Source organism: Ursus arctos, unplaced genomic scaffold, assembly GCF_023065955.2.
Source record: "Ursus arctos isolate Adak ecotype North America unplaced genomic scaffold, UrsArc2.0 scaffold_30, whole genome shotgun sequence".
In the NCBI taxonomy this organism is placed as follows: domain Eukaryota; kingdom Metazoa; phylum Chordata; class Mammalia; order Carnivora; family Ursidae; genus Ursus; species Ursus arctos.
The window spans coordinates 1,227,291-1,297,717 of record NW_026622986.1 but is presented as its reverse complement, the minus strand read 5'-3'; positions in this window follow the sequence as shown (position 1 = coordinate 1,297,717).

The following is a 70,427-nucleotide window of genomic DNA, read 5'->3' as shown; positions in this document are numbered from 1 at the left end:
TTTCTTTTCCACATTGCACTGGCTGTTTGGAATCTTTAGTCGTTCCATACAAATGTTTAGGATTGTTTATTCGAGGTCTTTTGTTCTTTAATTTAAATTCAATTAGCCAACTTACAGTACATCATTTCAGATGTAGTCTTCAATAAATTTTCAGTTGTGTGTAACACCCAGTGCTCATTGTATCGTGTGACCTCCTTAATGCTACTCACCCAGTTACCCCTCCCAACTTCTCTTCCAGCAATCATCAGTTTCTTGCGATAGTTTTTAGTCCATCATTGGTTTTCTCCCTCTCTGATGACTTCCCATTCTATTTTCCCTTCCTTCCCCTATGGTCTTCTTCCTTGTTTCTGATATTCCACATAGGAGTGAAAGCATATGATCATTGCCTTTCTTTCATTGACTTATTCCACTCAGCATAATACCCTCCAGCTCCACCCAGGTTGGTGTGATGGTAAGTATTCATCCTTTCTGATGGCTGAATAATATTCCATTATAGATATGATCCACATCTTCTTTATCCATTCATCTGTCCATGATCATCTGCACTCCTTCCACAGTTTGTCTATTATGGATATTGCTGCTATGAACACTGGGGTGCATGTGTCCCGTCTTCACTACCTCTGTCTCTTTGGGGTAAATACCCAGTAGTGCAATTGCTGGGACATAGGGTAGCTTTATTTATAACTTCTTGAGGAAACTCCGTACCATTTTCAAGAGTGGCTGTACCGGACTGCATTCGCACAGGGGTGTAAGAGGGTTCCCGTTTCTCCACATCCTCCCCAAGATGTGTAGTTTCATGTCTTCTTATTTTTAGATATTCGGCCTCGTGTGATATGGCATCTATAGGGGTTTAGATTTTCATTTCCCTGAAGCCAAGTGATATGAAGCATTTATGCATGTATCTTTTGGTCATCAGTACATCGTCATCAGTGAAGTGACTTCTCATTTTAATTCATCTCAAGACCTAAAGCTGGGTAAGGCACTGAAGCTGGATGATGCCATCGGTTGGAAGTGTGGAGAATTTCAAAAGATCTCCGTGGAGAGCAAGTTTAAAGGTCAGTGTGAAGCTACTAATTGGATCCGGGGACATCTCTGAGAGTGGGCATTGCCTGGGATGGGCTGAGGGGGGCCCTCCGATTTTCCTATGAATCCTTGCTGCAGCCCCAAATGGACAGTTTCCTGCTGTGGGGCAGGCTGAGTCCTCTAGTCCTGCAGAGGTGAGCCCAATGCCTGGTGCCTTGGAGGCAGGCAAACGGGGAGGGACCCTCAGCAGAGGACCCAGGGTTAGGTTAGGCCTCAAGAGACAGCAGGTCCGAACTTCCCAGTGCTCAGAGAACTCCCAGGCCGAGTGAGATTAGTGCACAAGCGCGGGTGAGTGTGAGCCTTGGGGTTTCATCCGGAAGGGCCCACAAAGGTCGGGGTTCACCAGAAGAGGCTCTCAGGGGTTGCCCCAATTCTTGCCCTGAATGCTCTGTTGTTCCCCCAAATGGTGCAGTTTACTGTGGGCTGCAGGCTGAGTCCTATGGTGGGGCTTGGGTGTCCCCAATCCCCCAGAGTGGGGTGCCAGGACCCTGGGGAGGGACCCCTCTGTGGCCAACCTAGGGTAAGGGTTAGGGTCCAGGAGCCCGGCAGGGAAATACTGCAGGCTGTGTGGCGAGCTCTGTGGAGGGCTGAGAGGAGGCCATGGGGAAGGATGAGCATGGGCCTCAGTGTTGGGGCACGGGGGACTGCCAAAGGTGGGGACAGGCTCTGGGGGCCTCCCCAAATTCTCGTGCCCTGTAGGCTCCGTAGAGCCCCAAGGAGCACGGTTTCCTGTCGGGTGGCAAGCTGAGTCCTGTGGTGGGGCACAGGTATCCCAATTCCCCCAGGGCTGCGGTGTAAGGCTCCTGGGGAGGCCCCCACACCCGCGGCTGACCTAGGGCTAGGGTTAGGCCCCAGGAGCTCCGCAGGCCTGATCTGCTGGCTGTATGGCGAGCTACACGGGCTGAGGTGAGGGTGTGGGGAGGGTGAGCGTGGGCCTCAGGGTTGGGGTGCGGGAGGCCGCCGAAATTTGCTGGTGGCTCAGGAGGGCCCTCCTGGTTCTCCGACCCTGAATGCTCTCTGGCCTCCCAAGGTGCACGGTTTCCTGCGCGGTGGCAGACTGATTCCTGCTGTGGGGCTAAGGTGTCCCGAATCCCTGCAGCTGTGGCTCCAGGCTCCTGGGGAGGGGCCCCTCCACAGATGAACTAGGGTTAGGGTTGGGGCCCAGGAACCCCGCAGGCCAGATGTGCCCACTATGTGGTGAGCTCCGCCGTGGGCTGAGGTGAGGGTGCGGGGTGGGGTGAGCATGGGCTTCAAGGTTGGGTTTAGGAATCACCGAAGTTCGCCTGGGGCTCTGGGGGCCCTCCTGGTTCTCCCGCCCTGAATGCTCTACAGCCTCCCAAGGGGCACTGTTTCCTGTGAGCTGGCAGGCTTTGTCCTGCAGTGGGGCTCAGGTGTCCCCAGTTCCTGGGGCTGCGGCACCGGGCCCCAGGGGAGGGGCCCTACCCAGCCAACCTAGGGTCAGGTCTAGGCCCCAGGAACCCGGCAGGCCTGATCTGCCGGCTCTGTGACGAGCTCGGTGGCAAGCTGAAGGGAAGGCGAGGGGCGGGATGAGCGTGGGCCTCAGGGTTGGGGTGTAGGGGGCCGCCAAGGATCGCTGGGGTCTCAGGGGGGCCCTACCAGTTCTCTTGCACGGGATGCTCTGTGGCGCCCCAAGGGGCATGGTTTCCTGAGGGGTGGCAGGCTGAGTCCCGTGGTGGGACTCAGGTGTACCCAATCCCCGGGGTTAGGGTACGGATCAGGGTATGGATTAAGCTTAGGGTATAGGTTACGGTTAGGGTATGGGTGAGGGTAGGGTTAGGGTTAGGGTAAGGAGAGGGTACGGGTTAGGGTTGGGTTTAGGGGTTACAGGTTAGAGGTTATGGGTTAGGGTACAGATTAGGGTTTAGGGTATGGGTTAGGGTTTAGGGTTTGGGTTTAGGGTTAGGGTTAGGGTTGGAGCACGGGTTAGGTTTAGGATACGGGTTAGGGTTAGGGTACGGGTTAGGGTACGCATTAGGGTACGGTTTAGGGTACGGGTTAGGGTACGGTTTAGGGTAAGTGTTGGCATACGGATTTGGGTACGGTTTAGGGTACGGGTTAGGGTTACGGTACGTGTTAGGGTTAGGGTATAGTTTAGGGTTATGGTACAGGTTAGGTTACGGTTTAGGGTTAGGATTAGTGTACGGGTTAGGGAACGGGTTAGGGATAGGGATAGGGTATGGTTTATAATTAGGGTATGGGTTAGGGTTCGGGCTAGGGTATAGGTTAGGGTTAGGTATGGGTTAGGGTCCAGGTTAGGGATAGGGCACGGGTTAGGGTATGGCTTTGGGTACGGGTTAGGGTATGGGTTAAGGTTAAGGTAAGGGTACTGGTTAGGGTTAAGGTATGGGTTGCAGTTTGGGGTTTAGGGTTACGGTTGGGGTATGGGTTAGGGTTAGGGTACGGGTAGGGTTAGTGTACGGGTTATGGTACGAGTTAGGGTATGGGTTAGAGTCCGGGTTTAGGGTTTAGGGTTAAGGTTAGGGTACAGGTTAAGGTACTTGTTAGGGTTACGGTTAAGGTTAGGGTACGGTTTAAGTTATGGGTTAGGGTACAGTTTAGGGTTAAGGTTAGGGTACGGGTTAAGGTATGGGTTAGAGTACGTGTTAGGGTTATGGTTAGAATTAGGGTACAGGTTAGGGTTAGGGTTAGGGTACAGGTTAGGGTTAGGGTTAGGGTACGGGTGAAGGTACGGGTTTGGGTTAGGTTTAGGGTTAGGTTACGGGTTAGGGGTAGGGTTAGGTGAAGGGGTAGGGTTAGGGGTTGGGTTAGGGGTATGGTAGGGGTCGGGGTAGGGTTAGGGTTTAGGGTTAGTGTTTGGTGTTTGGGGTTAGTGGTTAAGGTTAGGGTTTCATGTTTAGGGTTTCGGGATTAGGGTTAGGGCTTAGGGTTTAGGGTTTAGTGTTATTGTTAGGGTTTAAGGTTTAAGGATTAAGGTTTAGGGTTAGGTTTAGGGTAGGGTTAGGGTTAGGGTAAGGGTTAGGGGTTAGAGTTAGGGTTAGGATTAGGGTTTAAGGTTCAGGGTTTAAGGTTATGGGTTAGGGTTTAGTTTTAGTGTTAGACCTCAGTAGGCCAGCAGGACCAATGCGCCGGCTGTGCGGCGAGCGGAGGTGTGGGCCGAGGTGAGGGCGCTGGCGAGTGAGGGAATAGTATGCAGTGTTTTGGCGCGAGGGTCCTTTTACATCGTAGAGGCTCGGAGGGCCCTGCCCGTTCTCCCGCCCTGAATGACCGGAGGCGCCCCTAGCGACCCGTGTGGTGGCGGGGTGGCAGTGTGAGTCTGGCACTGCGGTTTAGGGGTCCCCAATGCTGTGCATTGCAGCGCAAGGCCCCTTGGGAGGGGCCCCTCTGGGGCCGTCCTAGGGTTAGTGTTAGCACCCAGGAGTCCGGTAGGCATGATCCGCCAGCTGTGCAGTAGCAGAGGGCCAGGCTGAGGTGAAGACGCCAGCGAGCTGGAGCGTGGGCCCAAGCATTTTGGCACGGGGGGCCTTGGAAGGTCGCCGAGGGATTGGAGGGTCCTGCCGGTTCTCCCGCCCTGAATGGCCAGAGGTGCCCTTAGCGGCCCGGGTGGTGGCAGGGCGGCACGGTGAGTATAGCGCTGAGGCTCAGGGGTCCCCAATCCCTGGCGTTGCTTCTCCAGGCCCCTTGTGAAGTTCCCCTCGGGGGCCAACCTATGGTTAGGGTTAGCCCCCAGGAGGCTGGCAGGCCCGATCCGCTGGCTGTGCGTGAGCAGAAGGGCGGGCCGAGGTCAGGGCGCTGGTGAGCAGAAGCATGGACCAAGCATTTTGGCGCATGGGGCCTTAGAAGTTCACTGGGACTCGGAGGGCCCTGCCCTTTCTCCCGCCCTGAACGACCGGCAGCACGCCTAGTGGCCAGGTTTGCGGCGGGACGGCAAAGTGAGTCCTGGCTTGGGCTCGGGGGTCACCAATCCCTGGCACTGAGGCACCAGGCCCCTTCGGAAGGGCCCCTCATAGGCCACCCTAGGGGTAGTGTTAACCCCCAGGAGGCGGGCAGGCCCGATGTGCCGGCTGTGCAGCGACCGGAGGGGCAGGCCGAGGTGAGGGCGCTGGGGAGTGGGACCGTGGGCCCAAGCGTTCTGACGCGGGCAGCCTTCGAAGGTCGCCGGGGGCTCGGAGGGCCCTGTCCTTTCTCCCACCCTGAAAGACCGGCAGCACGCCTAGTGGCCCGGGTTGCGGCAGGGCAGCATGGTAGACTCTGGCGCTGGGGCTTTGGGGTCCCCAATCTCAGGCGTTGCGGCGATAGGCGACTTGGGATGGGCCCCTTGGTGGCCGACCTAGGGTTAGAGTTTGCAGCCAGGAGGCCGGCAGTCCGATCCACCCGCTCTGCAAGGAGCGGAGGGGTGGGCCGAGATGAGGGCGCTGGCGAGCAGGAGCGTGGGCCCAAGCATTTTGGTGTGGGGGGCCTTCGAAGGTCGCCGTGGGCTCGGAGGGCCCTGCACGTTCTTCCGCCCTGAATGCCCGACGGCGCACCTAGCGGCCCGGATTGCAGAGGGGCAGCAGTGTGAGTCCGGTGCTGGGGCTCAGGGGTCCCCAATCCCCGGTGTTGCAGCACCAGACCCCTTGGGAGGGGCCCCTCGGGTGCGACCTAATGTTAGGGTTAGCCCCCAGGAGGCCCTCAGGCCCGATTCGCCAGCTGTGCGACCAGTGGAGGGTCGGGCGGAGGTGAGGCCACTGGCGAGCAGGAGCATGGGACCAGGAGTTTTCGAGGGGGGGTCCTTCGAAGGTCACCAGGTGCTCGGAGAGCCGTTCACGTTCTTCTGAATGACAGGTGACTACCCTAGCGGCCCGGTTAGAGGAAGGGCGGTAGGGTGAGTCTGGCGCTGGGGCTCGGGGTCCCCAGTCCTCAGCGTTGGGGTGCCAGGCCCCTTCGGAAGGGCTCTAGGGGGCTGACCAAGCATTACTGTTAGCCCCCAGGAGGCTGGCAGACCCGATCTGCCGGCTGTGTGTCGAGCAGAGGTGCAGGCCAAGGTGAGGGCGCTGTCGAGCGGGAGCGTGGGCCCAAGAGTTTTGGCACGGGGGGCCTTCGAATGTTGCCAGGGGCTTGGAGGGATCTGCCCGTTCTCCCTCCCTAAATGACCGACAGTGCTCCTAGCGGCCTGGGTGGTGGAGGGGCGACACGGTGAGTCCGGCGCTGGGGCTCGGGTGTCCCCAATCTCAGGCATTGTGGTGTCAGGCCCCTTCAGAGGGGCCCCTCAGGGGCCAACCTAGGGTTATGGGTAGCCTCCAGGAGGAGGGCAGGCCTCATCCACCGGCTCTGCAGTGAGCGGAGGGGCGGGCCAAGGTGAGGGCACTGAGGAGCAGGAGCATGGGCTCAAGCGTTTTGGATGGGGGGGCCGTCAAAGGTCGCCATGGCCTCGGAGGGCCCTGCCTGTTCTCCCGCCCTGAATGACCAGCGGCACCCCTAGCGGCCCGGGTGGCAGCGGGGCGGCAGGGTGAGTCCGGCGCTGGGGCTCGGGTGTCCCCAATCTCAGGCATTGTGGTGTCAGGCCCCTTCAGAGGGGCCCCTCAGGGGCCAACCTAGGGTTATGGGTAGCCTCCAGGAGGAGGGCAGGCCTCATCCACCGGCTCTGCAGCGAGCGGAGGGGCGGGCCAAGGTGAGGGCACTGAGGAGCAGGAGCATGGGCTCAAGCGTATTGGATGGGGGGGCCGTCAAAGGTCGCCATGGCCTCGGAGGGCCCTGCCTGTTCTCCCGCCCTGAATGACCAGCAGCACCCCTAGCGGCCCGGGTGGCAGCGGGGCGGCAGGGTGAGTCCGGCGCTGGGGCTCGGGTGTCCCCAATCTCAGGCATTGTGGTGTCAGGCCCCTTCAGAGGGGCCCCTCAGGGGCCAACCTAGGGTTATGGGTAGCCTCCAGGAGGAGGGCAGGCCTCATCCACCGGCTCTGCAGCGAGCGGACGGGCGGGCCAAGGTGAGGGCACTGAGGAGCAGGAGCATGGGCTCAAGCGTTTTGGATGGGGGGGCCGTCAAAGGTCGCCATGGCCTCGGAGGGCCCTGCCTGTTCTCCCGCCCTGAATGACCAGCGGCACCCCTAGCGGCCCGGGTGGCAGCGGGGCGGCAGGGTGAGTCCGGCGCTGGGGCTCGGGGATCCCTAATACCCGGCGTTGCGGCGCCAAGCCCCTTGGGCGGGCCCCTCGGGGGCCGACCTAGGGTTAGGGTTAGCCCGCAGGAGGCTGGCAGGCTCGTTCCGCCATGTGCGGTGAATGGAGGTGTGGGTCGAGGTGAGGGAGCTGGCGAGTGGGAGTGTGGGCCAGAGCATTTTGGCTTTGGCTCGGGGTGCCTTCGAAGGTCCCAGGTGGCTCGGAGGGTGCTGCCCGTTCTGTCGCCCTGAAGGACTGGCGACGCTCCTAGTTCCCCATGTGGTGGTGGGGTGGCAGGGTGCTTCCGGCGCTGGGACTTGGGGGTCCCCAATCCCTGGCATGCGGCGCCAGGCCACTTGGGAGGGGTCCCTTGGGGGCGACCTAGGGATAGGGTTAGCCCCCAGGAAGCCATCAGGCCCGATCCGCCAGCTCTGCAGCGACTGGAGGGGTGGGCCGAGGTTAGGGCGCTGGCGGGCAGGAGCGTGGGAGCCAGAGTTTTTGCGCGGGGGGCCTTCGAATGTCGCAGGGAGATTGGAGGGCCCTGCCCATTCTCCCTTCCTGAATGACTGGCAAAGCCCCTAGTGCCCTCGGTGCCTATGGGGTGGCACAGTGAGTACAGCACTGGGGCTCGGGGGTCCCAAATCCACGGCATTGCGTTGCCAGGCTCCTTGGGAGGGCCCCCTCGGGGGCGACCTAGGGTAAGTGCTAGCCCACAGGAGTCCAGGAGGCCCGTTCCGCCAGCTCTGCGGCAGGCGGAGGGACAGGCCAAGGTGAGGGCGCTGGCGAGAGGGAGTGTGGGCCAAGCGTTTTGGCAAAGGGGCCTTCGAAGGTCGCCAGGGGCTTGGAGGGCCCTGCCCATTCTCTCGCCCTGAAAGACTGGCGGTGCCCCTAGCAGCCCGGGTTGCTGTGGGGCGGCAGGCTGACTCCGGTGCTGGGCTCAGAGGCCCCAATCCCCGGCGTTGTGGCGCAAGGCCTCTTGGGAGGGGCCCCTCGGGGGCCGACCTAGGGTTAGGGTTCATCCCCAGGAGGCCGGCAAGCCCGGCGCTAGTGGCTCTGGCAATGTAACAAAAATGCCATACACTTATTTGTAAGAAATAACAGTGTACAAGAACCCTCTTAGCCCTAACATCATCCTTTGTGAATATGGAAGCCAGCCCCAAAGTGGTCGTGGAAGTCTGACGAAAGGGCTAAGCACTTTTCTCTGAGTCACCACACTATACAGGGAAAGACCAATGTACATCATCTTTCATGAGTAGGAAGCATTAATGAAAAGGTTCTGGAATTTCGAGGACTCTGACCCATCCTTATTGGTAATAAGCCACCGTGTACAGGAAAACACCTTCAACTCTCATCAGCCTCCTCAATCCTGATTCCCATTCAACTCTGGATGTGTAGGACTAGGGAAATGTCCACATCTTATTGCTAAGAAAGAACGATGTCAGAGTAATGCCCTTCAAGTCACATCAGCCTTCCTGAAGACGGAAGCAGGAATCAAGGTGGTTATATTACCATGAGGTAAGGAAGATGAGCATATAAGTGAGAAACAACAGTGGGCAGGACCTCTCTTCCAATGAACAGTATCTTTGCTTAATGTTGAATCGCTATGGTAAGTGGTTGTGGACATTTGTGAGGTCAAAATCTTAAGTGTTTTGTAAAACCTCTTGGCCATTCACAGATGAGACTAAGGTAGTTGGGGACTCCTAGGCAGTGATTTGTCCACTGTCAAAAATATGAAAAGATAAAAGAGACAGATGAGGTCTCCTCAGGCATTGTCCTTTATCCTCATCCTCCCTGAGGATTGCCATCTCTGGACAGCTCAGTGGCAGGGTCTCATTCACAGTGGGGGCATCTGTTCCTCACAGACATCAGGCAGGGAAATGCATTTGGTTCTCTGGGCCAGCCCAGCCACAGCTGAGTGTCACAGCACCCTCTCATGGGCTCAAAAGAGTTTCACTGTCACCAGGCAGATCATTGTATTTGATAAACCACTGTGAGAGTTTGCAATTGCCTTCATATGCAACCTCCTAGAGGCAAATGCAGATCTCTGGTACCATGTGAAGTCATGTGAAGGCATTGTGAGAAAGTGTCCTTTTGCTTAAGGAAAACATGGCTGGGGCTCCTGGCTGGCTCAGCCAGTTAAGCATGTGCCTTTGGCTCATGTTATGATCTCAGGGTTCTGGGATCGAGCCCGGGTTCCCTGCTCAGCTGGAAAGGAGGTAGGGAAATAGCTTAGAACCCACAGAGAGTGTGAATAAAGGGGAGTGAAATGGAACTTGGTCTGTGTTTTGCTTTAGGGATTGGAAGTTAGTTTTTTTCTCAATTGTGATTGTTCTTGAAACAGAAAAGCTGTATTGTTTTTTTTTTACCTTTAATTTTTTTCTAATAATAATTTTTTATTATGATATGTTAGTCACTATACAGTATTTCCTTAGTTTTTGATGTAGTGTTCCGTGATTCGTTATTTGCATATAACACCCAGTGCTCCATGCAATATGTACCTTCCTTAATACCCATCACTGGCCCATCCCAATCCCCCACCCCTCTCCCCTCTGAAGCCCTCTGTTTGTTTCCCAGAGTCCATAGTCTCTCGTGGTTCATTCCCCCTTCTGTTTAGGGTCCATTGTCTAAAGGGACAGACAGTGGAATTTCACCAAATATAAGATCGAAGTTGAATTGTTCATTATAGATCCCGCTAAGTAGTTCCCAGACATTTCATTCTACTGTAGTAATTCATTATATTTGTGAAGGTGGACGTGGAAGACAATTGATGCATGCATAGTGGTATTAAAACACGCCCCTCAGTAGTAGAATAATAGGATGCACATGTGTAAAATTATTCTACTACAGCTTCCATGCTTTCCCTTTGGTTCCTTATTATCTATGAAATTGGACAATTTTTGTTCTCTAGGCTTAAAACTCATTGTCAGTATTCAGAGTTTTTCAATGCTGATCTTCTCCTGTATAAGTTACCAAAAACCTAAAATATGTATGAAATTTAAAAAACGCTAAATTGAAAATTACAGCAGGGAAGTTCCATTTTGTGAATATTGTGTCAATGGATCTCTATTTTGACATCAGTGTTCATTAGAAATGATAACATTTCATGTGAGTATAAATATCAATGTGAAAAAGAAAAGGTCGGAAGAAGCTTGAATGTTTAAGTAATTGGTGAAATGACAGGTGTGTGTGTGTGTGTGTGTGTGTGTGTGTGTGTGTAATTGATTTTCAGTGAATGGTTCAGCTTCCTGTAGGGCCTCCGAGCGAGCCCACGTGAACCTTTCAATTAGTTGGTATCTGTTTTCAGAACATGGGAATCTCTTAGTCCAATAGTCAATCAGGCAAGCTTTGATGTCTTGAAGAGTTTCAGTCCTCAGCGATGGTGTTGCAGACCCTTGTGAGCAAACCCTAGGGTATGCTCAGAGCCCTCATTAGCTGGTACCAACGTGTGACGATTTCAGACAGCATTTCCCAAAGAAGTACCTCTTGGGTCTCTGTCCTTGTCAGTTCCCTACACTTCCTTACACTAGTTATGTGATCAGTGTGTTTCAGGATAATCCCCACCTGTGATTTTTGCTATTTCCTACTAGTCCTAAATGTTTCTCAACTTCTTCTTTTATGGTAGGGGTTGGGTAGCAACCTGTGTGGTGTAGGAAGGGGTGTGGTAGTTGTCTGCCTTCAGAGGACCGAATGATGCCTAGAAATTGTACTGTAGTTTGAGGTCAATTGTCCATCCTCTGAGTGTCAGGAATTCCATCACTTTACTTTGATGCTAGTCTGTTCTTCAAGCTGTCTTCAGAAATAATGACGTCATCCATCTAGGGAATACTGGTTTGTGTGTATGTTTTCATTTTAGGAAAGGCCTTTCTGTTCCTGAAAATAATACTGTAGAGTACCCTTTCTGGGTTTTATTGGCCATCAGTCAATCTTTTGTGAAGTATTCGTTTATAAATAGACTTTTTATGGTTGATGAGCAGTTTTTCTTTATTGACAAGTCTTTGTCAGAGTGTGTATTGCAAATCTTTACTTCCCAGCCTGCAGTTCACTTTTTCATTTTCTTATGGTCATAAGATAAGGAGAAATGTCACATTTTTATGAAGTCCCACTGAATTGTTTTAAATGGTTAGTGCACACTATGTCCTACCCCAAGATTGACAGGTTCTACGTTTTCTTTCAGAAACTGTCCAATGGGAAGCTACAATCCATCTTAAATTTATAAATTGCATTTTTAATTCTAATAGGGTATTTATAGACTGTTTTGGATTTTCTATGTACACAATCGTATTACCTGTGAATAGTCACAATTATCCCCTCAATTCTTATACTTTTTATTTTTCTTGCCTTCTACCACTGGTAGATTCTCTGATGCCATGTTGAATAGAGCAACATTGTTTGAAGATTTTAATATACCTTTCTCAATATCTGACAGAAAAAGCAGACAAAACATTGGTAACAAATGTGACCTAATTGACATATAGGGAACATTCCATAATAAGTGCAGAATACATTATTTTCAAGTGGTCATAGACTCTTTACCCAAATAGATGATAGGTGGGGTCACGAATCAAGGCTACAAATGTTAAACCCTGAAATTAACTAGATTCTATTCTTAGACCACACGGGAATTGAGCCACAGTCATAGCGAAAAGAAAACAAGGAAGTCCTTCAGTGTTTAATAATTAAATGGAACTTTGCTACATATCCTAAAGGTCAGAGAGGGAATCTCAATGGAAATTCTGAACCTTCTCTACATGAGGGCTCACACACAATGACACTTTCTTTGTGAAGAGAATTATAATAACCTAGACAGGAGTTGAGCCTTAAGTCAGAGTTCTGCCTGCCCCAGCCACACCTGGCAGCCTTGGCCTGTGGTCCCCCTCAGCTGTCCTTTCTGGTGGCCCTGAGCTAAGGGTGTCAACATGGCCATATGGAAATGGGAAGCTCCCCACTCATAGTGATGACGTTGCCCCCTCCCCAGCTGCCCTTTCTGGTGGCTCTGAGCTAAGGGGGTCAACATGGCCGTATGGAAATTAGAAGCTCCCCACTCTTAGTGATGACGTTGCTATCGTATCGTCCTCACCAGTCCAACAACATGATTTCTGAGTGAAATATGACACAAGAGTGACTTCTTGGCCTTCCTTCAGGTTTGAAAATCATCTGGTGAGTCATCTATTAGGAATATGGATTCAACATGTGTTCTGTCTTCTGGAAAAGAAATAGACCTAATAGCAATTATGTGTTCCTGAGCACCTGTTCCTGAGAGACATCATACTGGCTCTTTGTAGCATTCTGCCTCTTAAACTTCTCAACTAGGGTGTAGATATTTTTAGGCACATTTTCATGTGGTTAGACAGGGACTCAGATGATATGAGTCACAGAGGATTTTAGTGTCCGAAACCTAAGTGGGATCCCCAAATTGACTCCAAATCCCTTGTTGTTCCATACAGGGTACTATTTCCCTCTTATCTCTGGTCTTCTCCATCTGGAAACCTATCAAGTATCAGGATTTTCTTGTCATGTGGACAAATAGAATGAATTCAGCGGTCCTTTTCACATCTGCCCATGATGATCATTAAGATCATTATCTTAGTGGAGGACCTCTGGGTAAGATACTCAAAGATCCTTAGGAATAGAGACAGTATAATATTTTTCTGGTATTAAAGTTACTGAAACCAACTATCTTTTTTAGTCCATTCAGGCTCTGGTATGTTCAGAGGGTGCTGTAAAACAGGTCTGAAATAGTATTTAAAAACACTCAGCTCAGCCTCTTCTACAAAGTGAGCCAATGCTTATAAACATGGCTAAAATATTCCCTTACCTACGATGACTTCCCAGCCATCGTAGTGTTTCTATGGTATGACTGTGTCTTACATTAGTCAACATTTGCAGAGAAAGAACTTAGTGCATCCAGGGGGCACTTCATGTTGAAATGAGTTTGTGACAACGAGCTACTGTGTTTTCTTCTGCAGTCCAAGGGAATGGTGCCAGACATCTCTAAGGTGTCTAGCAGTTCTACAATTCTGATTTTAAGTGGTCTTGTGCTTCAGAGATTTGGGCAGGAGAAGGGCAGGAGTCCAGAGACTGTGAACACTTCTGTTACCTGTGCTGACCATGGAGCAGGTAGCCTTCTGTGGGCATCATTTTGATTTCTTGGTACTCTTGTGAAAGGTGCTTTTGTCTCAAATTCCTCCATTTAGTAGTAATTATAATGATGAAAGTAATTTTATCTTATATCATCTGTGGGCCCTGATCCTGGGATCCCAGGGAAGTTATCCTTTAACATTTTCCCCGATTCAAAATGATTGGGCAAAACCTCAAAGCATGGGCCCTATTTCTGCCCCAAGCACATGTTGTACATCTGCTTCAAGAAGAAAACAATAACCAAGAATGCCATCATGAAGATAAGAAAAAATAGAGAACCTCTTTGGCTCCCATAAGATTAAAGTCATACTGACATGTACATAGTGAAAATGCATGAAATCATTGCATTTCCTAAAGCCCAAGCCTTGGAGGGTCTGAGAGCCACTGACCTTGCCCAGAACCAGGCACACCGCAGCATGGAGGGCTGGTGCAGAAAGGGAAGGGGCAGGACTCTGAGGGTGGTCTGCAGCTAGAGGGGTCCCTGGAAGGGGCCAGGTGTGTGGGGAGAGCCCGGCCCAGGACCCCACCTATGCCTGTGCTGGGTGGTGGGTAGAGGAGGCACCTCTTGGACCCCCTGCACTTTCAGGATTCCAGGGGCTTGAGGGTGGGTTGCCTGGCTTCCCAGGGGCTGGGGCACCACCCTCCCTGACAAATCACCACTTGGGGGTGGAGCTACGTCTCTGTGGGCTGTTCCAGAGTTGCAGTGGGGTACAAACCTGGGACAGAAGAAGGGGAACTGGGAGAGAGAGAGTTGCCCTGCGGAGGTCCCGGCTGGTTAGTGAGCAGCGTGCACTGTGGGTGGGGGGGGGTCCGGGGGTAGGGTGCGCCCCAGGTGGGAGGCAGGGTTCTGGAAGGGCACCTGGAGAGGTTTCATTGTGGGAACTCAGGTGAGTTTTCTTTTTCCTTTTAAAGTCTCTTCTGCCCCATGTCCTCAACTGGCCTTATTCCCCATACCCATGAACTGCAGGGCACCCACTCACCTGAGCTTTTGTGGGATGGGTTGCAGAATTTCAGGGTTTCCCCTGTTTCCCAGGAAGAGTGCGGGTAAAGACCTCACAGAATCCCCACCTTCAGTTCTCTGACACAGTGCAGGCGATTCATCTTGAGCAGTACCCTGAGTTCAGCAGGGTGTGCCCTGGTCCCCCAGGCACAGGTGTGGCAGTAGCAAGCCCCAGGGCCGTCCCCCAACTTCAGCATTATGCCCCGTGTGCCCCCAGGTTAGTGGTAATTGGCTGTTAGAATCATGCAGGAAAATCCTCCAGGTGGGGGCCTGAAGGAGGGCGTAAACCAGACCCCACTCTAATTGCATTGGGAATAGACGAACTGAGGATTTCTTTAGAAGAGTAAGTCTGCTTTCAGGAAAGGCAAGGTCATTGGTCTATTGAGAATGAAGATAATTACTGATATACAACAGGTATGTGTTGTCCCTGCACCCAGAAACTGAAGCAGGTGTGCAGGCTATAGGTCAGAGGTGCCTTCTTCTCCCCAGCTGACAGCACTTCTCTGCTCTGGCTCCAAGACACCCGAGGTTTTGAACGTCAGCATCGGAGTCAGCGAGGCAGCTTGTCACAGGACGCCAGTGTTCAGAGAAAGCACAGGTATGTTTGGCAAAATCTCCTATCTATGTCAGGGCTGGAGGTAAAACCTCTCATTATCCCAAACCTCCTGGGCTTTTCTCTTTTCTCTAGTTGAGGAACAAAGTAAAATTGAAGTAGCTGTCAGCATTCTGGGTTTGCTGGAAGAATTACTTAGTTTCCCTGTAGGTAGAACTTTGCAGGGGATCACAATTTCTCTGTCCATTTATTGCTGACAAATGTATTTTGACCATCTGTTTCCTAGGACCCCTCTTTTATTAGAAAGGGGAGGTGAGATTCACTCTGTGCCTGTTCCTTCATCTAACAGTGTTTATTCAATTGGGCCTAAGATATGGTTGAGTGGCCAGTATCTAGAGTTAGGTGGCTTTTTTCATCTGATACTGACTTGGATGATGTCATTTGACAAAGTTGATGTTTCATCATTGATTAGTTTTTTCATCGGAAGAGTTAAAATTAGGGTTGAGGGAAAATTCAAAATTATCCAAAGCGGCCTGTTCCTGTTTAAAAGTTGAGCTTGACTTTCTAGTTTTACTAAATGTATTATCTCGATATTTTGAGGTGCCATATTCTCTCTGTAGTTTCTTTGGTGGTGGAGTCAGAAGGAGAGTCTGGGAATTCTTTTGGATAGTGGCATGATGGTGGCTTCAAGGGGCTTGGCATCAGGAGCCTTGGGGTGAATTCTGCAACTGCTTGCCTGACCCTGGGTGCATCTCACAGATGTTTTGTTTCCTCTTATGAAATTGCCGGCAGATAATGTTCTGCTTAAAGGGGAACCCTCCCATCCTGTTGGTGGGAATGCAAAGTGGTGCAGCCAGTCTGGGAAACAGTGTGGGGGTTCCTCAAAAAGTTAAACATTGAACAACCACATGATCCAGCAATTGTTCTCCTAGGTATTTACCCAAAGGATAAAAAAATGCAGAATCGAAGGGGGTCCATGCATCATGATGTTTATAGCAGCAATGTCCACAGTAGCCAAACTATGGAGAGAATCCCAAAGTCCATGCACTGATGAATGGATAAAGCAGATGTGGGATACATATATATAATGGAATATGACCCAGCTTCAAAAAGAATGAAATCTTACCATTTGCAAGGATGTGGATGGATCAGGAGTGTATTAAGCTAAGCAAAATCAGTGAGAAAAGACAAATATCCTATGCTCTCACGCTTGTGGAATTTCAGAAAGAAAACAGATGAACAGAGTTGAGGGGTGATGAGAGAGGCAAACAAGGAAATAGACCCAACCTTGGAGAACAAACTGAGTGTTGCTGCAGGACAGGGGCGTGGGGGGAAGAGTTGAATGGGTGAGGGGTATTAAGGAGGGCTCTTGTGATGAGCACCGGGTTCTGTATGCAGGTGAGGAATCACTAAATCTTACCCCTGAAGCGAATATTCCATGGCATGTGAACTAACTGGAATTTAAGGAAAAGAAGAAAGGAAAAAGTGTTCTGCTTCATGAAGAGTGAGGTAAAATTGTAGTGATTTGGGCTGTACTATTCTATAGATGAGAGTTGTAGAACACCCTGTTGTAGGATACACTAGTTGCTTATCACATAAGGAGTCCTCAGAAAGCTGCAATGAAAGATTCAGGTCTCAGAGCATGTTCATGTTCCACTGATATGTTACAGTTTGCACAGGTAGGAAAGAAGGTGGAGAGAAAGGCAACAGAAGGGGAAAGTAGGTGTGAACCTTTCATTAGTTAGCATTATAGCTTTCTCATGAAAGCCTTGCGCCAGTGTGATTTTGGAAGCAGAGTGGGAATCCGGGAGCTTTGCAGGAGATGGGGGAGTTCCAGGTCTGGGTAAAGCTGATAGGGGTCTCAGATGAGAGCTGAATGCATTCTGCAGCAGTATGTGGGCAGGGTGGGCTCCAGGTGTGGCTATGGGTCTCCTGGGTGAGAGTTGTGACAGGTGAGGGCTGTGTGCAAGTTCCTGGCTGAGGACAAGTGAGGCACAGGCGGAGAGCTGCTAGAGAACCTTTTTCTGGGCCACCAGCCTCACCCAGCACACACAGCCTCATCTTCTGTCCCTGACACTCCAATTCAGACTTCTCAGAAGGTGAGTGAGAACACATCAAGAGCATTCGAAACAGAAGGGAAAGCATGTGCAATGGCTCTGGGGCAGGAGAATTCAAGGTATGTCCAGGAGCAGCAAGAAGGCCCTGTGGCCACAGGGGACATCTTAGGACATGACCTCAGAGAGGTGACAGAGGGTGACAGAAAGCCATTCCAGGGCTATAACCCCATGAGACCCTGTTTCACTGGGCCATCCTGGCTACAGTGTTGAAAACAGATGACAGAGGGTTGAAGATGGCAAGGCAGGTCAATGACGAAGCTTTTCCAGGAACTCAGGCACTGTGGACCAGACAGGTGGCCTTGGATGGAGTGGTTAGACCTATTCTGGGTCCATTTTGAAGATGGAGCTCACAGGATTTGCTGATGGGTTAGCTATTAGGAGCAAGAGAATGGAGGAATTGGGGTGCTTCCAGCTTTTGTGGGTTGTCGTGATCGAGGGGAAGGAGAGGGTTTCTCGGGGGGTGGGTGGTAGTCTGTATTCCGCATGCTGAGGAAGGTGCCTTTCCCGGTGGATCTGCTGAGGTTTGTGTCTGGGAGAACCTTTCACATCTCCTCCCTCAGCAATGCTCAAGTACAAGTATTCCCCACTTTTTAAGCGTTCACAGTAAGACACTGGGCTTTCTTGAAAAACTATGTTATTACCCAGCTTCAGTAAGAGGAAGAGACCTGAAGGGGATTTCCCTCTTATGAAAAAAGGTGAACAGTGAGAATTGCATTCAGAATCTGTTTTGGGGAGAAGCACGACAGAGGCGGCGTGCACCCCATCCAGCTCCTTCCGTTGGGAACTGCTCTCCGCATCCAGCCACCAGCACTTTGAATTGTGTTTGTGAGCCTCTGCTGTGCTTTATCTTCATTTATGCTGGGCCTCCGTTAGAAACTTGTGTCCTGAGGCCTAAGAAAAGCCAAAGAGAAGGAATTTTGGAGTCTGAGCACACTAATTGTTCCGTGTAAATTAATGGCCATTGCTTCTTGACACCATTTCTGCTGTGCAAGGTTTCTCAGAAGCCCTGTACTTTCAAAGAGCAGGGAAACCTATACCCCATGCTGCGGGGTTAGTTTTAGTCTCCATGCTGGACAGAACATTTCATGACTGTCGGATTTTCTCACTCAAACATTGAGACTTGGACCACCTTCACCCATTTCTAGCACCCCATCCCAAAATCTGGTACCAACCAATCTGCTCTCAGTATCTATGCGTTCAGTATTTGTTTATTCCATGTGGAATGTACATGAGAGCATCTGGTATTGGTCTTTCTGTGTCTGAGTTACTTGGCATAAGGCCCCCAAGGTCTGTGTTTCCATGTCTGGTTCTTGTGAATAATGCTTTAGTGAATGTGGGAGTGCATCTGTCTTTTTGAGACAGTATTTTTGTGTTCTCCGAATCAATACTCAGTAGAGCCATTACTGGGTCATGTGGTAGTTGCATTTATTTTTTCAGGAACCTCCATACCGTTTGTCACAGTGGCTGCACCAATTTCCATTCCCACCAACAGTGCACAGTGTCTCCTCGTCTGCACACCCTTGACCCCACTTGGTGTCTGTCTCTGGGACAATTGCTGTTCCAACACTTGTGAGGGGATAGCCGATTGTGGGGTTGACTGATGTTCCCCTGACGATGATTAGTGATGTCGAACAACTACTTCTGTCTGTTTGCACCTGTGTGCCATCTTTGGAAGGTATCTATTCACTTATTCCCCCCATTTTTTATACGTTTTTTTTTTTGTTTTGATTTGATTTATATGAGTGTTGTGTGTATTTTGGATATTAGCTTCTTCTCACACATATGATTCGCAGATATTTTTTTCTTATTGGGTCAGGGGCATTTTAAGTTTTTGATGGTTTCTTTTGCCGTGTGGAAGATTTCAGTTTGATGTTGTTCCACTTGTTTATTTGTGCTTTTGTTGCCTTTGCATTTGGTGTCCGATCTGAAGACTCTTTGCCAAAACCAATGTCGAGAGACTTAGTACCTGTGTCTTCTTGGAGGTTTATGGATTTAGGTCTTATGTTCAACTCATTCATCCATTAAAAATTTTGTGTGTGGTGTAAGAAATTGACCCAGTTATATTCTTCTGCATTTAGTGTGCAGTTTGCCTGTTACCGCTCACTGAAGAGACAGTCCTTCCCTCATGGCATATCTTCTGCTGCTGTGTGCTAAGTTAGGATCATCTACGTGTGGGTAAGTTTCTGAGCTTTCTGTTCTGTTCCACTGACCTGGTGTCTGTGTTTATGCCATTACCATCCTGTTTTGATGACAACAGCTTTGTAATCTAGCTTGAAATCCAGGTGTGTGTTGACTGCACCTTTCTTTCTTCATGTTGCTTTGGGTATTTGGGGTCTTTTGTGATTCCATACAAGTTTGAGGACTGTTTTCTATTTCCTCGAATAATGCCACTGGAATTCAGATAGGGATTTCATCACATCTGTCGATTGCTTTGGGTATGATGGACATGTTCACATAATTAACTTTTCCAGTTAAGGAGCATGGCGTATGCATCCATTTGTTTGTGTTGCCTTCCAAATCTTTGACCCATATATTCTGCCCCCCTCGACACACATGTTTTTCATTTCTTTTCTGCCATGTGTTGAGTGTACTATGTCTTTCTCATTCTTGGTTACTTTTATTCCTAGATTTTTTTTGATGCAATTGTAAATGGCATTGCTTTTTTAAATTTCTCTTTGCGAAAGTGTCTCATCAGTATACAGAAATGCAAGAAGTTGGGTCATCTGTGTGGCCTCATAGGTGAAGAGTCTGCCTTCAGCTCAGGTCATGATCCCAGAGTTCTGGGATCGAGCCCCGTGTTGGGCTCCCTGCTTAGCGAGGGTCTGCTTCTCCCTCTTTCTGACACTCCCCCTGCTCGTGCTTTTTCTCTTCCTGTCAAATAAATAAATAAAATCTGAAAAAAATAAAGACAACAGGTCTCTGTATATCGACTTTGTACCCTGCAGCTTTCTTGAATTTGTTTATTCTAACAGTTTTTTTGTGTGGAATCTTTCGGGATTTCATGTCATTTGCAAATAGTGACAGTTTTCCTGTATGGATTTCATGTCTTTCTCATTTTTAAAATGATGTTACTCACCCTAGAGTACTTCATTTGTTTTGATGTAGGGTTCCATGATTCATTGTTTGCATATAACACCTAGTACTCATTACGACACATGCCCTCCTTTTTTTTATAAAAAGAATTTATTTATTTATTCGACAGAGATAGAGACAACCAGCGAGAGACGGAACACAAGCAGGGGGTGTGGGAAAGGAAGAAGCAGGCTCACAGTGGAGGAGCCTGATGTGGGGCTCGAACCCATAACCCTGAGCCGAAGGCAGACGCTTTACTGCTGTGCCACCCAGGCGCCCCAATACGTGCCCTCCTTAATACCCATCACCAGGATAACCCATTCCCCTTCCCCTCCCTTTCTGCAACCTTCAGTTTGTTTCCCAGTTTCAGTAGTCTCTCATGATTCATCTCCCCCTCTCATTCCCCCCTTCACTTTTCCCTTCCATCTTCTAATGTCCTCCATGCTATTCCTTCCATTCCACATAGGAGTGAAACCATATGATAATTGTCTTTCTCTGCTTGACTTAATTTCACTTAGCATAATCCCCTCCTGGTCCATCCACGTTGGTGCAAATGGGGGGTATTCATCCTTTCTGATGACTGAGTAATGTTCCATTGTGTAGATGAACCACATCTTCTTTGTCCATTCATCTGCTGAAGGACATATTGGCTCCTTCATCAGTTTGGCTATTATGTACATTGCTGCTATGAACATTGGGATACAGGTGCCCCTTCTTTTCATTACTCTGTGTCTATGCGGTAGATACCCAGTAGTGCAATTGGTGCGTCATAGGATAGCTCTGTGTTTAACGTCTTGAGAAACCTCCATATTGTTTTCAAAAGTGGCTATACCAGCTTGAATCCTCACGAGTAGTGTAAGAGGGCTCCCCTTTCTCCACATCCTCTCTGACTTTTTTTTACTTCCTGTCTTGTTACTTTTTTTTCAAGATTTTATTGATTTATTCCACAGAGATAGAAACAGCCAGCGAGAGAGGGAACACAAGCAGGGGGAGTGGGAGAGGAAGAAGTAGGTTCATAACGGAGGAGCCTGATGTGGGGCTCGATCCCATAATGCCAGGATCACGCCCTGAGCCGAAGGCAGACGCTTAACCACTGTTCCACCCAGGTGCCCCCTGCCTTGTTAATTTTAACCATTCTAACTGGTGTATGGTGGTATCTCATTGTCGTTTTGATTTGTATTTGCCTGATGGCAAGTGATGTGGAGCATTTTTTCATGTGTCTGTTGGCCATTTGTATGTCTTCTCTGGAGAAGTATCTCTTTGTGTCTTCTGCCCATTTTTGGGGTGTCGAGTTTGAGGAGTTCTTTATAGATCTTGGATACCAGCCCTTTATCTGTAATATTATTTGCAGATATCTTCTTCGATTCCATAGGATGCCTTTTTGTTTTTTTGATCATTTGCTTTGCCGAGCAGAAGGTTTTTATCCTGATGAAGTGCAAATAGTTCATTTTTGCTTTTATTTCCTTTGCCTTTAGAGACATGGCTTGCAAGAAGTTGTTGTGTCCAAGGTTGAAGAGTTCTTTTGATTTTGATTTTGATATGAGACAGGAATCCATTATCTTTCTTTCCTAATTGTATTGGAGTCCTCTGTCTTTCTTGGTGAGTCTAGCTAAGTTTGTCAGTTTTGTTTATCTTTCCAAAAAAGGCAGCTCTCATTTTCATTGTTTTTTTTTTTTGTCTTTTTAGTCTCCGTTGGATTTATTAATGCATTCCTTTTTGTTATTTCCTTATTTCTACTAATTTGTGGCTTTGTTTGTTCTTTTTTTTTTCTACTTCTTTACCACATAAATCAGGTTGTTTATTGGAGAGCATTTTCATGGATTGATGAAGACTTGAATTTCTATGAATGTCCCCCATAAAGCTACTTTTGCTGCATCCCATAAGTTTTTGTAGGTTGTCTTTTTCATCAGTGTCAAGGTACTTCTAAAATTTTTTTGATTTCTTCTTTGACTGTTGGTTGTTCAGTATCATGTTGTTAAATCTCCACATATTTATTTAAGATTATTTAAGTATCTGACAGAGAGTGAGACAGCGAGAGAGGGAACGCAAGCAGGGTGGTGGGAGAGGGAGAAGCGGGCTTCCCACTGAGCAAGGAGCCTGATTCGGGGCTAGAACCCAGGATCCTGGAATCACGACCTGAGCTGAAAGCAGATCCTTAACGACTGAGCCACCCAGGCCCCCCAATCTCCACCTATTTTTGACTGTCCCATTTTTTTCTAGAGACTGATTTCTAGTTTCATATCATTGTGGTTGGACAAGATTTGAAGCAGAAGGTGAAGAGAGCATTCAGATGAAAGGTTTGTTTCCTGGAGGGTTTTCTGAGGGCAGACCATGAGTTCAGTGGGGATGGAGGAAGGTTTTGTGAGACGGGGGGTGGGGTTAACCCTTGTTAGAATTACTGACTACTACCATGCAGGTTGTGTGCTACTGTTCATACTGTAGTCCTGATGGACTTGTACTTCATTAGAAATATTTTCTAGGAGGTGTAGGCATAGCCTTCACTTAAAGAAAGGTGCCATGTGGGTTCATGGCATGACCCCAGGTCAGCAACAAGGATGTTTGGTATTGTGGGGGATCAGAACCAGGCTTTCTGTGGGAAGTGACAGAAATAGGGTATGGTGAGCTCCATGACCATAGGTGAGGTCCCGAGTGACCCACTGGGTGTTGGGTTCTGTGGATCTGTCTCATCAGGTGCTGTGGAATTCAGGGACACCCTCCTGTCTGTGGATTTGTGTGGAGACAGGTAGACATCAGTGTCTGGCCAGGCACGAGGGTCGCACTGGACCACCACCAGAGGTTCAGCGTGCGGGGGAGCCACTGCTTGGTTTCCACGAAAGCTGACCAGGGTCTGTGACCGTGATTCCTAGCAGCTGCAAGGGGAGAGGAGCCCGGAGGTGGTGCACACTTCCTAGACTTGTGGTCAGGACTAGTCTGGAGCCCACTGAAGTCAGCCACACTGGGCACAGAAGGCACCCAGTCAGTGTAGATATGGGCACTGCTCCCATGTCACTTTCTGGCCGGCTCCATGCTGCCACCTCCTGCTTTTCATCATCATCTTCAAGGTCATGTGCCTCTGCTCTTGCCCCATGGCCTCCGGGGTATTGTCCGTCCTCCATCTGGCCCTCGTCCCTGGTGCCCTATGCAGTCAGATGCCAGGGTAGCCTTCTCGAGACAAATATCTGACCCTGATGGAACACTTCCATGGATCTCTTGTAATGAGAGGGTGATGCCCTGCACTGGAAGGGGGCTGCAGGTCCCCAATCAGGAGAGCCCTGTCTCCCTTTTCAGCATGGCCTGCGCTCCCCTCAGTCTCTTAGGGAAGCTCTCCCCACTTCCTGAGATGACAGCCCTGAACTTAAAAATGAATGTCATTTTACATATCTCTATGCCTTAGTTCATCCATGGCATGTTTTTCAACCCCGTTAGTGGGTTTTTTTTAGAAGTTCTGAAGGGCTGTCTGCTCAAGGAGGGGATGACCTGGGTGGGTAAACTTTCCCTCTCATCTCCCTCAGCATGTCTCTGAGCCCTGGGGCCAGCTGTCCCACTGAGGATTGAGGGACCCGAGCCAGCCCATCCTGAGCCCAGGCTGTGTCAGCTCATAGACTGATGCGTGTCAGAGTGGTCGGTAGCTGGCATGGGCCAGGGGCAGGCAGTTTCTCCTTCTCATTCTTTCCCTCCCTTCCTCTCACAGGTAGCTCAGAGCAGCCTTCAAACCCTGCATCTCCAGATCCCTTGTCCTGTGCCTCCTGTGTTCAGCTGGTGACCTTGGAGTTTCGCATGGATTCTACCTCACATAACCTCTCCCGTAGCAATTCCTGCATCAGGGGAGGGGTCGGACCCTTGTCTGCTTTTGGTCTTCTTCCTGTCCCGCACCAAGCCCACCCACCTTTGCATCTTCCATGTATGTGCTTGGAAGCAAGCCCATCCACAGGGAACCTATTAGCCAAATGGATCCAGGCAATGAACATTGAAGTAGAGATCCAGGATCCATAATAAACCTGCTCTGAAACCGGACTGTCCCAAAGTCTGTGACTCTCTCACACTGAAACAGAAACAATAATAGCTTTCTGGACTGTGAAGTGACATGTGTCTCTACTTCCAATCTTGAATGCATTGGTGCTGAGCCTGGACTGAAAAGGACCATGGCTCCCGTGGGCTGGTATCAACGGTAAGAACTCAGTGAAATCTGAATTCGAGGCATAGAGTGCATAATTATTGTAGAGTGAATCCTCCCAAGTAGGGCTTATGCACATTGCACAGGAAAAGCTTTTTCAAAGAGCTTCCTGAAAGAAAAAATCTTTTTTAAAAATTTATTTTAATTCCAGTAGAGCTAACATACAGTGTTACATTCGTTTCAGGTGTACAATAGAGTGATTCAGTAATTCTATAAATTACTCAGTGGTCATCAATAAAAGTGTCCTCTTAATCCCCTTCATCTATTTCACTCATCCCTCTATCCACCTCCTCTTGTAACCATCCCTTTGTTCTCTATTGTTAAGAGTTTGTATTTTGGTGTGTCTCCTTTTTCTCTTTTAGTTATTTATTTTTGTTTGTTTCTTAAATTCCCCATTGGAGTGACATTGTATGGGATTTGTCTTTCTCTGAATGCCTGATTTTAGTTAGGATAATACTCTCTAGCTCCATCCATGTGGCTGCAAATGGAAGGTTTCATTCTTTTTCAAGCCGAGTAATACTCCATTGTGTGTGTGTATTTGTGTGTGTGTGCGTGCGCGCGTGTGTGTGAATACACACATCTATCATCTCATTTGTCAATTTTTCTACAGACTCTTGGGTTGCTTCCATATTGTGATATTGTAAATAATGGTGCAAGAAACATAGGGGTGCACGTATCCTTTTACGTTACTGTTTTCCTCTTCTTTGGGTAAATACGAGTAGTGTGACTGTTGGATCGTAGGGTAGTTTTATATTTAATTTTTTGAATAACATTCATACTGTTTTCCACGGTGGCCATCACAGTTTGCATTCCCACCCACAGTTCACGACGATTCCCCTTTATCCACATCCTCTCAACACCTGCTCTTTGTTGTGCTTTTGATGTTAGCCATTCTGACAAGTTTGAGGTATTACCTCATTGTCCTTTGGATTTACATTTTCCTTATGATGGGTGATGGTGAACATCTTTTCACGGGACTGTTGGCCATTTCTATTTCTTCTTTGGAGAAATGTCTGCCCATGTCTTCTGCGTATTTTTTAACTGGATTATTTGTTTTTTGGGGGTCGAGTAGTATCAGTTGTATATGTTTTGGACACTATCCCTTTATTGCATATGATCTTTGCAAATATCTTCTCCCTTTGAGTAAGTTGTCTTATTATTTTTACGTTTTCATTGTTCTTCTGCCATGTGGAAACTTTTTATTTTGCTGTATTCCCAATAGTTTATTTTTGCTTTCATTTCCTTTGCCTCAGGAGACAGTCTGGAAAAACGTTAATATGGTCCATGTCAAGAAGTTACTGTCTTCCTTCCTGTAGGATTTTTATGGATTCAGGTCTCATATTGAGGTCTTGAAACTGTTTTGTGTTTGTCTGTATTGTGTAAGAAAGCAGTCTAATTTCATTCTTTTGTGCGTAGCTGTCTAGTTTTCCCAACAAAATTTGTTGTAGAGACTGTCCTTTTCCCTTTTGATATCGTTGCTTGCTTTGTGGAAGATTCATGGACCACATAATTATGGGTGTCTGTCTGAACTTGTATCCTGTTCCTTTGGTCGCTGTGTCTATTTTTGTGCCATACTCTCTTGTTAGGATGACTGCAGCTTTGTAGTATAACCTGAAATCTGAAATTGTGAGTCCTCCAGCTTTGTTTTTCTTTTCCACATTCCACTGGCTGTTCGGAATCTTTAGTGGTTCCATACAAATGTTTAGGATTGTTTATTCGAAGTCTTTTGTTCTTTAATTTAAATTCAATTAGCCAACTTACAGTACATCATTACTTTCAGATGTAGTCTTCAATAAATTTTCAGTTGAGTGTAAAACCCAGTGCTCATTGTATCGTGTGACCTTCTTAATGCTACTCATCCTGTTACCCCCCCAAACATCTCCTCCAGCAATCATCAGTTTCTTGCTATAGTTAAGAGTCCATCATGGGTTTTCTCCCTCTCTGATGACTTCCCATTCTATTTTCCCTTCCTTCCCCTATGGTCATCTTCCTTGTTTCTGATATTCCACATAGGAGTGAAAGCATATGATCATTGTCTTTCTTTCATTGACTTATTCCACTCATCATAATACCTTCCAGCTCCACCCAGGTAGGTGTGATGGTAAGTATTCATCCTTTCTGATGGCTGAGTAATATTCCATTATAGATATGATCCACATCTTCTTTATCCATTCATCTATCCATGGTCATCTGCACTCCTTCCACAGTTTGTCTATTATGGATATTGCTGCTATGAACACTGTGGTGCATGTGTCCCGTCTTCACTACCTCTGTCTCTTTGGGGTAAATACCCAGTAGTGCAATTGCTGGGACATAGGGTAGCTTTATTATAACTTCTTGAGGAAACTCCGAACCATTTTCAAGAGTGGCTGTACTGGACTGCATTTGTACAGGGGTGTAAGAGGGTTCCCATTTCTCCACATCCTCTCCAACATGTATAGTTTCATGTCTTCTTATTTTTAGATATTCGGCCTCGTGTGATATGGCATCTATAGGGGTTTAGATTTGCCTTTCCCTGAAGCCAAGTGATATGAAGCATTTATGCATGTATCTTTTGGTCACCAGTACGTCGTCATCAGTGAAGTGACTTCCCATTTTAATCCATCTCAAGACCTAAATCTGGGTAAGGCACTGAAGCTGGATGATGCCATCGGTTGGAAGCGTGGAGAATTTCAAAAGATCTCCGTGGAGAGCAAGTTTCAAGGTCAGTGTGAAGCTACTAATTGGATCCGGGGGCATCTCTGAAAGTGGGGGTTGCCTGTGATGGTCTGAGGAGGGCCCTCCGATTTTCCTATGAATCCTTGCTGCAGCCCCAAATGACAGTTGCCTGCTGTGGGGCAGGCTGAGTCCTCTAGTCGTGCAGAGGTGAGCCCAATGCCTGGTGCCTTGGAGGCAGGCAAACAGGGAGGGACCCTCAGCAGAAGACCCAGGGTTAGGTTAGGCCTCAAGAGACAGCAGGTCCAAACTGCCCAGTGCTCAGAGAACTCCCAGGCCGACTGAGATGAGGGCACAAGCGTGGGTGAGTGTGAGCCTTGGGGTTTCATCCGGAATGGTCCACAAATGTTAGGGTTCACCAGAAGGGGCTCTCAGGGGTGCCCCAATTCTCTTGCCCTGAATGCTCTGTTGTGCCCCAAAACGGTACAGTTTCCTGTGGGCTGCAGGCTGAGTCCTACAGTGGGGATTGGGTGTCCCCAATCCCCCGGAGTAGGGTGCCAGGACCCTGGGGAGGGGCCCCTCTGTGGCTAACCTATTGTAAGGGTTAGGGTCCAGGAGCCCGGCAAGGACAATCTGCAGGCTGTGCAGCGAGCTCTGTGGAGGGCTGAGAGGAGGCCATGGGTGAGGGTGAACATAGGCCTCAGGGTTGGGGCACGGGGGGCTGCCAAAGGTGGGGACGGGCTCCGGGGGCCTCCCCATGTTCTCATGCCCTGTAGGCTCCGTAGAGTCCCAAGGGGCACGGTTTCCTTTCCGGTGGCAAGCTGAGTCCTGCGGTGGGGTACAGGTATCCCAATTCCCCGGGGCTGTGGTGTAGGCTCCTGAGAGTCCCCCACACCCGCGGCCGACCTAGGGCTAGGGTTAGGCCCCAGGAGCCCCACAGGCCCGATGTGCTGGCTGTATGGAGAGCTACATGGGCTGAGGTGAGGGTGCGGGGAGGGTGAGCGTGGGCTTCAGGGTTGGGTTGCGGGAGGCCGCCGACGTTCGCTGGTGGCTCAGGAGGGCCCTCCTGGTTCTCCCACCCTGAACGCTCTATGGCCTCCCAAGGCGCACGGTTTCCTGCGGGGTGGCAGACTGAGTCCTGCTGTGGGGCTCAGGTGTCCCGAATCCCCGCGGCTGTGGCTCCAGGCTCCTGGGGTGGGGCCCCTCCACAGATGACCTAGGGTTAGGGTTGGGGCCCAGGATCCCCGAAGGCCAGATCTGCCCACTATGTGGTGAGCTCTGCCGCGGGCTGAGTTGAGGGTGCAGGGTGGGGTGAACATGGGCTTCAAGCTTGGGTGTAGGGATCGCCGAAGTTCGCAGGGGACTCTGTGGGCCCTCCTGGTACTCCCGCCCTGAATGCTCTACAGCCTCCCAAGGAGCACGGTTTCCTGTGGGCTGGCAGGCTTTATCCTGCAATGGGGCTCAGGTTTCCCCGTTCCCTGGGGCTGCGGCACCGGGCCCCAGGGGAGGGGCCCTACCCAGCCAACCTAGGGTCAGGTCTAGGCCCCAGGAACCCGGCAGGACTGATCTGCCAGCTCTGCGACGCGCTCGGTGGCAAGCTGAAGGGAAGGCGTGGGGCGGGATGAGCGTGAGCCTCAGCGTTGGGGTGTAGGGGGCCGCCGAGGATCACTGGGGTCTCAGGGGGCCCCTACCAGTTCTCCTGCATGGGATGCTCTGCAGCGACACAAGGGGCATGGTTTCCTGAGGGGTGGCAGGCTGAGTCCCGTGGTGGGTTCCAGGGGTACCCAATCCCCGGGGTTAGGGTACGGATTAGGGTACGGGTTACGGTTAGGGTATGGGTTATGGTTAGGGTATGGGAGAGGGTAGGGTTTAGGGTTAGGGTAAGGAGAGGGTATGGGTTAGGTTTGGGTTTAGGGGTTACAGGTTAGACGTTATGGGTTAGGGTATAGATTACGGTTTTGGGTACGGGTTAGGGTTTAGGATTTGGGTTTAGGGTTAGGGTTATGGCTGGAGTAGGGGTTAGGTTTAGGGCACGGGTTAGGGTTAGGGTACTGGTTAGGGTATGCATTAGGGTACGGTTATGGTTAGTGTTGGCATTCGGATTAGGGTACGGTTTAGGGTACGGGTTAGGTTTAGGGTACGGGTTAGGGTTAGGGTACAGTTTAGGGTTATGGTACAGGCTAGGTTACGGTTTAGGGTCCGGGTTAGGGTACGGGTTAGGGAATGGGTAAGGGATAGGGATAGGGTACGGTTTAGGGTTAGGGTATGGGTGTGGGTACGGGTTAGGGTACAGGTTAGGGTTAGGTATGGGTTAGGGTATGGGTTAGGGTCCAGGTTAGGGATAGGGTACAGTTAGGGTATGGGTTAAGGTTAAGGTAAGTGTACTGGTTAGGGTTAGGGTACGGGTTGCGGTTTAGGGTTTAGGGTTACGGTTAGGGTATGGGTTAGGTTTAGGGTACAGGTACGGATAGGGTACGAGTTATGGTACGAGTTAGGGTATGGGTTATGGTCCGGGTTTAGGGTTAAGGTTAGGGTATGGGTTAATGTACTTGTTAGGGTTAAGGTTAAGTTTAGGGTATGGTTTAAGTTACGGGTTAGGGTACAGTTTAGGGTTAGGGTTAGGGTACGGGTTTGGGTACGCGTTAGAGTACGTGTTAGGGTTAGGGTACAGGTTAGTGTTCGGGTTAGGGTACGGGTTAAAGTTAGGGTTAGAGTATGGGTTAGGGTAAGGGTTAGGGTTAGGTTACGTGTTAGGGGTAGGGTTAGCTGAAGGGGTAGGGTTAGGGGTAGGGTTAGGGTTATGGTAGGGGTCGGGGTAGGGTTAGAGTTTAGGGTTAGGGTTTGGGGTTTGGGTTAGTGGTTAAGGTTAGGGTTTAGTGTTTAGGGTTTCGGGATTAGGGTTAGGGGTTAGGATTTAGGGTTTAGTTTTAATGTTAGGGTTTAGGGTTTAAGGATTAGGGTTTAGGGTTAGGTTTAGGGTAGGGTTAGTGTTAGGGTAAGGGTTAGGGGTTAGGGTTAGGGTTAGGGTGAGGGTTAGGGGTTAAGGTTTAGGGTTTAAGGTTAGGGGTTAGGGTTTAGGGTTAGGGTTAGACCCCAGTAGGACAGCAGGACCGATGCAATGGCTGTGCGGCGAGCGGAGGAATGGGCCAATGTGAAGGCGCTGGTGAGCGGCAGCATGGGCCCAACCATTTTGGTGCAGGAGGGCCTTCGAAAGTCGCCGGGACCTCGGACTGCCTTGCCCGTTCTCCCGCTCTGAATGACTAGAGGGGCCCCTAGCGGCTCGGGTGGCTGAAGGGCAACAGGGTGAGTCCGGCACATGGGCTCGGGGTCCCCATCCTTGGCGTTGTGGAGCCACGCCACTTGGGAAGTGCCTCTCGGGGGCTGACCTACACTTAGGGTTAGTCCCCAGGAGGCCGGCAGGCCCGATACACCACATGTGCGGCGAGCGGAGAGGTGCGCCGAGGTGAGGGTGCTGGTGAACATGAGCCTGGGCCGAAGCGTTTTGGTTCCAGGCGCCTTCGAATGTTGGAGGGAGTTCAGAGGGCCCTGCCAGTTCTCCAACACTGAATGAATGGTGATGCCCCTAGCGGCACATTTAGGAAGGGACCCTCAGGGGCCGTCCTAGGGTTAGGGTTGGCGCCCAGTAGGCCGGCAGGCCAGATCTGCAGGATGTGCGAAGGGCGGAGGGGTGGGCCGAGTTGAGGGCGATGGCGAGCGGGAGCATGGGCCCCAGGGTTTTGGCGCCCTGGGCCTTGCAATGTTGCCATGGCTCAGAGGGCCCTGCCCTTTCTCCTGCCCTGAATAACCAGTGGCGCCCCTAGTGGCTCCATTGGCGGTGGGGCGGCAGGGTGAGCCCTGCACTGCGGCTTGGGGATCCCCAATCCCCGGCGTTGCGGGGGCAGGCCTCTTGGGAGGAGCTCCTCGTGGGCTGACCTAGGGTTAGTGTTAGCCCCCAGGAGGCTGGCAGGGCCAATCCTCTGGCTGGGCGGCGAGAGGTGGGTGGGCAGAGGTAAAGGCGCTGCCGAGCGGGAGCGTGGGCCCCTGCATTTTGGCGTGGGAGGCTTCAAATGTCCCTGGTTTCTACAGGGCCCTGTCGTTCTCCTGCCCTGAATGACCGGCGGCGCCCCTAGCGGCCCGGGTGGCGGCATTGAGGCAGGGTGAGTCTGGCTCTGGGGCTTGGGGTCCCCGATCCCCAGTGTAGCAGCACCAGGACCCTTGGGAGGGGCCCCTGAGGGGCTGACCTAGGGTTAAGGTTAAGACCCAGGAGGCCGGCAGGCCCAATCCGCCCGCTGTGCTGAGAGCTGAGGGGCAAGCCAAGGTGAGGGCATGGGGAGTGGGAGCGTGGGCACCAACGTTTTGGCCCAGGGAGCCCTTGAAAGTCGCCGGGGGCTCGGAAGGCCCTGCCCCTTCTCTCGCCCTGAATGACCTGCGGCGTCCCTAGCGGCCCGGGTGGCAACAGTGCGGCAGGGTGAGTCTGGCTCTGGGGCTCTGAGTCACCAAACCCCAGCGTTACAGAACCAGGCCCCTTGGGATGTCCCCCATGGGGCTGACCTAGGGTTTCGGTTAGCCCCCAGGAGCCCGGCAGGCCTTATCCACCAGCTCTGCAGCAACCAGAGGGGCGGGCCAAGGTGAGGGCGCTGGGGAGCAGGAGCGTGGGAGCCACCTTTTTGCGCAAGGGTCCTTCGAAGGTCACAGGGGAAATGGAGCGCCCTGCCAGTTCTCCCACACTGAATGACCCGTGGCGCCCCTAGCGGCCCGGGTGGTGGCGCCGCAGCAGGTGAGTCCGGCGCTGGGGCTCAGGGGTCCCCAATCCACTGCGTTGCAGCGCCAGGCCCCTTGGGAGGGGCCCCTCGGGGGCTGACCTAGGTTAGGGTCAGCCCCCAGGACGCCAGCAGGCTCAGTCCGCCAGCTGTGCGGCAAATGGAGGGGTGGGTCGAGGTGAGGTCTCTGTCGAGAGGGAGCTTGGGCCCAAGCGTTTTGGCTCCGGGGGCCTTTGAATGTTTCCGGGGACTAGGCGGGCCGTGCCCATTCTCCTCCCTGAGTGACCGGCAGTGCCCCTAGCTGCCCAGATGGTGGCGGGGCGGCAGGGTGAGTCAGGCGCTGCGGCTCGGGTATCCCCAATCCCCGGTGTTGCGGCGCCAGGCCCCTTGGGAGGGGCCCCTCGGGGGCCAACCTAGGGTTAAGTTTAGCCCCTAGGAGGCCGGCAGGCCCTATTCGCCAGCTGTGTGGAGACTGGTGTGTCGGACCGAGGTGAGGGCGCTGGTGAGCGGGAGCATGGGCTCGGGTGTTTTGGCGCGGGGGGCTTTTGAAGGTCTCCGTCTCGGAGGGCCCTGCCCGTTCTCCCGCCCTGAATGAACAGCAGCACCCCAAACCCCCGGGTGGCAGCTGGGTGGCAGGGTGAGTCAGGTGCTGAGGCTCAGGATCCCCAATCTCCGGCATTGGAGCGCCAGGCCCCTTGGGAGGGGCCCCTCGGTGGTCAATCTAGGGTTACGGTTAGCCCCCAGAAGGCCAGTGGTCCCGATCAGCGGCTGTGCAACACGCGAAGGGTTGGGCCAAGGTGAGGGTGCTGGCGAGCCTGAGCATGAGCCCAAGTCAAGCGCGGGGGGCCTTTGAATGTCAGCGGGTCCTCGGAGGGCCCTAACCGTTTTCTTGCTCTGATTGAACGGTGGGCCCCTAGCGGCTTGGGTGGCTGAAGGGAAGCAGGGTGAGTCCGGCACTTGGGCTCAGTGTCCCCATCCCCAGCGTTGCGACGCCAGGCCCCTTGGGAAGGGCCCCAGGGGGGGCTGACCTATGGTTAGGGTTAGCCCCCAGGAGTCTGGCAGGTCCGATACACCACCTGTGTGTCGAGCGGCGAGTTGGGCCGAGGTGAGGGTGCTGGTGAACATGAGCCTGAGCCCAAGCGTTTTTGTTTGGGGTGCCTTTAAAGATCGGCAGGGGTTCGGAGGGCCCAGCCCGTTCTCCCACCCTGAATGAACGGCGGTGTCCCTAGCGGTCCGGGTGGGGCGGGGCGGCAGGGTGTAACTGACGATGGGGTTGGGGGTCCCCAATCCCCAGCATTGGGCTGCCAGGCCCCTTGGGAGGGGCCCTTCGGGGGCCAACCTAGGGTTAGGGTTAGCCCCTAGGTGGCCAGCAGGCCCTATTCGCCAGCTGTGTGGAGAGCGGAGTGGCGGACCCAGGTGAGGGCGCTGGTGAGCGGGAGCGTGGGACCTAGCGTTTTGGTGCGGGTTGCCTTTGAAGGTCGCAGGGGACTCGGAGTGCCCTGCCCATTCTACCACTCTGAATGAGGACTGTGCCCCTAGCGGGCCGGGTCGCGGCAGGGCGGCAGGGTGAGTCTGGCGCTGGTGCTCGGGGGTCCCCAATCCCTGTCGTGGTGGCGCCAGACCCCTGGGAGGGGCACCTCGACATCCAACCTACTGTTAGACCCCAGGAGGCCGGCAGGCCCGATCCGCCGGTTGTGCGGCTTGCGGAGGGGCTGGCCAAGGTGAGGGCGCTGGTGAGCGGAAGCGTGGGCCAAAGCATTTTGGCGTGGGAGGACATCAAATGTCACCGGAGGCTCGGAGGGCCCTGCCCATTCTCCAACCCAGATGACCGGCGGCGCCCCTAGCGGCCCGTGTGGTGGCGGGGCATCAGGGTGCGTCCGGCAGGTTGCTTTGGGGGTCCCCAATCCCCCGCGTCGCGGCGCCAGGCCTCTTGGGATGGGCCCCTCAGGAGCCAAGCTAGGGTTATGGTTAGCTCCAGGCGGCCGGCAGGCCCGATCCGCCGGCTGTGCGGCAAGCGGAGGGGCGGGCCGAGGTGGGGGCGCTGGGGAGCGGGAGCGTGGGCCCAAGCGTTTTGGTGTGGGGGGCCTTCAAAAGTCGGCGGGGGCTTGGAGATCCCTGCCCGTTCTCCTGCCCTGAATAACCGGCGGCGCCCCTAGCACCCCAGGTTGCAGTGGGGCGGCCGTATGAGTCTGGCGCTGGGGCTCGGGGGTCCCCAATCCCAGGCCTTGCAGCTCCAGGCTCATTGGGAGGGGCCCATCGGGGGCCGACCTAGGTTTAGGGTTAGCCCCCAGGAAGCTGGCAGGCCTGATCCGCCGGCTGTGTAGCGAGCAGAGGGGCAAGCAGAGGTGAGGGCGCTGTCGAGCGGGAGCGTGGGCCCAAGCATTTTGGCGTGGGGGCATTCGAAAGTCACTGGGGGTTAAGAGCGCACTTCCCGTTCTACCTCGCTGAAAGCCCGAAGGCGTACCTAGTGGCTCGGATTGCGGAGGGGCAGCAGGGTGAGTATGGTGCTGGGGCTCAGGGATCCCTAATCCCCGGCGTTGCAGCACCAGACCCCTTGGGAGGGGCCCCTCGGGGGCTGACATAGGGTTTGGGTTAGCCTCCAGGAGGCCAGCAGTCCCTATCCACCAGTTGTGCGGCGAATGGAGGGTCAGGCGGAGGTGAGGCCACTGGCGAGCGGGAGCATGGGCCCAGGCGTTTTGGCGTGGGGGTCCTTCAAAGGTCGCCGGAGGCTCAGAGGGCCCTGCATGTTCTTCCGCCCTGAATGACCGGCGGCTACCCTAGCAGCCCGGGTAGAGGACGAGTGGTATGGTGAGTCAGGCGCTGGGGCTCGGTGTCCCCAATCCTCGGCGTTGGGGCTCCAGGCCGCTTCGGAAGGGCTCTAGGGGGCCGACCAAGCATTACTGTTAGCCCCCAGGAGGCCGGCAGACCCGATCTGCCAGCTGTGTGGCAAGCAGAGGGGCAGGCCAAGGTGAGGGCGCTGTTGAGTGGAATCGTGGGCCCAAGAGTTTTGGCGTGGGGGGCATTCAAAAGTCGCTGGGGGCTCAGAGTGCACTTCCCATTCTACCGCACTGAATGCCCGACGGTGCACCTGGAGGTGCGGGTTGCAGAGGGGCGGCAGGGTGAGTCCGGTGCTGGGGCTCGGGGGTCCCCAATCCCAGGCGTTGCGGATCCAGGGCCCTTGGGATGGGCCCCTCTGGGGCCAACCAAGGGTTATTGTTAGCCCCCAGGAGGCCAGTAGGCCCGATCCGCCGGCTGTGCGGCAAGTGGAGGCGTGGGCCCAGGTGAGGGCGGTTGAGAGCAAGAGCGTGGGCTCAAGCGTTTTGGCACAGGGGGCCTTCGAAATCATCGGGGGTTCAGAGGGCCCTTCCTGATCTCCCACACTGAATGACCGGCGGCTCCCCTAGCGGCCCAGGTGGTGGCAGGTCGGCAGGTTGAGTCCGGTCTTGGGGCTTGGGGGTCCCCAATCCCTGGGGTTGCTGTGCCAGGCCCTTTGGGAGGGGCCCCTTGGGTGCCGACCTAGGGTTAGGTTAACCCCCAGGACGCCGGCAGGCCCGATCCGCCGGCTGTGTGGCGAGCGGAGGGGCGGGCCAAGTTGAGGGCGCTGGTGAGCGGGAGCGAGAGCCCAAGCGTTTTGGCACGGTGGGCCTTCGAAGGTCGCCGGGGGCTCGGAGGGCCATGCCCGTTCTCCCATCCTGAATGAGGACGGCGCCCCTATCGGGCCGGGTCGCGGCGGGGCAGCAGGGTGAATCAGGCGCTGGTGCTCGGGGGTCCCCAATCCCCGGCGTGGCGGTGTCAGGACCCTTGGGAGAGGCCCCTTGGGCGCCAAAGTAGGGTTTGGGTTAGCCCCAGGAGGCCGGCAGGCATACAGAGGTGCTGGCCGAGGTGAGGACGCTGACGAGCGGGAGCGTGGGCCCAAGAGTTTTCGCTCGTGGGCCTTCGATGTTCGCTGGGGGCTCAGAGGTCACTGCACGTTCTCCCGCTCTGAATGACCGGTGGCACCCCTAGCAGCCAGGGTGGCGGTGGGGCTGCAGGGTAATTCCAGCACTGGGGTCGGGGGTCCCCAAACCCTGGCGTGTTTTGCGCCAGGCACCTTGGGAGGGGCCTTCGTGGGCCAACCTAGTGTTAGGGTTAGACCAAAGGAGGTCAGCAGGCCCGATCTGCCAGGTGTGCAGTGAGTGGAGTGGCGGGCCGAGGTGAGGGCGCTGGCGACAGGGTTCGTGGGCCCAAGTGTTTTGGCGCTGGGGGCCTTCGAAGGTCACCAGGAGCTCTAAGGGCCCTGCCCGCTCTACTGCCCTGAATGACCGGCGGCGTCCCTAGCGGCCCGGGTGGCGGCGGGGCGGCAGGGTGCGTCCGACGCTGGGGCTCGAGAGTCCCCAATCCCTGGCGTGGCAACGCCAGACCCCTTTGGAGGGGCCCTCGGGGACCGACCTAGGGTTAGGGTTAGCCCCCAGGAGGCCGGCAGGCACGATCTGCCAACTGTGTGGGGAGTGGAGAGGTGGGCCGAGGTGAGGGCACAGGGGAGCGGGTATGTGGGCCCAAGCATTTTGGGGCTAGGGCCTTCAATGGTCTCCGGGGCCTCGGAGGGCCCTGCTCGTTCTCCCGCCATGAAGGACCAGCGATGCCCCTAGCTCCCTGGGGGACAGCGGTGGTGGCAGGGTCAGTCCGGCACTGGTACTTGGGTTTCCCCAATCCCCAGCGTTGCGGTGCCAGGCCCCTTGGGAGGGGCCCCTCTTGGACTGTCCTAGGGTTAGGTTAACCCCCAGGAGGCCAGCAGTCCCGATCCGCCAGCTGTGCAGTGAGTGGAGGGATTGACCGTGGTAGGGCGCAGTCGAGCGGTAGCGTGGTACCCAGCGTTTTGGCGTGGGGGCCTTCTTATTTCACCGGAGGCTCGGAGGGACCTGCCGGTTATCCTGCCCTGAAAGCCCGGTAGCGCCCCTAGCAGCCCATGTGGCGGCGGGGCGGCAGGGTGAGTCCGGCGCTGCTCCTCGGGGGTCCCCAACACCCAGCGTTGCGGCGCCAGGCCACTTGGGATGGGGCCCAAGGAGACCTACCTAGGGTTAGTGTTAGCCCCTAGGAGGCTGGGAGGCCCGATCTGCCAGCTGTGCAGCGTGCGGAAGGGCGGGCCGAGGTGAGGGCACTGGAGAGTGGAAGCGTGGGCCCAAGAGTTTTGGCGAGGGAACCCTTCGAAAGTTGCCGTGGCTCGGAGGGCACTGCCCATTATCCCGCTCTGAATGACTGGCAGCGCCCCTAGCAGCCCTGGGGGCGGCGTAGCAGCAGTGTGAGTCTGGTGCTGGGGCTCCGGGGTCCCCAATCCCCGTCGTTGCGGAGCCAGGCCCCTTGGGATGGGCCCCTAGGGGGCCTACCTAGGGTTAGTGTTAGCCCCCAGGAGGCTGGGAGGCCTGATCCGCAGGCTGTGCGGCAAGCGGAGGGGCGGGCCGAGGTGAGGGCACTGGTTAATGGAAGTGTTGGCCGAAGCGTTTTGCCTGGGGGGGCTTTCGAAGGTTGCCGGGGGCTCAGAGGGCCCTGCCCGTTCTCCCGCCTTAAATGACCATAGGGGCCCCTTGTGGCCCCAGTGGCGGTGGAGCAGCAAAATGAGTCTGGTGCTGCGGCTCGGGGGTCACCAATCCCCGGTGTTGCGGCCCCAAGCCCCTTGAGAGGGCCCCCTCGGGTGATGACCTAGGGTTAGGGTTACCCCCAGGAGGCCAGTAGGCCCGATCTGCCGGCTGTGCGGTGAGCGGAGGGGCAGGTTGAGATGAGGGCGTTGGCGTGCGGGAATGTGGGCCCAAAATTTTGGAGCGAGGGGCCTTCGAAGGTCACCAGGGGATCAGAGGGTCCTGCCCGTTCTCCCGCCCTGAATGACCGGGGGTGCCCCTTGAGGCCCGGGTGGCGGTGGGGGGCATGGTGAGTCTGGCGCTGGGGCTCAGGAGTCCCCAATCCCCGTCGTTGCGGCGCCAGGCCCCTAGGGAGGGGCAAATAGGGGGCCGACCTAGGGTTTGGCTTAGCCCCCAGAAGGCCCACAGGCCCGATCCACCAGCTGTGTGGGGAGCGGAGGCAAGGGCCGAGGTAAGGGCGCTGGCCAGCAGGAGCGTTGGCCCAAGCGTTTTGGTGCGGGGGGCCTTTGAAGGTGGCCGGTGACTTGGAGGGCCCTTGCCATTCTCCCTCCCTGAATGAATGGCGGCGCCCCTAGCGGCCCAGGTGGCAGTAGGGCGGGAGGTTGAGTTGGGCGCTGGAGCTCGGGAGTCCCCAGTCCCCGGTGTTGCGGCAATAGGAACCTGGGATGGGCCCCTCGGGGGCCCACCAAAGGTTAGGGTAACACCCAGGAGGCTGGCAGTCCAGATCCACAGGCTGTGCAGCGAGTGGAGGAGCGAGCCAAGGTGAGGGCGCTGAGGAGTGGGAGCGTGGGCTCAAGCGTTTTTCATTGGGGGGCCTTCGAAGGACGCCATGGGCTCGGAGGGCCCTGCCCGTTCTCCCGCACTGAATGACCAGGGGCACCCCAAGCGTCCCGGGTGGTGGCGGGGCAGCAGGGTGAGTCCGGCGCTGGGGCTCGGGGGTCCCTAATACCCGGCGTTGCCGCGCCAGGCCCCTTGGGATGTGCCCATCGGGGGCTGACCTAGGGTTAGTGTTAGCCCCCAGGAGACTGGAAGGCTCATTCCGCCCATGTGCAGTGACTGGAGGTTTGGGTCGAGGTGAGGTAGCTGGCGATCGGGAGAGTGGGCCAGAGCATTTGGCTTTGGCTCAGGGTGCCTTCGAAGGTCGCAGGTGGCTCGGAGGGTCCTGCCCGATCTGTCGCCCTGAAGGACAAGCGACGCCCCTAGCACCCCATGTGGCAGCGGGGCGGCAGGGTGCGTCCGGTGCTGGGACTTGGGGGTCCCCAATCCCTGGCATGTGGCGCCAGGCCACTTGGGAGGGGCCACTTGGGAGCGACCTAGGGATAGGGTTAGCCCCCAAGGAAGCCAGCAGGCCAGATCCGCCAACTCTGCAGCCAGCGGAGGGGTGGGCCGAGGTTAAGGAGCAGGAGAGCAGGAGTGTGGGAGCCAGAGTTTTGCGCGGGGGGCCTTCGAAGGTCGCAGGGGGATCGGAGGGCCCTGCCCGTTCTCCCTTCCTGAATGACTGGCAACGCCCCTAGCGCCCTGGGTGCTTGCGGGGTGGCAGAGTGAGTCCAGCACTGGGGCTCGGGGGTCCCAAATCCCCTGCATTGCGGTGCCAGGCTCCTTGGGAGGGGCCCTTCGGGGGCCAACCTAGGGTAAGTGTTAGCCCCCAGGAGTCCAGCAGGCCCCTTCCGCCAGCTCTGCAGCAGGCGGAGGGGCAGGCCGAGGTGAGGGCACTGGCGAGAGGGAGTGTGGGCCCAAGCGTTTTGGCGCGGGGGGCCTTCGAAAGTCGCGGGGGCTTGGAGGGCCCTGCCCGTTCTTTCGCCCTGAAAGACTGGCGGGGCCCCTAGCAGCCCGGGTTGCTGCGGGGCGGCAGGGTGACTCCGGCGCTGGGCTCGGGGGCCCCAATCCCCGGCGTTGTGGCACCAGGCCCCTTGGGAGAGGTCCCTCGGGGGCCGACCTAGGGTTAGGGTTCGTCCCCAGGAGGCCGGCAAGCCCGGCGCTAAGTGGCTCTGGCAATGTAACAGAAATGCCATACACTTATCTGTAAGAAATAACAGTGTACAGGAACCCTCTTACCCCTAACTACATCCTTTGTGAATACGGAAGCCAGCCCCAAAGTGGTCGTGGAAGTCTGACGAAAGGGCTAAGCACTTTTCTCTGAGTCCCCACACTATACAGGGAAAGACCAATGTACATCATCTTTCACGAGTAGGAAGCATGAATGAAATGGTTCTGGAATTTCGAGGACTCTGACCCATCCTTATGGTAATAAACCACCGTGTACAGGAAAACACCTTCAACTCTCATCAGCCTCCTCAATCCTGATTCCGATTCAACTTTGGGTGTGTAGGACTAGGGAAATGTCCACATCTTATTGCTAAGAAAGAACGATGTCAGGGTAATGCCCTTCAAGTCACATCAGCCTTCCTGAAGACAGAAGAAGGAATCAAGGTGGTTATGTTACCATGAGGTAAGGAAGATGAGCATATAAGTGAGAAACAACAGTGGGCAGGACCTCTCTTCCAACAAACAATATCTTTACTTAATGTTGAATCCCTATGATAAGTGGTTGTGGGCATTTGTGAGGTCAAAATCCTGAGTGTTTTGTAAAACCTCTTGGCCATTCACACATGAGACTAAGGTAGTTGGGGACTCCTAGGCAGTGATTTGTCCACTGTCAAAAATATGAAAAGATAAAAAGACAGATGAGGTCTCCTCAGGCATTGTCCTTTATCCTCATCCTCCCTGAGGATTGCCATCTCTGGACAGCTCAGTGGCAGGGTCTCATTCACAGTGGGGGCATCTGTTCCTCACAGACATCAGGCAGGGAAATGGATTTGGTTCTCTGTGCCAGCGCAGCCACAGCTGAGTGTCACAGCACCCTCTCGTGGGCTCATAAGAGTTTCACTGTCACCAGGCAGGTCATTGTATTTGATAAACCACTGGGAGAGTTTGCAATTGCCTTCATCTGCAACCTCCTAGAGGCAAATGCAGGTCTCTGGTACCATGTGAAGTCATGTGAAGGCATTGTGAGAAAGTGTCCTTTTGCTTAAGAAAAACATGGCTGGGGCTCCTGGCTGGCTCAGCCAGTTAAGCATGTGCCTTTGGCTCAGGTAATGATCCCAGGGTTCTGGGATCGAGATGAGGCTCCCTGCTCAGCAGGAAAGGAGGTAGGGAAATAGCTTAGAACCCACAGAGAGTGTGAATAAAGGGGAGTGAAATGGAACTTGGTCTGTGTTTTGCTTTAGGGATTGGAAGTTAGTTTTTTCTCAATTGTGATTGTTCTTGAAACAGAAAAGCTGTATTGGTTTTCTTTTTACCTTTAATTTTTTTCTAATAATATTTTTTTATTATGATATGTTAGTCACTATATAGTATTTCCTTAGATTTTGTTGTAGTGTTCCGTGATTCGTTATTTGCATATAACACCCAGTGCTCCATGCAATATGTACCTTCCTTAATACCCATCACTGGCCCATCCCAATCCCCCACCCCTCTCCCCTCTGAAGCCCTCAGTTTGTTTCCCAGAGTCCATAGTCTCTCGTGGTTCATTCCCCCTTCTGTTTAGGGTCCATTGTCTAAAGGGACAGACAGTCGAAGTTCACCAAATATAAGATCGAAATTTCGTTGTTCATTATAGATGCCGCTAAGTAATTCCCAGACATTTCACTCTACTGTAGTAATTCATTATACCTGTGCAGGTGCACGTGGAAGACAATTGATGCATGTATAGTGGTAATAAAACACGCCCCTCTGTAGTAGAATAATAGAGGATGCACATGTGTAAACTTATTCGACTACAGCTTCCATGCTTTCCATTTGGTTCCTTATTATCTATGAAATTGGACAATTTTTGTTCTCTAGGCTTAAAACTCATTGTCAGTATTCAGAGTTTTTCAATGCTGATCTTCTCCTGTATAAGTTACCAAAAACCTAAAATATGTATGAACTTTAAAAAACGCTATATTGAAAATTACAGCAGGGAAGTTCCATTTTGTGAATATTGTGTCAATGGATCTCTATTTTGACATCAGTGTTCATTAGAAATGATGACATTTCATGTGAGTATAAATATCAATGTGAAAAAGAAAAGGCAGGAAGAACCTTGAATGTTTAAGTAATTGCTGAAATGCCAGGTGTGTGTGTGTGTGTGTGTGTGTGTGTGTGTGTGTGTGTGTGTAATTGATTTTCAGTGAATGGTTCAGCTTCTTGTAGGGCCTCCGAGAGAGCCCAGGTGAAACTTTCAATTAGTTGGGATCTGTTTTCAGAACATGGGAATCTCTTAGTCCAATAGTCAATCAGGCAAGCTTTGAGGTCTTGAAGAGTTTCAGTCCTCAGCGATGGTGTTGCAGACCCTTGTGAGCAAACCCTAGGGTATGCTCAGAGCCCTCATTAGCTGGTACCAACGTGTGACGATTTCAGACAGCATTTCCCAAAGAAGCACCTCTTGATTCTCTGTCCTTGTCAGTTCCCTACACTTCCTTACACTAGTTATGTGTTCAGTGTGTTTCAGGATAATACCCGCATGTGATTTTTGGTCTTTCCTACTAGTCCTATCTGTTTCTCATCTTCTTCTTTTATGGTAGGGGTTGGGAAGTAACCTGTGTGTTGTAGGAGGGGGTGTGGTAGTTGTCTGCCTTCAGAGGACCGAATGATGCCTAGAAATTGTACTGTAGTTTGAGGTCAATTTTCCATCCTCTGAGTGTCAGGAATTCCATCACTTTACTTTGATGCTAGTCTATTCTTCAAGCTGTCCTCAGAAATAAGGATGTCATCCATCTAGGGAATACTGGTTTGTGTGTATGTTTTCATTTTAGGAAAGGCCTTGCTGTTCCTGAATATATTACTGTAGAGCACCCTTTCCTGTTCTTATTGGCCATCAGTCAATCTTTTGTGAAGTATTCGTTTATAAATAGACTTTCTATGGTTGATGAGCAGGAATTCTTTACTGACAAGTCTTTGTCAGTGTGTGTATTGCAAATCTTTACTTCCCAGCCTGCGGTTCACTTTTTCATTTTCTTATGGTCATAAGATAAGGAGAAATGTCACATTTTTATGAAGTCCCACTGAATTCTTTTAAATGGTTAGGGCACCCTATGTCCTACCCCAAGATTGACAGGTTCTGCGTTTTCTTTCAGAAACTGTCCAATGGGAAGCACAATCCATCTCAAATTTATAAATTGCATTTTTAATTCTAATAGGGTATTTATACACTGTTTCGGATTTTCTATGTACACAATCGTATTATCAGTGAATAGTCACAATTATCCACTCAATTCTTATACTTTTTGTTTCTCTTGCCTTCTAACACTGGTAGATTCTCCGATCCCACGTTGAATAGAGCAGGACTGTTTGAAGATTTTAATATACCTTTCTCAATATCTGACAGAAAAAGCAGACAAAACATTGGTAGCAAATGTGACCTAATTGACACATAGGGAACATTCCATAATAAGTGCAGAATACATTATTTTCAAGTGGTCATAGACTCTTTACCCAAATAGATGATAGGTGGGGCCACGAATCAAGGCTACAAATGTTAAACCCTGACATTAACTAGATTCTATTCTTAGACCACAGGGGAATTGAGCCACAGTCATAGCGAAAAGAAAACCAGGAATTCCTTCAATGTTTAAAATTAAATGGAACTTTGCTGCATATCCTAAAGGTCAGAGAGGGAATCTCAATGGAAATTCTGAACCTTTTCTACATGAGGGCTCACACACAATGGCACTTTCTTTGTGAAGGGCATTATAATAACCTAGACAGGAGTTGAGCCTTAAGTCAGAGTTCTGCCTGCCCCAGCCACACCTGGCAGCCTTGGCCTGTGGTCCCCCTCAGCTGTCCTTTCTGGTGGCTCTGAGCTAAGGGGTCAACATGGCCATATGGAAATGGGAAGCTCCCCACTCATAGTGATGACGGTGCCCCCTCCCCAGCTGCCCTTTCTGGTGGCTCTGAGCTAAGGAGTTCAACATGGCCATATGGAAATTAGAAGCTCCCCACTCTTAGTGATGACGTTGCTATCTTATCGTCCTCACCAGTCCAACAACATGATTTCTGAGTGAAATATGACACAAGAGCGACTTCTTGGCCTTCCTTCAGGTTTGAAAATCATCTGGTGAGTCATCTCTTAGGAATATGGATTCAACATGTGTTCTTTCTTCTGGAAAATAAATAGACCCAATAGCAATTATGGCTTCCTGAGCACCTGTTCCTGAGAGACATCATACTGGCTCTTTGTAGCATTCTGCCTCTTAAAATTCTCAAGTAGGGTGTAGATATTTTTAGGCACATTTTCAGGTGGTTAGACAGGGACTCAGATGATATGAGTCACAGAGGATTTTAGTGTCCGAAACCTAAGTGGGATCCCCAAATTGACTCCAAATCCCTTGTTGTTCCATACAGGATACTATTTCCCTCTTATCTGTGGTCTTCTCCATCTGGAAACCTATCAAGTATCAGGATTTTCTTGTCATGTGGCAAACTGGAACGAATTCAGCGGGCCTATTCACATCTGCCCATGTTGATCATTAAGATCATTATCTCAGTGGAGGACCTCTGGGTAAGATACTCACAGATCCTTAGGAATACAGACAGTATAATATTTTCCTGGTATTAAAGTTACTGAAACCAACTATCTTTTTTATTCGATTCAGGCTCTGGTATGTTCGGGGGGGGGCTGTAAAACAGGTCTGAAATAGTATTTAAAAACACTCAGCTCAGCCTCTTCTACAAAGTGAGCCAATGCTTATAAACATGGCTAAAATATTCCCTTACCTACGATGACTCCCCAGCCATCGTAGTGTTTATATGGTATGACTGTGACTTACATTAGTCAACATTTGCAGAGAAAGAACTTAGTGCATCCAGGATGCACTTCATGATGAAATTAGTTTGTGACAACAAGCTACTGTGTTTTATTCTGCAGTCCAAGGGAATGGTGCCAGACATCTCTAAGGTGTCTAGCAGTTCTACAATTCTGATTTTAAGTGGTCTGTTCTGTGTGCTTCAGAGATTTGGGCAGGAGAAGGGCAGGAGTCCAGAGACTGTGAACACTTCTGTTACCTGTGCTGACCATGGAGCAGGCAGCCTTCTGTGGACATCATTTTGATTTCTTGGTACTCTTGGGAAAGGTGCTTTTGTCTCACATTCCTCCATTTAGGAGTAATTATAATGATGAAAGTAATTTTTATCTTATATCATCTGTGGGCCCTGATCCTGGGCTCCCAGGGAAGCTATCCTTTAACATTTTCCCCAGCTCAAAATGACTGGGCAAATCCTGAAAGCATGGGCCCTATTTCTGCCCCAAGCACATGTTGTACATCTGCTTCGAGAAGAAAACAATAACCAAAAATGCCAACATAAAGATAAGAAAAAATAAAGAACCTCTTTGGCTCCCATAAGATTAAAGTCATACTGATATGTACATACTGAAAATGCATGAAATCATTGCATTTCCTAAAGCCCAAGTCTTGGACGGTCTGAGAGTCACTGACCTTGCCCAGAACCAAGCACACCGCAGCATGGAGGGCTGGTGCAGAAAGGGAAGGGGCAGGACTCTGAGGGTGGTCTGCAGCTAGAGGGGTCCCTGGAAGGGGCCAGGTGTGTGTGGGGGCCCCAGCCCACGAGCCCACCCATGCTGTGCATGGTGTTGGGTAGAGGAGGCTCCTCTTGGGCCCCCTGCACTTTCAGGTTTCCAGGGGCTTGAGGGCCGATTGCCCAGCATCCAAGTTGTTCAGCCACAGCCCTCCCAGACAATTCACTACTTGGGGGGGTGACGGTACATCACTGTGGGCGGTCCCAGATTTGCAGTGGGTTGCAGACCTGGGGCAGAAGGGGCACTGAGAGAGAGAGAGTTGCCCTGTGGAGATCCCTGCTGGTGAGTGAGCAGCATGCACTGGGGTGGGGTTCCCGGGGTAGGGTGCGCCCCAGGTGGGAGGCAGGGTTCTGGAAGGGCACGTGGAGAGGGTTCATTGTGAGGACTCCGGTGAGTTTTCTTTTTCCCTTTAAAGTCTCTTCTGCCCCATGTCCTCAACTGGCCTTATTCTCCATACCCGTGAACTATAGGGCGCCCGCTCACCTGAGCTTTTGTGGGATGGGTTGCAGAATTTCAGGGTTTCCCCTGTTCCCCTGGAAGAGTACGGGGAAGGACCTCACACAATCCCCACCTTCAGTTCTCTGACACAGTGCGGGTGATGCCTCTTGAGCAGTACCCCGAGTTCGGCAGGGTGTGCCCTGGTCCCCCAGGCACAGGTGTGGCAGTAGCAAGCCCAGAGCCGTCCCCCAACTTAGCATTATGCCCCGTGTGCCCCCGGGTTAGTGGTAATTGGCTATTAGAATCATGCAGGAAAATCCTCCAGGTGGGGGCCTGGAGGCGGGCATAACCAGACCCCACTCTACTTGCATTGGGAATAGACGAATTGAGGGTTTCTTTAGAAGAGTAAGTCTGCTTTCCAGAAAAGGCAAGGTTTGGTCTGTTGAGAACGAAGATAATTACTGCTAAACAACAAGTATGTGTTGCCCCTTCGCCCAGAAACCGAAGCAGGTGTGCAGGCTTTAGGTCAGAGGTTCCTTCTTCTCCCCAGCCTGAGAACACTTCTCTGCTCTGGCTCCTAGACACCCGAGGTTTTGAACGTCAGCATCGGAGTCAGCGAGGCAGATTGTCACAGGACGCCAGTGTTCAGAGAAAGCACAGGTATGTTTGGCAAAATGTCCTATCTATGTCAGGCCTGGAGGTAAAACCTCTCATTATCCCAAAACCTCCTGGGCTTTTCTCTTTTCTCTAGTTGAGCCACAAAGTAAAATTGAAGTAGCTGTCAGCTTTCTGGGTTTGGTGCAAGAATTACTTAGTTTCCCTGCAGGTAGAACTTTGCAGGGGATCACAATTTCTCTGTCCATTTATTGCTTACAAATGTATTTTGACCATCTGTTTCCTAGGAACCCTCTTTTATTAGAAAGGGAAGGTGAGATTCACTCTGTGCCTGTTTGTAACATCTAATTTGTTCCTTCATCTAACAGTGTTTATTCAATTATGCCTTAGATATGGTTGAGTGGCCAGCATCTAGAGTTAGGTGGCTTTTTTCATCTGATACAGACTTGGATGATGTCATTTGACAAAGGTGATGTTTCATCATTGATTAGTTTATTCATCAGAAGAGTTAAAATTAAGGTGGAGGGAAAATTGAAAATTATCCAAAGCGGCCTGTTCCTGTTTAAAAGTTGAGCTTGACTTTCTAGTTTTACTAAATGTATTATCTCGATATTTTGAGGTGCCATATTCTCTCTGTAGTTTCTTTGGTGGTGGAGTCAGAAGGAGAGTCTGGGAATTCATTTGGATAGTGGCATGCTGGTGGCTTCAAGGGGCTTGGCGTCAGGAGCCTTGGGGTGAATTCTGCAACTGCTTGCCTGAACCTGGGTGCATCTCCCAGAGGTTTTGTTTCCTCTTATGAAATTGCCACAGATAATGTTCTGCTTAAAGGGGAACCCTCCCATCCTGTTGGTGGGAATACAAAGTGGTGCAGCCAGTCTGGGAAACAGTGTGGGGGTTCCTCAAAAAGTTAAACATTGAACAGCCCCATGATCCAGCTATTGCTCTCCTAGGTATTTACCCAAAGGATAAAAAAATGCGGATTCAAAGGGGGTCCATGCACCATGATGTTTATAGCAGCAATGTCCACAATAGCCAAACTATGGAGAGAATCCCAAAGTCCATGCACTGATGAATGGATAAAGCAGATGTGGGATACCTATATATAATGGAATATGACCCAGCTTCAAAAAGAATGAAATCTTACCATTTGCAAGGATGTGGATGGACCTAGAGTGTATTAAGTTAAGCAAAATCAGTGAGGAATGACAAATATCCTAACCTCTCACGCTTGTGGAATTTCAGAAAGAAAACAGATGAACAGAGTTGAGGGGTGATGAGAGAGGCAAACAAGGAAATAGACTCAACCTTGGAGAACAAACTGAGTGTTGCTGCAGGACAGGGGCGTGGGGGGAAGTGTTAAATGGGTGAGGGGTATTAAGGAGGGTACTTGTGATGAGCACCGGGTACTGTATGCAGGTGAGGAATCACTAAATCCTACCCCTGAAGCGAATATTCCATGGCATGTGAACTAACTGGAATTTAAGTAAAAGAAGAAAGGAAAAAGTGTTCTGCTTCATGAAGAGTGAGGTAAAATTGTAGTGATTTGGGCTGTACTATTCTATAGAGGATAGATGTAAAACACCCTGTTGTAGGATACACTAGTTTCTTATCACATAAGGTGTCCTCAGAAAGCTGCAATGAAAGATTCAGGTCTCAGAGCATGTTCATGTTCCACTGATATGTTACAATTTGCACAGGTAGGAAAGAAGGTGGAGAGAAAGGCAACAGAAGGAGAAAGTAGGTTTGAACCTTTCATTATTTAGCATTATATCTTTCTCATGAAAGCCTTGCGCCAGTGTGATTTTGGAAGTAGAGGGGGAATCCGGGAGCTTTGGAGGAGACGGGGGAGTTCCAGGTCTGGGTAAAGCTGACAGGGGTCCCAGATGAGAGCTGAATGCATTCTGCAGCAGGGTGTGGGCAGGGTGGGCTCCAGGGCTGGCTGTGGGTCTCCTGGGTGAGAGTTGTGACAGGTGAGGGCTGTGTGCAAGTTCCTGGCTGAGGACAAGTGAGGCACAGGCGGAGAGCTGGCAGAGAACCTTCTTCTGGGCCACCAGCCTCACCCAACACACACAGCCTCATCTTCTGTCCCTGTCACTCCAATTCAGACTTCTCTGAAGGTGAGTGCGAACACATCAAGAGCATTCTGAACAGAAGGCTCTGGGGCAGGAGAATTTCAGGTATGTCCAGGAGCAGCAAGAAGGCCCTGTGGCCACAGGAGACATCTTAGGACATGACCTCAGAGAGGTGAAAGAAAGCCATTCCAGGGCTATAACCCCATGAGACCCTGTTTCACTGGGCCATCCTGGCGACAGTGTTGAGAACAGATGACAGAGGGTTGAAGACGGCAAGGCACGTCAATGACGAAGCTTTTCCACGAACTCAGGCACTGTGGACCAGACAGGTGGCCTTGGATGGAGTGGTTAGACCTATTCTGGGTCCATTTTGAAGATGGAGCTCACAGGATTTGCTGATGGGTTAGCTATTAGGAGCAGGAGAACGGAGGAGTTGGGGTAACTCCCAGCTGTTGTGGGTTGTCCTTATCGAGGGGAAGGAGAAGGTTTCTGGGGGTAGGAGGTAGTCTGTGTTCCGCATGCTGAGGAAGGTGCCTTTCCCGGTGGATCTGCTGAGATTTGTGTCTGGGAGAACATTTCACATCTCCTCCCTCAGAAATGCTCAAGTACAAGTATCCCCCACTTTTTAAACATTCACAGTAAGACACTGGGCTTTCTTGAAAGAACTATGTTATTACCCATCTTCAGTAAGAGGAAGAGACCTGAAGAGGATTTCCCTCTTATGAAAAAAGGTGAACAGTGAGAATCGCGTTCAGCATCTGTTTTGGGGAGAAGCACAACAGAGGCGGCGTGCACCCCAAGCAGCTCCTTCCGCTGGGAACAGCTCTCCACATCCAGCCACCAGCACTTTGAATTGTGTTTGTGAGCCTCTGCTGTGCTTTATCTTCATTTATGCTGGGCCTCCGTTAGAAACTTGTGTCCTGAGGCCTAAGAAAAGCCAAAGAGAAGGAATTTTGGAGTCTGAGCACACTGTCTAATTGTTCCATGTAAATTAATGGCCATTCCTTCTTGACACCATTTCTGCTGTGCAAGGTTTCTCAGAAGCCCTGTACTTTCAAAGAGCAGGGAAAACTATACCCCATGCTGCAGGGTTAGTTTTAGTCTCCATGCTGGACAGAACATTTGATGACAGTCGGATTTTCTCACTCAAACATTGAGACTTTGACCACCTTCACCCTTTTCTACCACCCCATCCCCGAATCTGGCACCTACCAATCTGCTCTCAGTGTCTATGCGTTCAGTATTTGTTTATTCCACGTGGAATGTACATGAGAGCATCTGGTATTGGTCTTTCTGTGTCTGAGTTACTTGGCATAAGGCACCCAAGGTCTGTGTTTCCATGTCTGCTTCTTGTGAATAATGCTGCAGTGAACGTGGGAGTGCATCTGTCTTTTTGAGGCAGTATTTTTGTGTTCTCCGAATCAGTACTCAGTAGAGCCATTACTGGGTCATGTCCTAGTTGCTTTTATTTTTTCAGGAACCTCCATACCGTTTGTCACAGTGGCTGCACCAATTTCCATTCCCACCAACAATGCACAGAGTCTCCTCGTCTGCACACCCTTGACCCCACCTGGTGTCTGTCTTTGGGACAATAGGTGTTCCAACACTTGTGAGGGAATAGCCAGTTGTGGGTTTAACTGATGTTTCCCTGACGATATTTAGTGATGTCGAACAACTTTCTCTGTCTGTTGGCACCTGTGTGCCGTCTTTGGAAAGTATCTATTCACATATTCCCCACATTTTTTATACAGTTTTTTTTTTTTTTTTGGTTTTGATTTGTATGAGTGTTGTGTGTATTTTGGATATTAGCCTCTTCTCACACATATGATTCGCAGATATTTTTTTTCTTATTGGGTCTGTGGCCTTGTAAGTTTTTGCTGGTTTCTTTTTCCGTGTGGAATATTTCAGTTGAAGTTGTTCCACTTGTTTATTTTTGCTTTTGTTGCCTTTGCATTTGGTGTCCGATCTGAAGACTCTTTGCAAAAATCAATGTCGAGAGACTTACTACCTGTGTCTTCTTGGAGGTTTATGGATTCAGGTCTTACGTTCATATCATTCATCCATTCAAAATTTTGTGTGTGGTTTAAGAAAGTGACCCAGGTATATTCTTCTGCATTTAGTGTCCAGTTTGCCCGTTACCGCTCACTGAAGAGACAGTCCTTCCCTCATGGCATATCTTCTGCTGCTGTGTCGTAAGTTAGGATCATCTACCTGTGGGTACGTTTCTGAGCTTTCTGTTCTGTTCCACTGACCTGGTGCCTGTGTTTATGCCAGTACCATCCTGTTTTGATGACAACAGCTTTGTAATCTAGCTTGAAATCCAACAGTGTGTTGTCTGCACCTTTCTTTCTCCAGGTTGCTTTGGGTATTTGGGGTGTTTTGTGATTCCATACAAGTTTGAGGACTGTTTTCTATTTGTTCGAATAATGCCACTGGAATTCAGATAGGGATTTCATCACATCTGTCGATTGCTTTGGGTACGATGGACATGTTCACATAATTAACTCTTCCAGTTAAGGAGCATGGTGTATGCTTCTATTTGTTTGTGTTGCCTTCCAAATCTTTGACCCATACATCCTGCCCCCCTCGACACACATGCTTTTCATTTCTTTTCTGCCATGTGTTGAGTGTACTATGTCTTTCTCACTCTTGGTTACTTTTATTCCTAGATTTTTTTTGATGCAATTGTAAATGGCATTGCTTTTTTAATTTCTCTTTGCGAAAGTTTGTCATCAGTATACAGAAATGCAAGAAGTTGGGTCATCTGGGTGGCCCCATAGGTGAAGCGTCTGCCTTCAGCTCAGGTCATGAACCCAGAGTTCTGGGATCGAGCCCCATGTTGGGCTCCCCGCTTACAGAGGGTCTGCTTCTCCCTCTTTCTCACACTCCCCCTGCTCGTGCTTTTTCTCTTCCTGTCAAATAAATAAATAAATTTTGAAAATAAATAAAGACAACAGGAATCTGTATATTGACTTTATATCCTGCGGCTTTCTTGAATTTGTTTATTCTAACAGTTTTTTTTTTTTTTTTTTTTTTGTGGAATCATTCGGGATTTCATGTCATTTGCAAATAGTGACAGTTTTCCTGTATGGATTTCATATCTTTCTTTCTTTTAAATGATGTCACCCTACAGTACATCTTTTGTTTTTGATGTAGTGTTCCATGATTCATTGTTTGCATATAACACCTAGTGCTCATTATGACACATGCCCTCCTTTTTTTAAAAAAGAATTTATTTATTTATTCGACAGATATTGAGACTGCCAGCGAGAGAGGGAACACAAGCAGAGGGAGTGGGAGAGGAAGAAGCAGGCCCACAGCGGAGGAGCCTGTTGTGGGGCTCGATCCCATAACGCCGGGATCACGCCCTGAGCCGCAGGCAGACGCTTAACCGCTGTGCCACCCAGGCGCCCCAACACGTGCCCTCCTTAATACCCATCACCAGGATAACCCATTCCCCTACCCCTCCCTTTCTGCAACCTTCAGTTTGTTTCCCAGTGTCAGTAGTCTCTCATGGTTCATCTCCCCCTCTCATTCCCCCCCTTCCCTTTTCCCTTCCTTCTTCTAATGTCCTCCATGCTACTCCTTCCGTTCCACATAGGAGTGAAACCATATGATAATTGTCTTTCTCTGCTTGACTTAATTTCACTTAGCATAATCCCCTCCTGGTCCATCCACGTTGGTGCAAATGGTGGGTATTCATCCTTTCTGATGACTGAGTAATATTCCATTGTATAGATGAACCACATCTTCTTTGTCCATTCATCTGCTGAAGGACATCTTGGCTCCTTCCACAGTTACGCTATTATGGACATTGCTGCTATGAACATTGGGATACAGGTGCCCCTTCTTTTCATTACTCTGTGTCTATGGGGTAAATACCCAGTAGTTTAATTGGTGGGTCTTAGGATAACTCTGTTTTTAAGGTCTTGAGGAACCTCCATATTGTTTTCAAAAGTGGCTGTACCAGCTTGAATTCTCACGAGTAGTGTAAGAGGGCTCCCCTTTCTTCACATACTCTCTTACTTTTTTTTATTTCTGTCTTGTTAATTTTTTTTCAAGATTTTATTTATTCATTCCACAGAGATAGAGACATCCAGCGAGAGAGGGAACACAAGCAGGGGAGTAGGAGAGGCAGAAGCAGGCTCATAATGGAGGAGCCTGATGTGGGGTTTGATCCCATAATGCCAGGATCACGCCCTTAGCCGAAGGCAGATGCTTAACCTCTGTGCCACCCCGGTGCCCCCTGCCTTGTTAATTTTAACCATTCTAACTGGTGTAAGGTGGTATCTCATTGTCGTTTTGATTTGTATTTGCCTGATGGCAAGTGATGTGGAGCATTTTTTCATGTGTCTGTTGGCCATTTGTATGTCTTCTCTGGAGAAGTATCTCTTTGTGTCTTCTGCCCATTTTTTTGATGTCGAGTTTGAGGAGTTCTTTATAGATCTTGGATACCAACCCTTTATCTGTAATATCATTTGCAGATATCTTCTTCAATTCCATAGGTTGCCTTTTTGTTTTTGATCATTTGCTTTGCCAAGCAGAAGCCTTTTATCCTGATGAAGTGCCAATAGTTCATTTTTTGCTTTTATCTCCTGTGCCTTTAGAGACGTGGCTTGCAAGAAGTTGTTGTGTCCAAGTTTGAAGAGTTCTTTTGATTTTGATATGAGACAGGAATCCATTATCTTATTTTCCTGATTGTATTCAAGTTCTCTTTCTTGGTGAGTCTAGCTAAGTTTGTCAGTTTTGTTTATCTTTCCAAAAAAGGCTGCTCTCATTTTCATTGGTTTTTTTTTTTTTTGTCTTTTTCGTCTCCGTTGGATTTATTAATGCATTCCTTTTTGTTATTTCCTTATTTCTACTAATTTGGGGCTTTGTTTGTGTTTTTTTTCTACTTATTTACCACATAAATCAGGTTGTTTATTGGAGAGCATTTTCATGGACTGATGAAGACTTTAATTTCTATGAATGTCCCCCATAAAGCTACTTTTGCTACATCCCATAAGTTTTTGTAGGTTGTCTTTTTCATCAGTGTCAAGGTACTTCTAAAAGTTTTTTGATTTCTTCTTTGACTGTTGGATGTTCAGTAGCATGTTGTTAAATCTCCACATATTTTTTTAAGATTATTTTAGTATCTGACAGAGAGTGAGACAGGGAGAGAGGGAACGCAAGCAGGGGGGTGGGAGAGGGAGAAGCGGGCTTCCCACTGAGCAAGGAGCCTGATTTGGGGCTAGATCCCAGGATCCGGGGTCAAGACCTGAGCTGAAAGATCATCCTTAACGACAGAGCGACCCAGGCCCCAAAAATCTCCACCTATTTTTGACTGTCCCATTTTTTTCTTGAGACTGATTTCTAATTTCATATCATTGTGGTTGGACAAGATTTGAAGCAGAAGGTGAAGAGAGCATTCAATGAAAGGTTTGTTTCCTGGAGGGTTTTCTGAGGGCAGACCATGAATTCAGTGGGGATGGAGGCAGGTTTTGAGAGACGGGGGTGGGGTTAACGCTTGTGAGAACTACTGACTACTACCATGCAGGCTGTGTGCTACCGTTCACACCATAGTCCTGACGTACTTGTACTTCATTAGAAATATTTTCTAGGAGGTGTAGGCATAGCCTTCACATAAAGAAAGGTGCCATGTGGGTTCATGGCATGACCCCAGGTCAGCAACAAGGATGTATGGTATTGTGGGGGATCAGAACCAGGCTTTCTGTGGGAAGTGACAGAAATAGGGTATGGTGAGCTCCATGACCATAGGTGAGGTCCCTAGTAACCCACTGGGTGTTGGGTTCTGTGGATCTGTCTCATCAGGTGCTGTGGAATTCAGGGACACCCTCCTGTCTGTGGATTTGTGTGGAGACAGGTAGACATCAGTGTCTGGCCAGGCACAAGGGTCGCACTGGACCACCACCAGAGGTGCAGCGTGCGGGGGAGCCACTGCTTGGTTTCCACGAAAGCTGACCAAGGTCTGTGACCATGATTCCTAGCAGCTGCAAGGGGAGAGGAGGCCGGGGGTGGTGCACACTTCCTAGACTTGTGGTCAGGACTAGTCTGGAGCCCACTGAAGTCAGCCACACTGGGCACAGAAGGCACCCAGTCAGTGTAGATGTGGGCACTGCTCCCATGGCACTTTTCGGCCGGCTCCATGCTGCCACCTCCTGCTTTTCATCATCATCTTCAAGGTCATGTGCCTCTGCTCTTGCCCCATGGACTCCGGGGTATTGTCCGTCCTCCATCTGGCCCTCGTCCCTGGTGCCCTGTGCAGTCCAATGCCAGGGTAGCCTTCTCGAGACAAACATCTGGCCCTGATGGAAAACTTCCATGGATCTCTTGTGATGTGAGGATGATGTCCTGCCCTGGAAGGGGGCTGCAGGTCCCCAATCAGGAGAGCCATGTCTCATTTTTCAGCATGGCCTGCCCTCCCCTCAGTCTTCTTCAGGGAAGCTCTCCCCACTTCCTGAGCTGACAGCTCTGAACTTAAAAATGAATGTTATTTTACATATCTCTATGCCTTAGTTCATCCATGGCATGTCTTTCAACCCCGTTAGTGGGTAATTTTTAGCAGTTCTAAAGGGCTGTCTGCTCAAGGAGGGGATGACCTGGGTGGGGCAGCTTTCCCTCTCATCTCCCTCAGCATGTCTCTGAGCCCTGGGACCAGCTGTCCCACTGAGGATTGAGGGACCTGAGCCAGCCCATCCTGAGCCCAGGCTGTGTCAGCTCATAGACTGATGCATGTCGGAGCGGTGGGCAGCTTGCATGGGCCAGGGGCAGGCAGTGTCTCCTTCTCATTCCTTCCCTCCCTTCCTCCCAGAAGTAGCTCAGAGCAGCCTTCAACCCCTGCATCTCCAGATCCCTTGACCTGTGCCTCCTGTGTTCAGCTGGTGACCGTGGATTTTCGCATGGATTCTACCTCCCGTACCCTCTCCTGTAGCAGTTCCTGGATCAGGGGAGGGGTCGGACCCTTGTCTGCTTTTGGTCTTCTTCCTGTCCAGCACCAAGCCCACCGACCGTTGCATATTCCATGTATGTGCTTGGAAGCAAGCCCATCCACAGGGAACCTATTAGCCAAATGGATCCAGGCAATGAACATTGAAGTAGAGATCCAGGATCCATAATATACCTGCTCTGAAACCTGTCCCAAAGTCTGTGACTCTCTCACACTGAAACAGAAACAATAATAGCTTTCTGGACTGTGAAGTGATATGTGTCTCTACTTCCAATCTTGAATGCATAGGTGCTGAGCCTGGACAGAAATGCACCATGGCTCCCGTGTGCTGGGATCCACGGTAAGAACTCAGTGAAATCTGAATTTTAGGCATGAAGTGAATAATTATTGTAGAGTGAATCCTCCCAAGTAGGGCTTTTGCACATTGCACAGGAAAAGCTTTTTCAAAGAGGTTTCTGAAAGATAAATCTTTTTTTAAAATTTATTTTAATTCCATTAGAGCTAACATACAGTGTTACATTCGTTTCAGGTGTACAGTAGAGTGATGCAGTAATTCTATATATTACAAAGTGGTCATCAAGAAAAGTGTCCTCTTAATCCCCTTCATCTATTTCACTCATCCCTCTATCCACCTCCTCTCTAGTAACCATCCGTTTGTTCTCTATTGATAAGAGTTTGTATTTTGGTGTGTCTCCTTTTTCTCTTTTAGTTATTTATTTTTGTTTGTTTTTTAAATTCCCCATTAGAGTGACATCGTATGGGATTTGTCTTTCTCTGACTGACTGATTTTAGTTTGGATAATTCTCTCTAGCTCCATCCATGTGGCTGCAAATGGCAAGGTTTCATTCTTTTTCAAGCCGAGTAATACTCCATTGTGTGTGTGTGTGTGTGTGTGTGTGTGTGTGTGAATACACACATCTATCATCTCATTTGTCAATTTTTCTACACTTGGGTTGCTTCCATATTGTGATATTGTAAATAATGGTGCAAGAAACATAGGGGTGCACGTATCCTTTCTACTTACTGTTTTCCTATTCTTTGGGTAAATATGAGTAGTGTGATTGTTGGATTGTAGGGTAGGTCTATATTTAATTTTTTGAGGAAACTTCATACTGTTTTCCACGGTTGCCACCACAGTTTGCATTCCCACCCACAGTTCACGAGGATTCCCCTTCATCCAAATCCTCCCAACACCTGCTCTTTGTTGTGCTTTTGATGTTAGCCATTCTGACAGGTTTGAGGTATTACCTCATTGTCCTTTGGATTTACATTTTCCTGATCATGGGTGATGGTGAACATCTTTTCACAGGACTCTTGGCCATTTGTATTTCTTCTTTGGAGAAATGTCTGTCCATGTCTTCTGTGTATTTTTTAACTGGATTATTTGTTTTTTTGGGGGTCGAGTAGTATCAGTTGTATATGTTTTGGACACTATCCCTTTATTGCATATGATCTTTGCAAATATCTTCTCCCTTTGAGTAGGTTGTCTTATTATTTTTACGTTTTCATTGTTCTTCTGCTGTGTGGAAACTTTTTATTTTGCTGTATTCCCAATAGTTTATTTTTGCTTTCATTTCCTTTGCCTCAGGACACCGTCTAGAAAAACGTTGGTATGGTCCATGTCAAGAAGTTACTGTCTTCCCTCCTGTAGCATTTTTATGGATTCAGGTCTCATATTGAGGTCTTGAAACTGTTTTGTGTTTGTCTGTATTGTGTAAGAAAGCAGTCTAATTTCATTCTTTTGTGCGTAGCTGTCTAGTTTTCCCAACACCATTTGTTGTAGAGACTGTCCGTTTCCCTTTTGATATCGTTGCTTGCTTTGTGGAAGATTCATGGACCACATAATTATGGGTTTCTGTCTGAACTTGTATCCTGTTCCTTTGGTCGCTGTGTCTATTTTTTGTCATACTCTCTTGTTAGGATGACTGCAGCTTTGTAGTATAACCTGAAATCTGAAATTGTGAGTCCTCCAGCTTTGTTTTTCATTTCCACATTGCACTGTCTGTTCGGAATCTTTAGTGGTTCCATACAAATGTTTAGGATTGTTTATTCGAAGTCTTTTGTTCTTTAATTTAAATTCAATTAGCCAACTTACAGTACACCATTCGTTTCAGATGTAGTCTTCAATACATTTTCAGTCGTGTGTAACACCCAGTGCTCATTGTATCATGTGGCCTCCTTAATGCTACTCACCCAGTTACTCCCCCCCAACTTCTCCAACAATCATCAGTTTCTTGCGATAGTTAAGAGTCCATCATGGGTTTTCTCCCTCTCTGATGACTTCCCATTCTATTTTCCCTTCCTTCCCCTATGGTCTTCTTCCTTGTTTCTGATATTCCACATAGGAGTGAAAGCATATGATCATTGTCTTTCTTTCATTGACTTATTCCACTCAGCATAATACCCTCCAGCTCCACCCAGGTCGGTGTGATGGTAAGTACTCATCCTTTCTGATGGCTGAGTAATATTCCATTATAGATATGATCCACATCTTCTTTATCCATTCATCTATCCATGGTCATCTGCACTCCTTCCACAGTTTGTCTATTATGGATATTGCTGCTATGAACACTGTGGTGCATGTGTCCCATCTTCACTACCTCTGTCTCTTTGGGGTTGATACCCAGTAGTGCAATTGCTGGGACTTAGGGTAGCTTTATTTATAACTTCTTGAGGAAACTCTGTACCATTTTCAAGAGTGGCTGTACCAGACTGCATTCATACAGGGGTGTAAGAGGGTTCCCATTTCTCCACATCCTCTCCAAGATGTGTAGTTTCATGTCTTCTTATTTTTAGATATTCGGCCTCGTGTGATATGGCATCTATAGGGGTTTAGATTTGCATTTCCCTGAAGCCAAGTGATATGAAGCATTTATGTATGTATCTTTTGGTCACCAGTACGTCGTCATCAGTGAAATGCCTTCCCATTTTAATCCATCTCAAGACCTAAATCTGGGTAAGGCACTGAAGCTAGATGATGCCATCGGTTGGAAGTGTGGAGAATTTCAAAAGATCTCCGTGGAGAGCAAGTTTAAAGGTCAGTGTGAAGCTACTAATTGGATCCGGGGAGATCTCTGAAAGTGGGGGTTGCCTGGGATGGGCTGAGGGGGCCCTCCGATTTTCCTAAGAATCCTTACTGCAGCCCCAAATGGACAGTTTCCTGCTGTGGGGCAGGCCGAGTCCTCTAGTCATGCAGAGGTGAGCCCAATGCCTGGTGCCTTGGAGGCAGGCAAACGGGGAGGGGACCCTCAGCAGAAGACCCAGGGTTAGGTTAGGCCTCAAGAGACAGCAGGTCCAAACATCCCAGTGCTCAGAGAACTCCCAGGCCGAGTGAGATGAGGCCACAAGGGCGGGTGATTGTGAGCCTTGAGGTTTCATCCGGAAGGGCCCACAAAGGTCGGGGTTCACCAGAAGGGGCTCTCAGGGGTGCCCCAATTCTCTTGCCCTGAATGCTCTGTTTTGCCCCAAAATGGTACAGTTTACTGTGGGTTGCAGGCTGAGTCCTACAGTGGGTCTTGGGTGTCCCCAATCCGCTGGAGTGCGGTGCCAGGACCCTGGGGAGGGGCCCCTCTGTGGCCAACCTTGGGTAAGGGTTAGGGTCCAGGAGCCCGGCAAGGACAATCTGCCGGCTGTGCGGCGAGCTCTGTGGAGGGCTGAGAGGAGGCCATGGGGGAGGGTGAGCATGGGCCTCAGGGTTGGGGCAGGGGGGCTGCCAAAGGATGGGGATGGGCTCCGGGGGCCTCCCCAAGTTCTCGTACCCTGTAGGCTCCGTAGAGCCCAAGGGGCACGGTTTCCTGGCGGGTGGCAAGCTGAGTCCTGCAGTGGGGCACAGTTATCCCAATTCCCTGGGTCTGTGGTGTAAGGCTCCTGGGGAGGCCCCCACACCCACGGCAGACCTAGGGCTAGGGTTAGGCCCAGGAGCCCCGCAGGCCCGATCTGTTGGCTGTATGGCGAGCTACACGGGCTGAGGTGAGGATGTGGGGAGGGTGAGCATGGGCCTCAGGGTTGGGGTGCGGGAGGCCGCCGAAGATCGCTGGTGGCTCAGGAGGGCCCTCCTGGTTCTCCCACCCTGAATGCTCTATGGCCTCCCAAGGCGCACGGTTTCCTGCAGGGTGGCAATCTGAGTCCTGCTGTGGGGCTCAGGTGTCCCGAATCCCCACGGCTGTGACTCCAGGCTCCTGGGGAGGGGCCCGTCCACAGATGAACTAGGGTTAGGGTTGGGGCCCAGGAATCCCACAGGCCAGATCTGCCCACTATGTGGCGAGCTCCGCCCTGGGTGTGTTGAAGGTGCGGGGTGGTGTGAGCATGGGCTTCACTGTTGAGTTTAGGGATCGCCGAAGTTTGCCGGGGGCTCTGGGGGCCCTCCTGGTTCTCCCGCCCTGAATGCTCTACAGCCTCCCAAGGGGCACAGTTTCCCACGGGCTGGCAGGCTTTATCCTGCAGTGGGGCTCAGGTGTCCCCATTCCCTGGGGCTGCGGCACCAGGCCCCAGGGGAGGGGCCCTACCCAGCCGACCTAGGGTCAGGTCTAGGCCCCAGGAACCCGGCAGGCCTGATCTGTCGGCTCTGCGACGAGCTCGGTGGCAAGCTGAAGAGAAGGCGTGGTGCGGGATGATCGTGGGCCTCAGGGTTGGCGTGTAGGGGCCACCGAGGATCCCTGGGGGCTCAGGGGGGCCCTACCAGTTCTCTTGCACGGGATGTTCTGTGGCGCCCCAAGGGGCATGGTTTCCTGAGGGGTGGCAGGCTGAGTCCCGTCGTGGGGCTCTGGTGTACCCAATTCCTGGGGTTAGGGTACGGATTAGGGTATGGGTTATGGTTAGGGTATGGGTTAAGGTTAGGGTATGGGTTACGGTTAGGGTATGGGTGAGGGTAGGGGTTAGGGTTAGGGTAAGGAGAGGGTACAGGTTAGGGTTGGGTTTTGGGGTTACAGGTTAGAGGTTATGCGTTAGGGTACAGATTATGGTTTAGGGTACGGGTTAGGGTTTAGGGTTCGGGTTTAGGGTTAGGGTTAGGGTTGGAGTACGGGTTAGGTTTAGGGTATGGGTTAGGTTTAGGGTATGGGTTAGGGTACGCATTAGGGTACGGTTTAGGGTACAGGTTAGGGTACGGTTTAGGGTAAGTGTTGGCGTACGGATTTGGGTACGGCTTAGGGTACGGGTTAGGTTTAGGGTACGGGTTAGGAAACACGTTAGGGATAGGGATTGGGTATGGTTTAGGGTTAGGGTACGGGTTAGGGTACGGGTTAGGGTACAGATTAGGGTTAGGTATGGGTTAGGGTATGGATTAGGGTCCAGGTTAGAGATAGGGTACGGGTTAGTTTATGGGTTAGGGTACGGGTTAGGGTATGGGTTAAGGTTAAGGTAAGGGTACTGGTTAGGGTTAGGGTAAGGGTTACAGTTTAGGGTTTAGGGTTACGGTTAGGGTATGGGTTAGGGTTAGGTTACGGGTAGGGTTAGGGTACGGGTTATGGTATGAGTTAGGGTATGGGTTAGTGTCAGGTTTTAGGGTTTAGGGTTAAAGTTAGGGTATGGGTTAGGGTACTTGTTAGGGTTACGGTTAGGTTTAGGGTACAGTTTAAGTTACGGGTTAGGGTACAGTTTAGGGTTAGGGTTAGGGTACGGGTTAGAGTACGTTTTAGGGTTACGGTTAGGGTTAGGGTACAGGTTAGGTTTAGGGTTAGGGTACGGGTACGGTTAGGGTTAGGGTACAGGTTAGGGTTAGGTTTAGGGTTAGGTTACGGGTTATGGGTAGGGTTAGCTGAAGGGGTAGGGTTAGGGGTAGGGTTAAGGGTATGGTAGGGGTCGGGGTAGGGTTAGGGTTTAGGGTTAGGGTTTGGGGTTTGGGGTTAGTGGTTAAGGTTAGGGTTTCGTTTTTAGGGTTTCAGGATTAGGGTTAGGGGTTAGGGTTTAGGGTTTAGTGTTAATGTTAGGGTTTAGGGTTTAAGGATTAGGGTTTAGGGTTAGGTTTAGGGTAGGGTTAGGGTTAGGGTAAGGGTTAGGGGTTACGTTTTAGGGTTTAATGTTAGGTGTTAGGGTTTAGGCTTAGGGTTAGACCCCAGTAGGCCAGCAGGACCAATGCCCCAGCTGTGCGGGGAGCGGAGGAGTGGGACGAGGTGATGGCGCTGGCGAGCAGGAGTATGGTATCCAGCATTTTGGCGCAGGAGGCCTTTGAACGTCTTTAGGGGCTCAGAGGGCCCTGCCTGTTCTCCCGCCCTAAATGACCAGCGTCGCCCCAGCGGGCCGATGTCGACGGGGCAGCCGGGTGAGTCCGGCCCTGTGGCTCGGGTGTCCCCAATCCCCGGCTTTGGTCACCAGTCCCCTTGTGAGGGCCCCATCTGGGGCCAACCTAGTGTTAGGGTTAGCCCCCAGGAGGCGGGCAGGCCCCATACGCCAGCTGTGCGGCGAGCAGAGGGGCGGGCCATGGTGAGGGCACTGGCGAGCTGGAAGGTGGTACCCAAATTTATGGCGCCAGGGCCCTCGAATGTCGCCGGGGACTCGGAGGGCCCTGCCCGTTCTCCCGCCCTGAATGAGTGGCGGCTCCCCTAGCAGCCCGAGTGGTGGCGGGGCGGCAGGGTGGGTCTGGCGCTGAGGCTCGGGGGTCCCCAATGCCAGACGTTGCAGCACAAGGCCCCTTGGGAGAGGCCCCTTGGGGGACGACCTAGGGTAAAGGTTAGCTCCTGGAGGCCGCAGGCATAATCCGCAGTCTGGGGCGAATGGAGACGCGGTCGAAGATCAGGGCGCTGGTGAGCAGGAGAGTGGACCCCAGCCTTTTGGCGCTGGGGCCCTTCGAAGGTCACTGGGGAAGGGAGGGCCCTGCCCATTCTCCAGCCCTGAATGATCGGCGGTACCCTAGTGGCCCGGGTGTGGGCGGGGCGGAACGGTGAGTCCAGCGTTGTGACTCGGGGGTCCCCAATCCCTGGCGTTCGGCGGCAGTCCCTTTGGGAGGGCCCCCTTGGAGGCCGACCTAGGGTTAGGGTTAGCCCCCAGGAGGCCAGCAGGCTCGATCCACCGGCTCTGTGGCAAATGGAGGGGTGGGCCAAGGTGAGGTCGCTGGCGAGCGGAAGTGTGGGCCCCAACATTTTGGCTCGGTGGACCTTCGAATGTCACAGGGGGCTCGGAGAGCCCTGCTCGTTCTCCCGCCATGAAGGACCGGCGACGCCCTTAGCTCCCTGGGTGGCAGAGGGGTGGCAAGGTCAGTCCGGCACTGGTGCTTGGGTTTCCCCAATCCCCAGCGTTGCGGTGCCAGGCCCCTTGGGAGGGGCCCCTCGGGGACTGTCCTCGGGTTAGGTTAACCCCCAGGAGGCCAGCAGTCCCGATCCACCGGCTGTGCAGTGAGTGGAGGGATTGACCGTGGTAGGGCGCAGTCGAGCGGTAGCGTGGTACCCAGCGTTTTGGCGTGGGGGCCTTCTTATTTTACCGGAGGCTCGGAGGGACCTGCTGGTTATCCCGCCCTGAATGCCCGGCGGCACCCCTAGCGGCCCACGTGGCGGCGGGGCGGCAGGGTGAGCCTGGCGCTGGGGCTTGCAGGTCCCCAATCCCTGCCATTGCGGCACCAAGCCTCTTGGGAGGGGCCACTCTGGGGCCCACCTATAGTTACGGTTAGCCCCGAGGAGCCCAGGAGCCCGGATCCGCCAGCTGTGTGGCTAGAGGGGGGCGGGCCGAGGTGAGGGCGCTGTAGAGCGGGAGCATGGGCCTCAGCGTTTTGGCATGGGGGACCTAGGAATATCGCCGGGGACTCAGAGGGCCCTGCCCGTTCCCCCACCCTGAATGACCGGCGGCGCCCCAAGTGGCCTGAGTGGCGGCGGAGGGGCAGGTTGAGTACATCGCTGGGGCTTGGGGGTCCCCAATGTCCGGCGTCGTGGTGCCAGGCCCTTTGGGAGTGCCCTTCGGGGGCCGACCTAGGGTTAGGGTTAGCCCCCAGGAGGCCGGCAGTCCCGATACGATGGCTGTGGGGCGAGCGGAGGGGTGGGCCGAGGTGAGGGCACTGGGGAGCGGGATTGTGGGCCCCTGCATTTTGGCGCTGGAGGCTTCAAATGTCGCTGGTTTCTCCAGGGCCCTGTCCGTTCTCCCGCCCTGAATGACCGGCGGCGCCCCTAGCGGCCTGGGTGGCACCGTTGTGGGATGGTGAGTCTGGCTCTGGGGCTTGGAGTCCCAGATCCCCAGCTTAGTGGCACCAGGACCTGTGGGAGGGACCCTGGGGGGCCGACCTAGGGTTAGGGTTAGCCCCAAGGAGACCGTCAGGCCCAATCCGTACACTGTGCGGCGAGCGGAGGTGCGGGCCGAGGTGAGGGCACTGGGGAGCAGGAGCATGGGCACCAGCGTTTTGACGTGGGGAGCCTTTGAAGGTCACCGGTGGCTCAGAAGGCCCTGCCCTTCTCTCGCTCTCTATGACCGGCTACGCCCCTAGCGGCCCGGGTGGGTACAGTGCAGCAGGGTGAGTCTGGCTTTGGGGCTCTGAGTCACCAATCCCCAGCGTTGCAGAGCCAGGCTTCTTGGGATGTCCCCACAGGGCCGACCTAGGTTTTGGTTAGCTGCCAGGAGCCCAGCAGTCCTTATCCACCAGCTCTGAAGCAAGCGGAGGGGCGGGCCGAGGTGAGGGCGCTGGCGAGGAGGATCCTGGGAGCCAACGTTTTTGCGCGGGGAGCCTTCAATGGTCAGCGTGGGCTCGGAGGGCCCTGCCCGATCTCCTGCCCTGATTGACCGGCGGGGCCTCTAGCGGCTCGGGTGGCTGAAGGGCAGCAGGGTGAGTCTGGCACATGGGCTCGGGGTCCCCATCCCCAGCGTTGCGATGCCAGGCCCCTTGGGAAGGGCCCCTTGGGGGCCGACCTATGGTTAGGGTTAGCCTCCAGGAGCGCCGCAGGCCCGATGCACCACCTGTGCGTCGAGCGGAGAGTTGGGCCGAGGTGAGGGTGCTGGTGAACATGAGCCTGGGCCCAGGTGCTTTGGTTCGGTATGCCTTCGAATGTCCGCAGGGGTTCGGAGGGCCCTCCAGTTCTCCCACCCTGAATGAATGGCGGCGCCCCTAGCGGCCCGTGTGGGGTGGGGCGGCAGCGCGAATCCGGCGCTGGGGCTTGGGGGTCCCCAATCCCTGGCGTTGCGGCGCCAGGCCCCTTAGGAAGGGACCTTCAGGGGCTGTCCTAAGGTTAGGGTTAGTGCCCAGGAGGCCGGCAGGCCCGAGTCGCCGGCTCTGCGAAGAGTGGAGGTGCGGGCCGAGTTGAGGGTGATTAGGAGCGGAAGCATGATCCCCAGCATTTTGGCGCCCTGGGCCTTTGAATGTTGCCATGTCTCGAAGGGCCCTGCCTGTTCTCCTGCCCTGAATAACCAGCGGCGCGCTTTGCGGCTCCATTGGCGGTGGGGTGGCAGGGTGATTCCCGTGCTGCAGCTCAGGTATCCCCAATCCCCGGCGTTGCGGCGCCAGGCCCCTTGGGAGGGGCCGCTCACGGGCCGACCTAGGGTTATGGTTATCTCCCAGGAGGCCGGCTGGCCAGATCCGCCGGCTGTGCGAAGATCCAAGGGGCGGGCTGAGGTGAGGGCGCTGCCTAGCGGGAGCATGGGCGCAAGTGTTTTGATGCAGGGTGCCTTCGAAGGTCGCCCAGGGTTCGGAGGGCCCTGCCCTTTCTCACGCCCTGAATGATCTGCGGCGCCGCTAGCGGCCCGGTTGGCCGCTGGGCGGCACGGTGAGTCTGGCGCTGGGGCTCGGGGGTTCCCAATCCCTGGTGTTGCGGAGCCAGGCCCCTTGGGAGGGGCCCCTCGGGGACCGACCTAGTTTAGGGTTAGGCCCCAGGAGGCCAGCAGGCCCGATCCGCTGGCTGTGCGACGATCAGAGGGGCAGGCTGAGGTGAGGGCGCTGCCTAGTGGCATTGTGGGCGTAAGCGTTTTGATGCAGGGTGCCTTCAAAGGTCTCCTGGGGTTCAGAGGGCCCTGCCCGTTCTCACGCCCTGAATGACCTGCGGCGCCGCTAGAGGCCCAGGTGGTGGCGGGGCGGCAGGGGGAGTCAGGCGCTGGGGTTCGGGGGTCCCCAATCCCTGGCGTTGCAGCGCCAGGCCGCTTGGGAAGGGCCCCTCGGTGGTCGACCTAGGGTTAGAGTTTGCCCCCAGGAGGCCGGCAGGCCTGATCCGCGGGCTCTGCTACGAGCGGAGGTGCGGGCCGAGATGAGGGTGCTGGCGAACAGGAGCGTGGGCCCAACCGTTTTGGCGCGGGGGGCCTTCGTAGGTCGCCGGGGGCTCGGAGGGCCCTACACGTTCTCCCGCCCTGAATGACCGGCGGCACCCCTAGCGGCCCGGCCGCCGGCAGAGCGGTAAGGTTAGTCTGGTGCTGGGGTTCGGGGGTCCCCAATCCCCGCATTGCGGTGCCAGGCCCCTTGGGAAGGGCCCATTAGTGGTCGACCTAGGGTTAGGGTTAACCCCCAGGAGGCTGGCAGGCCCGATCCACCCACTGGGTGGCGAGCGGAGGGGCGGGATGAGGTGAGGGCGCTGACGAGCGTGAGCCTGGGCCCAAGCGTTTTGGTGCGGTGGGCCTTCGAAGGACAAGGGGGGCTCGGAGGGCCCTGGCCGTTCTCACGCCCTGAATGACCAGCGGCGCCTCTAGAGGCCCGGGTGTCAGTGGGGCAGCACGGTCAGTCCGGCGCTGGAGCTCGTGGTTCAGCAGTCCCAGGCGTTGAGGCGCCAGGCCCCATCGGACGGGTCCCTGGGGGGCCGACCTAGGGTTTGAGTTAGCCCCCAGGAGTCGGGCAGGCCCGATCCGCCTTCTGTCGGGCGAGCAAAGGGGCGGGCCTAGGTGAGGACGCTGGCGAGCAGGAGCGTGGGCCCAAGCGTTTTGGCGCAGGGTGCCTTCAAATGTCACCGTGGGCTAGGAGGGCCCTGCCCGTTCTCATGCCCTGAATGACCGGCGGCACCCCTAGAAGCCCGGATGGTGGCGGAGCGGCAGGTTGAGTCCAACGCTGGGGCTCTGGGGTCCCCAATTACCGGCGTTGCGGCCCCAGGCTCCTTGGGAGGGGCCCCTTGGGGGCCGACCTAGCGTTAGGGTAGTACCCAGGAGCCCGGCTGTCCCGATCCGCCAGCTGTACAGCAAGAGGAGGGGCTGACGGAGGTGAGGGCACTGGCGAGCGAGAGCGTGGGCCCAAGCATTTGGCGCGGGGCGCCTACTAATGTTGCAGGGGCCTCGGAGGACCCTGCCTGTTCACCCGCACTGAATGACGGGCGGTGCCCCTAGCGGCCCAGGTGGCGGCGGGGCGGCAGGGTGAGTCTGGCGCTGGGGCTCGGGGTTCCCCAATCCCCGGTGTTGCAGCGCCAGTTCACTTGGGATGGGACCCTAGGGGGCCTACCTAGGGTTAGTGTTAGCCCCCAGGAGGCTGGTAGGCCCGATCTGCCGGCTGTGCGGCGTGCAGAAGGGTGGGCCGAGGTGAGGGCGCTGGAGAGTGGAAGCATGGGCCCAAGCGTTTTGGCGAGGGAACCCTTCGAAAGTTGCCACTGCTCGGAGGGCACTGCCCATTCTCCCACGCTGAATGACCGGCAGCGCCCCTAGCAGCCCTGCCACTACACTGTAGTGGCAGTGTGAGTCCGGCACTGGGGCTCCAGAGTCCCCAATCCCCATCATTGTGGAGCCAAGCCTCTTGGGATGGGCCCCTAGGGGGCCTACCTAGGGTTAGTGTTAGCCCCCAGGAGGCTGGGAGGCTCGATCCGCCAGCTGTAGGGCAAGCGGAGGGGCGGGCCGAGGTGAGGGCACTGGCGAACGGAAGTGTTAGCCAAGGCGTTTTGCCTGGGGGGGCTTTCGAAGGTCGCTGGGGGCTCGGAGGGCCCTGCCCATTCTCCCGCCTTAAATGACCATAGGGGCCCCTAGCGGCCCCGGTGGCGGTGGAGTGGCAAAGTGAGTCCGGCGCTGCAGCTCGGGGGTCACCAATCCCCAGCGTTGTGGCCCCAGACCCCTTGAGAGGGCCCCCTCGGGTGCCGACCTAGGGTTAGGGTTACCCCCAGGAGGCCAGTAGGCCTGATCTGCCGGCTGTGCAGTGAGCAGAGGGGCGGGTTGAGATGAGGGAGTTGGCGAGCGGGAACGTGGGCCCAAAGTTTTGGAGCGAGGGGCCTTCGAAGGTCACCAGGGGATCAGAGAGTCCTGCCCGTTCTCCTGCCCTGAATGACCGGGGGTGCCCCTTGTGGCCCGGGTGGCGGTGGGGGGCATGGTGAGTCCGGCGCTGGGGCTCAGGTGTCTCCAATCCCCGTCGTTGCAGCGTCAGGGCCCTGGGAGGGGCCACTAGAGGGCAGACCTAGGGTTTGGGTTAGCCCCCAGAAGGCCCCCAGGCCTGATCCGCCAGCTGTGCGGTGAGCGGGGGGGAGGGCCGAGGTAAGGGCACTGGCCAGCAGGAGCGTGGGCCCAAGCGTTTTGGTGCGGGGGGCCTTCGAAGGTAGCTGGTGGCTTGAAGGGCCCTGGCCATAATCTCTCCCTGAATGAACGGCGGCGCCCCTAGCGGCTCAGGTGGCAGTAGGGCTGGAGGGTGAGTTGGGCGCTGGAGCTCGGAAGTCCCCAATCCCCGGTGTTGCGGCAATAGGAACCTGGGATGGGCCCCTCGGGGACCCACCAAAGGTTAGTGTAACACCCAGGAGGCTGGCAGTCCAGATCCACCAGTTGTGCAGCGAGTGGAGGGGCGGACCGAGGTGAGGGTGCAGGCGAGCGGGAACATGGGCCCAAGCGTTTTGGCGCGGGGAGCCTTCAAAGGTCGCCAGGGGCTCGGAGGGATCTGCCCGTTCTCCCTCCTTGAATGACCAACGGTGTTCCAAGCGGCCCGAGTGGTGGCGAGGCAACACAGTGAGTCCGGCACTGGGGCTCGGGGGTCCCCAATCCCAGGCATTGTGGTGCCAGGCCCCTTCGGAGGGGCCCCTCAGGGGCCAACCTAGGGTTATGGGTAGCCCCAGGAGGAGGGCAGGCCTCATCCACAGGCTCTGCAGGGAGCGGAGGAGTGGGCCAAGGTGAGGGCGCTGAGGAGCGGGAGCGTGGGCTCAAGCGTTTTTCATTGGGGGGCCTTCGAAAGTCGCCGTGGGCTAGGAGGGCCCTGCCCGTTCTCCTGCACTGAATGACCAGCGACACCCCTAGCGGCCCGCGTGGCGGCGGGGCAGCATGGTGATTCTGGCGCTGGGGCTCGGGGGTCCCTAATACCCGACGTTGTGGCTCCAGGTACCTTGGGACGTGCCCCTCAGGGGCTGACCTAGGGTTAGGGTTAGCCCCCAGGAGACTGGCAGGCTCATTCCACCCATGTGCAGTGAATGGAGGTGTGGGTCGAGGTGAGGTAGCTGGCGAGCGGGAGCGTGGGCCAGAGCATTTGGCTTTGGCTCGGGGTGCCTTCGAAGGTCGTAGGTGGCTTGGAGGGTCCTGCCCGTTCTGTCGCCCTGAAGGACTGGCGACGCCCCTAGCACCCCATGTGGCAGCGGGGCGGCAGGGTGCATCCGGCGCTGGGACTTGGGGGTCCCCAATCCCTGGCATGTGGCGCCAGGCCACTTGGGAGGGACCCCTTGGGGGTGACCTAGGGAGAGGGTTAGCCCCCAGGAAACCAGAAGGCCCGATCCGCCAGCTCTGCAGCGAGCGGAGGGGTGAGCCGAGGTTAGGGCGCTGGCGGGCAGGAGCGTGGGAGTCAGAGTTTTTGCGCGGGGGGCCTTCGAAGGTCGCAGGGGGATCAGAGGGCCCTGCCCGTTCTCCCTTCCTGAATGACTGCCCACGCCCCTAATGCCCTGGGTGCTTGCGGGGTGGCAGAGTGAGTCCAGCACTGGGGCTCGAGGGTCCCAAATCCCTGGCATTGCGGTGCCAGGCTCCTTGGGAGGGGCCTCTCGGGGGCCGACCTAGGGTAAGTGTTAGCCTCCAGGATTCCAGCAGGTTCCTTCCGCCAGCTCTGCGGCAGGCAGAGGGGCAGGCCGAGGTGAGGGCACTGGTGAGAGGGAGTGTGGGCCCAAGCGTTTTGGCACAGGGGCCTTCGAAGTTCGCCGGGGGCTTGGAGGGCCCTGCCCATTCTCTCGCCCTGAAAGACTGGCGGTGCCCCTAGCAGCCCGAGTTGCTGTGGGGCGGCAGGCTGACTCCGGTGCTGGGCTCGGGGGCCCCAATCCCTGGCGTTGTTGCGCAAGGCCTCTTGGGAGGGGCCCCTCGGGGGCCTACCTAGGGTTAGGGTTCATCCCCAGGAGGCCGGCACGCCCGGCGCTAAGTGGCTCTGGCAATGTAACAAAAATGCCATACACTTATCTGTAAGAAATAACAGTGTACAGGAACCTTCTTAGCCCTAACATCATCCTTTGTGAATATGGAAGCCAGCCCCACAGTGGTCGTGGAAGTCTGATGAAAGGGCTAAGCACTTTTCTTTGAGTCACCACACTATACAGGGAAAGACCAATGTACATCATCTTTCACAGGTAGGAAGCATTAATGAAAAGGTTCTGGAATTTCGAGGACTCTGACCCATCCTTATTGGTAATAAACCACCGTGTACAGGAAAACACCTTCAACTCTCATCAGCCTCCTCAATCCTGATTCCGATTCAACTTTGGGTGTGTAGGACTAGGGAAATGTCCACATCTTATTGCCCTGAAAAACGATGTCAGGTTAATGCCCTTCAAGTCACATCAGCCTTCCTGAAGACGGAAGCAGGAATCAAGGTGGTTATGTTACCATGAGGTAAGGAAGATGAGCATATAAGTGAGAAACAACAGTGGGCAGGACCTCTCTTCCAACGAACAGTATCTTTGCTTAATTTGAATCCCTATGGTAAGTGGTTGTGGGCATTTGTGAGGTCAAAATCCTGAGTGTTTTGTAAAACCTCTTGGCCATTCACACATGAGACTAAGGTAGTTGGGGACTCCTAGGCAGTGATTTGTCCACTGTCAAAAATATGAAAAGATAAAAGAGACAGATGAGGTCTCCTCAGGCATTGTCCTTTATCCTCATCCTCCGTGAGGATGGCCATCTCTGGACAGCTCAGTGGCAGGGTCTCATTCACAGTGGGGGCATCTGTTCCTCACAGACATCAGGCAGGGAAATGGATTTGGTTCTCTGTGCCAGCCCAGCCACAGCTGAGAGTCACAGCACCCTCTCGTAGGCTCATAAGAGTTTTACTGTCACCAGGCAGATCACTGTATTTGATAAACCACTGTGAGAGTTTGCAATTGCCTTCATCTGCAACCTCCTAGAGGCAAATGCAGATCTCTGGTGCCATGTGAAGTCATGTGAAGGCATTATGAGAAAGTGTCCTTTTGCTTAAGAAAAACATGGCTGGGGCTCCTGGCTGTCTCAGCCAGTTAAGCATGTGCCTTTGGCTCAGGTTATGATCCCAGGGTTCTCGGATCGAGCCGAGGCTCCCTGCTCAGCAGGAAAGGAGGTAGGGAAATAGCTTAGAACCCACAAAGAATGTGAATAAAGGGGAGTGAAATGGAACTTGGTCTGTGTTTTGCTTTAGGGATTGGAAGTTAGTTTTTTCTCAATTGTGATTGTTCTTGAAACAGAAAAGCTATATTGATTTTTTTAACCTTCAATTCTTTTT